Here is a 72,089-nt window from a genome sequence, read left to right on the forward strand (position 1 = left end):
CATACAGGTAAAAACTGATTTGAAATTTTGAATTTTGGGAATATTTTTGAAACACATCTTCATTTATACATATGCATATACATTTTTATATAAAAGAAAGAGGCATTTTGAAGCAGTTTGCATGCTTAGGAAACACAGAAATTTGGGGTATTAATAGTTGTACACAAATGAAGGAAGAATGAATATTTATTAAAGATAAGTATGAAAGCTTAAGAGAAACCTCAGCAAAATGGAAGGCAATCTAGGACTGGCAAAATGACAATTTGACACATTTTTAAAATAAAAATAAAGAGTGGTACATTGAAGTAAAAATAAAGGATGGTAATATTTTTAGAAAATATTACTAGGCGTATCCATTTAGTTTTTTCATATATTTTTATTTCACACATATGTGTTTCAGGCCCTGAAGTAGGCACTTGGACTATGTTTTCATTCTCACAGAGATCCTCCTGAACCTATCAAAATTTGTTTCATGCTGTTGGCTTTTATTTGAATACATTGATAGTTGGGTTAGACGTGACTACAGAATTAGCACTCTGTACTGAACTCTCCAGGAGGAAATATGATTACTGCTACTAAATATGTTTCTATTGGTTAGTTCTAGGCCTTTGGCATTTCATTTCAGGGAAGTGTTTTTCGTTGTTGTTGCTGTTTTCTGTATATCTAGAGAAGATCTTTAAAAATGAGTAAAATAACATCTTTGTGATCAGGCTTATTGTGTTTTTGATGTCTTGTTTTGTATCCTATGCATAAAATTTTTCTCCATAAGTCTTCATATCTGACGCTAATTCAGGTGTGAGATTTACACATAGTAAGATTTCATCACAAAAATTTTAAAGATATAAAAATATAGAGTATAATTATGGTTACCATGGCTAATTTTAAGGTAGAGTGACAAAAATATGTAACTTTTATAAATTTACCACAGACATATCATTATAAAATTCTACAAAATTTTCTAACTTATATTTCCATAGGTAATCTGAAATATTAGTTGAGTTTTTCAACTGAAGTAATTAATTTTCAGTTTTATTATTAAAATATCAGCAAATATCTACAGAAGTGTGGATTTCTAAAGCCTATTATGATTGAAATTCAGCTTGGTTTCTTTCAGCAGGATTTTTTTTTTCTTTTTTGGATAATAGCTAAAGACTGAAAAAAGAACCACTCATCAGATTAACAAAGGAGTTAAACATTCAAGAGAAGAATTTGCATTTTTAGAAGAGTCATTTCTTGATATCCCCTCTGTCATGTTACAGGAAAGAAATACCTAAGGGAAATTAAATATTCATGGATTATAATTTGCCACATAGTAGTTACCTGCTTTTGCAGGATAGTAAAACTAATTTGCCCCTTCTTTAGTAATTATGGTCTTTTGCTATTCATTGTAAAAGGCTTTCCTGATCCAAATGTATAATCAGCAACCATACATATTCTTACTCAAATATCCTTTTTTTTTTCTTAACCTCATGAGCAATATATTAGGATATTAAGTGTTTCTATATCATTCTATAGAGAGTCTGGAGACTTTTTTAAAGAGAAAATGATCTGTTAGGTGGTTGCAATAGATCTCTGACTGGAGGCGGGGCTTTGGAAGAAATAATCTGTTAGTGTTTCTTTAACCTCTATGATCAGACAGCTGCCTAAAGGCTGCTGATTTTTTCCATGCATTTCTATAATTGCATATGACTTTGATATAAAGTATAACTATGCTCAAAGGCCAAGCTTCATTTGAAGAAAATTATAGACTTGTACTGCTGAATGCATAGAGACTGAGTTCATAAATGCACTTCAGCAAATTCTTTTTAAGTGGGGCATTTTTGATGTGGTCCCTGAGGGTATTGGAATCTTCTACCAGGTAAAAATGTATGTCAAGAGGCTCTGAAATAAGCCTGCTCTTTCAGTTGTTAAAATTTGAATGAGAGTTGAAATGAGGTGAACATAGTAATAGAGAAATAGAAAAGTTAGGAGAGAATGAGCTACCCTGGAGACTCCATATTGACTTTCCCTATGACTTAAAAATCTGATGGGTCTGCAATTATAAGAAAGGGCCCTTAGGGACAAAACTCCCCTGTCCTAGCAGGGTTTGTGTTTTGATGGATTTAACTGGGACAGCTTCTAAATACTATGTGAAACTAGGTTGAAACTAATGCGTATTAGCCATAGTTATTTCAGTTTTAATATACTTTTATGCTTCTTTTGGGTATGGAAGGAGGCAGGCCTTGTTGAAATACTTCATAACACTGTTAGATTATTCCATATTTAGAGTTTCATCAGTTGTATTTCTGAATTCTCTCATTATGTCAAGAGGTTAAGAAAATCAATAATGAAAGAATATAAGAAAGGTTAAGCAAATTTCGATAGATTTGATATAAGCATTTCAAAAACGTCCTTGCTTTCACTAGAGAATTTTATGTAGCGCATTTAACTCACAGAAGTACAACAAAAACAGAATTATTCTCTCAAATCATATGGCAGAATCAAAGAGCATCTTAAGTAATGAAGTCAGAATTATAGATAACATTAAAGTGAGGTCCATTGACTGGAGGGTAGATAATTTATGGCAACATAAACTTGTTTCTACATTATTACATGCTTAAAATTATAGATACACAATTGATCCATTCCATTATTGTCATTGTAGCTCATGGATAGTGTAATCTAGAATTTTATCTGCACTATGAATAGATAGAGGAGAGAGAAATATAAATACATTTAGGTGCATACTGCTATATATGTACACATACATACATACACATATATCTTTTTTTTCTGGAAAGTGTTATTTACTTGCAACTGGTTTTTCATATGCCATATCTTTTTATTTTTATTGTATTTTTACATACTCACAATCAATTTCCATTTATTTTTGAAACATGAGTTTTTCACAGATTGAATTGTGTGTAGGTCCAGTTGGACATCACTTTCCTCTACCTACGATCAATTTTCAGCTAGAGAATGTTTAGGATTTCAAGTCTCCTTTCGGCTCCATTGTCACAGAGGCAAACCATTCCTTACGACTCGCCCATGTCAGTCTTCATTTGGGTCTGACCCTTTGGTGTTCAGGAACAAGAAACCTAGGGAGCTTCTGTGATTAACACATGCTTTCATTCCTGCTGCTCCAAATAAGATATTTGGGTTTCGAATCTCAGGCTGTGCTCCTGACCATAAAGAGGTATAGGTTTTAGGATATCTCTGAGGAAGTTTTCACATCTTCTAGGCTTCATCTGGCATATAGCTCTCTTTGGTTTCCAATGTGTGTTGTTCTTAACTTTTTATTCTTTCTCTCCTCTTAAAAAAGGTATCTGGAATTTAAAGTCACCTTTACTTCCATAAAAATGTTTCTACTATTTTCTTATTCTTCTTGCTACTGTATGATTTGCAGGGAGAAAACTGAAGTGCCAACTGAAACCAGAATCCTCAAAAAAAAAAAAAAGAAGAAGAATTTATATCATTTAAATAATAAAGTTGAATTAAATTACTTTACTTATATTTTGTCATCGTACCACTTTGTCCACTACTTTTGGCTCTCAGTCAGTTCTTTGAATATTGGAAGGATGTTGTTTCTTTCCCTAAGAAATATCTCTTAAAAGAAAGAAAAGGAAAACTTCAGGCCCACAGTAAAACTACTAAAGTGACTCATGTGATTGTCATCTCTATGTGAAAATGATAAACTTGCGCAGAATGAAAAGAGGATTCTACCTGCGCTCACTGAGCCATAGAAGCTACCACTGACCTACAGGTGATTTGGTTCAAGCTGAAAATAATAGGCACCAGATCTAATATATTGTAGGCCTTAAGTTTTTGTTTGTTTTTTGAGAGGGATAGAGAGACAGGGAGTGCACCAGTGGGGGAACGGGGTGGGGAGAAAGGGGAGCTGGAGCGGTGGAGAGAATCTTAAACAGGCTCCACATGGAAAGCAACACAGGGCTCCATCTCCTGATCCTGGGATCACGACCTGAGCTGAAATCAAGAGTCAGACGCTCAACTGACTAAGCCACCCAGGGGCTCCCCATAGACCCTAAGTTTTAACATGCAGGCTATTCTTTAGAGATGTCAGTTTATTAATTGGGCAAGATTGAGTTTCTTTTATCGCAGTATCTGTACTAGTTGTTGCAATGATACTTGCGACGACAGGTAAACCGCAGACTCTCTGTCCCTTAATACAAGATCTTGCTCTTATACAGGGTAAAACAGTGGGGTATGATTAGTGAGCAGGTGACTCTCCGGTAAGCAGTGATTAAAAGCAGCAGGAACTTCTATTTAATGGTTCCTCCATGTTCAGCAGGGGGTTTCCATGTTGGTCAAGCTGGTTTCCATAAAGACCCAGAGAAGAAAATAGCAAAACATCAAGTTTAGATGTAGCTCCTCATCGTTTTGTTAGATCTTAGGCACAAATGGCTAAAGTTAACTGCGAAAATGAACCAAGCAAGTTAGTCTAGTCAAATCCCTCAAAACACAGGAAAAATGGGCCTGGTGAGAGGCTAGTTATTCTGTGCCACAATATCTTCAACTAAGTGTTAGAAATTGTAAAAGAAAAGTTACTTAACACACGCACTTGGAGGGGCTATTTTCCCCATAAAATATTTAGAAATAACTACTTATATAAATTATAGGGATTAATGACATTAGACACATTTCATAAGATTAAGTAAAACTGGCCATTAAATTGAGTAGCAAGAACTTTGGCTAGCAGCCAGCTAGCCAATCAGTTAATTCAACTTTTAAACATAGTATGTTTGGAAAGAAGTGTTCGATGCTGATGAGTAGCCTCTGAGGAAATGCTTCTTAAAATACATTAGCACTTCACATAAAACCCAGTTTTATGTGTCTGTGAGTGTATGTATGTATGCAAGGGAGGAGGAGACTGTGGGAGATTTGGGGCAAGGATAAAGAAATAAAAGAACACATTTGATTCAAAATATTGATTTGAATCTATTTCAGAAAGTCTATAAAATGCTTTTGAATGTGCAATTACATAATTAATCTTATTTCATGCTTATCTTATTGCTGTAATTTACTAATTATATCTCTGATAGAAACCATGGGGCTGGGATTTGAGAGTAAATATTATTACCTTAAATATTAGCTAATGAAACATGAGAGTAAATACTAACGTTGGATAAATGCATAAAAATCATACTGTAGGCAGAATTTTTTCCTCTTTCTCCCTCCCCCCTACCTGGGAAGATGTCCCTAAAACCTGTAAATATGTTAACATGGTGTGGTGGGAAAAGCTTTGCAGATATAATTAATGTTACAGGCCTTAATATAGCAAAATTATCCTCGATTTTTCACTTGGGCCCAATCCATTATTGGCCTTAAGAGCCAATAATTTTCTCCACTTACAATACAGAAAAATATGGGATCAGGGAGGGGCGCCTGGATGGCTCAGTCAATTAAGCATCAACTTCGGCTCAGGTCATGATCTCATGGTTTGAAGATTTGAGTCCTGTGTCGGACTCTGTGCTGACAGCTCAGAGCCTGGAGCCTGGTTCGGATTCTGTGTCTCGCTCTCTCTCTCTGCCCCTCCCCTGCTCATGCTCTGTCTCTCTCTGTCTCAAAAATAAATAAACATTAAAATAAATAAATAAATAAATAAATAAATAAATATACATGCTTCTCTTATCTTAAATCAAAAAGAATGTCAGTCAGAAAAAGACAAATACCACAGGATTTCACTCATATGCGGAATTTAAGAGACAAAACAATTGAAGAAAGAAAAAACCAGACAAACCCAAAAAACAGACTCTTAACTAGAGGGAACAAACTGAAGGTTGATAGCAGGGAGGGCTAAATGGGTGATGGTGTATTAAGGAAGGCACTTGTGTTGAGCACTGGATGTTATACATACATGATGAATCACTAAATTCTACTCCTGAAACCAACGTTACACCATATGTTAACTAACTAGAATTTAAATAAAAATGTAAAACAAAGCAAAACAAAATAGTGTTTGCTATTCCACTATTGGTTGTATAGATTTATCTTTAAAATATATTCTAAAAATTCATTGGAGTTCATATGTATATGGTGGCCATAACTTTTTTTTTTTTTTTCTCCAGGTAGCAAGCCAATATTGTCAGCATCTTAAAAAACAAGTTTTTATCAGTCTGGTCCCTCTCACAATATTTTGTTAGGTGTTTCTATGTATCAGCTTTTCCTTTGGTTCTAACGCAACTCCAGGATCGTGAGGTGTTGGCCATCAGCAAGCAGCGCTCATCTTTTTGTTGACCTTGGAAAGATACTTCTGCATTCTACTATTCATATAAAATACAGCACAGTCTTGTTTTATGCCCTTTATCCTATTGTCAGGCTGTGTTTTTTTCTACGAGGGACTATAAAGGTATTTAGGATATATCTTCACTAAAAATATGTGTAAGTTAACATTTTCTTTAAGTGAAAAATATTTTCTAGCTACAATTAGGTGGGGAAAAATAATCCTTGGCTAGATCAAAAAGCTCGGAAAAAATTAAAATTTTGATATTTACAAGTAGTTACTTAAAAAGGAAACCTCTACAGGTCTGGTTCTGATTTAAAGAAATTTAGCAAATGATTCCAGCTCCATATTCAAGGTTTTTAGTTATAGGCTTTTATTCATTGAAATTCTATTCCCTGGTAGAAAAAAATATTATACATATTTATATACATATCTGTATGCTATGTATGTATATATATACATTCAATATAAGTTAAAAAAATAAATATATATAAATTCAAAATAATATATGGAACATGTATCATTTAAAATTTATATCTGAGGTATATACAATTCAAAAATATATAGACATTTATGCTTCTCAGTCTCATATTTTTAGCATATCCTTATTTATTTATTTATTTATTTATATTTTGAGAGAGAGAGAGAGAGACAGAGCACAAGAAGAAGAGGGACAGAGGGAGAGGGAAATACCAAATTTAAAGCAAGCTCTAGGCTCTGAGGTGACAGCAGAGAGCCCGACACGGGGCTTGAACCCACAACTGTGAGATCATGACCTGAGCTGAAGTCTGACACTCAGCTGACTGAGCCACCCCAGACACCCTTCATGTATCCTTTTCTAACCATGCAATAGTTCAGCCTGTCCTTGAGCGTGCAATATCTTCTCCAAAAGGTAGACTGATCACAAAGTCAACTGTCTACTTTGGGAGAAGATTTTAACCATTTAATAAAACAGTAAATATTTATTGTGCCTTCTGAAATGAAGGGCACTGGAAAGGTGCTGAAGAATAACAGTCATTCCTGACATTAGAACGTGCCAGAATTGCATGAAATTGCTACCAATTGCCTCAGCCACTAAAAGCGCTAATCCAAGTGATTCCTGTGAGTATGCCTGACACCCCCTCAAAATTTCACACGTCCCCTTTGCCAAAAGCCTGAATGCCTTTATGACCAAGGAACAAGTCCCTTCTCACCTGTTGAATTTGCCTGTGTGTCTCCTATTCAAGTAACCAAAATGAACCAAGCATTCAGCACGTTCAACCTTCGGAATACAGGAAAGAATGTAGAAGTCAAAGATAGCACCAAGGTATGTTAACAAATAATGTTCTTGTACATAGTGTTTCCTAAAAGCTTTAACATTGTTAAAGCCTGCTTTTCACCCTTAGCAATGTAACTTTGTAGAAAGCGTTTACGCATAGTTTGTAGAGTTAATTATGTTGTCATTTCCTTTGCGGGTACCATTTTAAACAATTTCTGACTCCAGTCCTGAAAGTTAGCTCTTCTATCTTCTGTGTCTTACATAGTTCTTGTATGCAACTGTCATAGCTGAAGACTTTATATGACCCTAGATGGTCAATTTGTAGGGAGCTGAATTCATCTTTATGTCAAGACACTTGTCCAGTGTAGCATATAGAGAGGAAGTAATAATGATGCTAGAAAAGATTAATTGAAAACTTCACCAAGCACGAATTTGAGTCAAACATTGAAGAATGAGGGAGACTGCTAGGTAGGTTCTGAGAGAGACTGGGCTTCCAGACAATAATACCAGAGGCAATTACAGATGTGAAGATAGTGCATTAATTGAAATCAGGGTGAACACCATTGTCTTTCATTGTTTTGGAAAAGTTGAAATTTAAACTTAGTTTGAAATTTTGATATTGAGCCAACTTGCCGAAGCAAATACGTGTGCCTCAGAGAAGAATTATAGAGAAAAACAAATCATCATCTTTAGGCTTTTAGCATATGTTCTGTGTCTGGCACCATGAACTGCTCAGTAGAGCTAGTATTTTGAATCAATTGATTTGTTTAATTCCTACTTTTTATTTATACCATACTTTATTCTAAAGATAATTTTGGTAGTATTCCTGGCTTTCTGAATTATATTTTGTGTAACTGACACAAAATCATCAGCCTTATATTTACTTTGTTTTTGTATTTAGAGTGAATTCCATATCACTGTAGACCTGTTGAACTTTTAGAAAGATAAAATATATTCACCTATGTAGCCTATTATTGATAAAGATTAAATTACTAAGTAGATAAATAAAAGGCATACATACATTTGATTTATATTTCACTTATCCATAATACATATTTTTAAGAGTTCCAGTTATTGAGAACATTTAAAATTTAATATTTTATCTTTGATTATGCCTTTTCAACATTTAACCGTTTCATTTTTTAAGGTAAATCTTAGCAAAAAAGTCATCTTTAAGGTTTTCCAGCTCATGAAGAAGCAGAGTGAAAGTATGCTTAAGAAATTAAGCATTAATAATCTGTTAAATTATTAGTGAGTGAATTTCTGATAGCTAAAAGAGGTCAAGAGAATCAGAGGGAAATTAAAGAAATATTCAAAGCTAAAGTAAAAGCTGTTGACTTTCTCCCCTTGAGAAATTGCACTTACATGGTCACAATCTTTGTATTTTTTGAGCAGAAATTAGCAACATTAACATTAGTTGAATAGTACACTCTAAACGACATTGAAAAGACTTTTTTATGAAAGATAAAAATATTCAATTGGGTCTGTCTGTCTTTTGTTTTTTCTTGTTGTGCTTTCAGCTTTCCTTTCTTCATTTAAACCCACTATATTGAATAAAGATTTAAGGTATATGAATATTCCCATGGGAACAGAATTTTTTCAAGTAGGCCTGCTTTCTAAAGCATGTTGACCCCACAAGGGATATAGCATAGTTTCCATTAAGTATTAAAGTTGCCCAAGACTTTTATTTTGCCTCTCTTCTCATGCTACATTTTCTCCCTACTTAATCTTAGTCTCCTTCCAGTGTTTCAATTAGTTTTTACACAGAGCTATCTTTCATGTACTTCAGCATAGACATTTGTACCAATCTCTAACACTTACACCCAACTCTTGGAAAGACATACTCATTTCAAAGTCTCAAAGAAATTTCAAACTTAGGCTGTAAGTATTCAAATAATTATCTTTATCTTTTCATTAAAAAAAGCAACCCTTTATCTATTGTTCCCTCTTCCAATATCATGGTGTCATTTAATTATTGCTGTGTAACATGCCGCTCTAAAACTTCGTGTCCTAAACACTCATGAGTCTATTGATCAACTGGGATGTTTCTCCTATCCCCACCTCCCAAATCCACATTTTCAATAATTGCTGGGGCATTCACCACTCCTCCACCCACAGTTTTCATCATCTTTGACAAATGGACATTATTTCTCAAGTGGATCAGGGCAATTAATTTTTACATAATCTCCGAGTCTACCTTTTGTACATCTCTAGTTATTCTGTACTGTTGGAGATGTCTCTAAAGATGTAATACTGTTTAGGACATTACCCTACTTAAAATCTTTAGAGTTATCTTAGGACATTTCAGATCAAACTTAAAATGCTTGAAGTCTGAGTCTTAATTATCCAACAGGATTTGGAATATTTCTTGCTACTCTTACACTCACTTTGTTGATTCCAGGTGCTGTGGAATTACATATTCTGTTTTCTCTGACAGTGGGGCTTTATCATATTTCCATTTAATCTTTATCCTTCAATCATACAATGCAGTAACTCTGTAGTTTTATCCTAAACATAATTTTCTTGAAGATTTATTTTTCAATATTATTTTCATATAATCATACCAGCCATAAGCTGATTAAATTAATTAAATTCTTCTGAGACTTACTATGCTTCCAAAATGCCCTATGTTTCTATTTTGATATGTTAATTACAACTGCAAATTTGAATTTCATTCTTGCATTGTCTCTTAGTCCACTGATGCTCATAAAACCTTCTGTGATGATGGCAATATTCTATAATCTGAGCTGTCCAAAACAGCAGCCACCAGCCACATGAGATTGTTGAGCCCTTGAGATAGTCACATATTTTGACCAATAAACTAAATTATTAGTCTTATTTCATTGCAATTAATTTAATTTTAAGTTAAATACCAGAGTTAGTGGCTAATGTCCATCATAGTTCTGGACTATTAGTTTTTGAGAGTGGAATTAAAATGTGTTTTTAATGTCTTATGCACACGCTATCTATCATAGTACCTAGTTAATATTTGCTTAATGTACAGCTGACCTCATAGTATCTGAAAAGACTTGTAGGTACAGTCCATGATCAAAAAGAATGCAGTCGCTAGTATATCTTATCAAGAATACATATAAAATTCCCTCAAATGACCTTTCTTAACTTGTAGACTCAGAACAAATTATCTCCACTTTCCTTTTCTCTTTTGTTTATTTTATGATCTTCAAGCCTTCTCCTCACCCCACTGCACTACCTTGAATCCTTGAACTATACCGTTCATGACCTAGATTGTCAAGGTTGGTAAAGTCTTTTTCTTGCCTCTGTCTTGAAGAGTTCTTTTGAATCTGTACAGATAATAGCTCTTTGTGTGTTCTCTAGCAGTACAAGCCTAAGTTTTTGTCCAAGAGTACAAGCCTAAGTTTTTCTCTAAGAAAAGCAAAGCATATTATTGCAACTATTGGAACTATTGACAGAGTTTGTAGCATACTTTCGAAGGATTTCATGCTAAAAACAGGCCCTTTCATAATAGGTCAGTAGGAGGAGAAAGTAAGGGAAGGTAGTAGGCGTTATGTGGAAAACAAAGACAAAAGATCAATGTTCACTCTGACATGAACTTAAATATCACAAAGTGATATTGTTTGTGGAGTTTGTGGAATAGAATTTGAAGACACAAACCGAGACCACCTCCCTCATTTGACAAGATTAGAAAGAGGCAAGAGAGCAAATGATTTGCCTGAATAGGTGCATTAGTGTCAAATCTAAGACTAGCTAGCATCCAAATCTTCTGACCCCTACGATAATCTCTTTTGTCTAATACAGTTTGTCTTTTATATACTACTTTCTCTGCTAAAAGTACTCCTCCTATTCCCACTTTTGCACAAAATATGCACACAGATAAAGCGAAGAAATATCTGATCTAATAATGACATATTGGACATTTTAAATTTTTTAATGCTGGACATCCCACCTCAATTACTCTCTTTCCTGGTTATTCTTTGACTATTCCTTCTAAAAATTGTATTTGTTATTATTTTTAGGCAACTGGGTTTTCATGTTTCTCCTTCTCAACCCAAATATACACTTTACGAAAATAAGCCCACTTTGTCTTGATGCTTGTAGATTCCTGCCATATAATAGAGTCTCTGGGTCATAGTTGTTGATCAGTAAATAAGAGTTATGTGAGATGGAACTGAAAAATATTCTCAGTGGTGAGGAGGTGGGAAAGTAAAATTTGAAAGTTATAAATGAAAACAGGAGTATGATGGATAAAATAACGTCCAATTTGCAAAAGAAGAAGTGGTAAACATTCCATTCCCATAAGTATCCAAAAATTTTCCAGAATGGTAGATTTCGGGTTTTTTTTCAAGATTATTAATAAATTAGTAGAGTTGAAGGGTTGTTCATTCTCTTGACTAATGAAGAATCTTCTGTAAGAGCATTCTAAGCAGTAAAAAGTAGAAAACTACATTTTTTAACTGGAGAGAGAAAAAAATAAATATTTTCTATTGAATAAGAGAGAGAGGAATTCTGTATTGTGAATCATGTAGCAAACACTATGTAATAGTCAAAATATACTTGTTCTGTGTCTTTTGAGACCTTGAGTGTGATGGTGAAATACAGAATGATAAGAAAGATCAGACTTCCAAGTATTACTTAAATGAACTGGATGCAAAACATGCAGAATGAAGTAAATTGTCAGTTTAGTAATTACAGAATATATTTGCTGTTTATAAAAATAATATGAGTGAATAGCCATGTTAGTACACCTTTCATAACTACTAAGTTGCAAATAGCTGCCTTCTTGTTACGGGCTCACATGGAAGATAGAGAGGTTTGGACTCTTCATCCTATATGAGGACAAATCCCATCCTGGGGCCTCCACCCTCATGAAGGCATCTAAATATAAGTGATTCCCAAAGACCCAACTCCAAATACCATCATATTGGGAATTACCGCTGCAACATACAGATTTTGTGGGCACCCAAAGTTTTAGTCTAAAGCAAGAGAACTCATTATTTTAATTATTTGTCTGATGATCATGTGTTTTCATGGGTCCTTTTTCATCAACACACACAAAGTCTTTTTTTCTACTAGTTAAAGGCTGGAAAAAGTTACTAGAAAATCTAGTAATGGTTTTCTTCTCTCATTTCAAATTAGACTTTCTCATCTTATTTCAGAAAAAAACTTGTATTGGGTGAAACACTTCAAGGATTCTGGACAAATCGTTTCTCCAGAGATTTGGAAAAGTAAAACACTGGATGAAAATTTGCAATGTTTAAAGACCATTGTTGGTATAGTGGAGAGCTCTAATGTACATTTTAGGAAATACAGAGACTTCTGGGAAGCATAAGTGAACTGTAGGGAATGAAATGTCCATCTGTGGATAAAACTGCCATGTAATGAGGTCATTTGGGTGGGCTTCCCCTACTTTCTTACCAATTCTGTCTTTTGTATAATTAAATATGGATATATTTAATGACTTCCCTCTAAGGTTAGTTCGAACTTTATATAGTCAGTATTCACAATCAATGGAAGAGAAAATTGATTACTTTAAAATAAAATAAACATTCTATTTAGATGTTTCCAAAAATTCCATATTTCAAATATGCTATTGTGAGCATTTATGGCTCTCAAGTTCTAGTAACATTATATTTATTGACTTCATCAAGATTTTGCTTGCTCTTAAGTGCAATGCTCTTATCACTTTAGCAGTATATTCTGATCACGCAATTTTAATTTATAAAAAGAATCAGGCAAACAATATATAATATAATTAACACATAGTTTCGCTGTTATGTCTTATCATAATCAGTTATGTTTTATCATAAAATTTTGCAGTTTTTTCTAACAAAAGGGGATTAATCAGCTTAGATAATATTGTAAACATATTGTTACCGTTTCCCAAATGTTTCAATTGAACATTAAGAAATTATAAATAAAAATTCTGTATTAATGATGTGACAGAAACATCTAACTTTGATCTAGTTTTTTCCCTAATATCTGCAGAGCTCACAGCTATGAATATTCTTTCTTTCCTGCTTCTCCTCTGTATCTTGTGAAATGGCTGGGTCTAAAAATGAAAAAAAAAAAAAAAATGAGCCATGGAAGTCACATGTCCGTTAGAGTATGACCAGAGCTGGTAAAAAGTATACAGTGCAATGGTGAGGTAAGCCGCTGAAGTGCACTATTCATAGAATGAGCCGCAGATGATAGTGTAGGAAAACAACCCCAGAAAGTTTGAGAAGGCCCCAGGTTTCAGCTTCATGCTATAATGAAGGCATAGATATGGAATAAAATGTCTAGGAGAAGACACCATAGGTTTAGCTAGAAGTTCTTCAACTGTCATCCAGAGTATCTGTCCCAAGTTACAGAATAAAAATATACTGTTTTTTTTCAGTTGCTTAAAATCACTAACCAGGAAAATCAGTCAGATTGTAATTTGGGTTTGGAAAAAATAAGATTTTAACATGGATCTAATCAGCAAGCATTCATTGTCCACCTACTTGAAGCCAAGCAAATACAATCCTGCGATCATGTATTATTGACATACAATGAATGTACTCATTTACCTGAGAAGATGTATATTAGAAAAAGTAGTTATTTGTGGTGTAGGTAATTTAAGGCTACACTGTGTCACTCTGAACCATGTTCACCTAACCTCTGCTGCTTTCATAACTAGATTTTTGCTTTTAGACTCACTCATTAACTTTAGGTTCAGCTTATGAACTATGGATACACTCTACAAAGATGGCAAAGTATGAATTGCCACGTTAACGATCCTGACCTCACATCTCTTGAGACCGAGATATCAGATGTAGCTTATCTGAACATATTAATTTGTGACCATATCTGGCTGCTGGGTAGTGAAGGAAGAGAAATGCCTAAAACTAAAACATGCAAAAGACCATTAACTTGGCAAAGCTGCCATTAGCTGACAGTGGTCGTCAGCCTGGGATCACCTATTCATGTAGCAATGACAGGGTCCATTTGTGACCTAGGAGAAGTATGGCTGCAAATTTGCATACATCATGTATCAAAACACCCTCCCAGAGGAAATTACCCTTCCTAAGAAACTCCTGGTCGTCTGGGTAATTGCTGCTAATTCTTAATAAAAATGAAAGTAGCAACACCTGGCAGAAAGAAAACAGGATATCTAGTAACTTGCTTTTCAAAAAAGAATGTAATTGATAGTTGTGGTCATATTAAAAAATATTAACTCATCGAGTTTATTTCTCTTGTCAAAGCCAAAACTCAACAAAGAGTATTATATTCTACTCATCTAGTTATCCAGTAATATTTGTGACTGAACGTATTTTGCACTTGCGTCTTTAATGCGAACATTTCAACTATACTTTTAATGAAAACGGAAATTCATGAAAGGCAAGAAAATACAAATCGAAGCACTCACAGCGATTCACTGTTGCTATGATGTGTCTAGATTCTTGGTGACTAAATGAAAACATATTAAACTTGATTTTTTAAAAATTATATGGATATTTCCTTTTACCTTTCATCAGAAGACATAATTGTCAGACGACAATAAAGACAGACATAGTTGGCTCCTCCCCTGCTCATGCTCTATCTCTGTCTGTCTCAAAAATAAATAAAAACATTAAAAAAAAAGACAGACATAGTGATTATTATATGAAAGAACAAGGCAAGCCCTAAGAGATATTACTACGGCAAAGGAAATTGGTTTGTTTTCCTTCTATTGTTTTTAGTTTTATTTTTTAAAGTGTTCGTTCCCCTTCGTGTCTCTCATGATGCAATTTCGATTCATAGCTCCTTAGGAGTTCTACTTCAACACTCTTCCTGAACCACCCTCTCAGGAGTAGTTTTATCTCTGTGTATTAGGCTTTTATGACTGCGTAACAAATTACCATAAAGGTAGTAGGTTAAAACAGCACACATGTATTACATTGCAGTCTGCATGTGCCAGGAGCTTGCCTACAATTTGACTGGATCTTCTACTCAGACCTTCACAGGCTGAACTCAAGGGAGCTTGAGATCTCCCGACCTCATTCCCCTTCTTGGCAGAATGTAGTTTCTTGCGGTTGTGTTTTTTAACGTTTTTTTTTTTTATTTTTTAAATGTCTATTTGTTTATTTTGAGAGAGAGAGCGAGAGAGAGCGAGAGAGAGAGAGCAGGGGAGGAGCAGAGGGAGAGGGAGAGAGAGAATCCCAAGCAGGCTCCACACTGCCAGAGCAGAGCCCCACACAAGGCGTGAAATCATGACCTGGGCTGATATCAAGAGTTGGGTGCTTAACTGACTGAGCCACCCAGCCACCCCACCTTGCGATGGTTGAACTAAACTTCCTACCTTCTTCCTGGCAGGTGGCTAGGCATCTTTCTCAAGAAACTCCTAAAGGCCAAAGCAGGCTACAAAATCTATGAATAGCTATGGGAAAGGAACTTTTAGCCCCATTTTTGGTTAAAACAAAAGAAAACAACAGCAGCACCAAAACCAAACTGGCTTCTATGATAAGAATGATTCAGAATTCCTGTGTGATGAATCTTTATCAGAAATAGCCACAACACCCATGTGTAGTGAAATATAAAAAGGCTCTAATATCATCAGTAAGCTAAGTGTGATGGGTATACATGTTTATTTATTTAATGCTTTTTCTGGAAGCCCTACTCAATAGGTAAAATAACTAAAAAGACATTTTTCCAAAGAAGACATACACATGGCTGACACAAATATCAAAAAGTGCTGAGCATAACTAATCCCCCCAACAATACAAATCAAAACCGACAATGAGGGGTGCCTGGCTGGCTCAGACAGAAGAGCACGCAACTCTTGATCTCAGGGTCATGAGTTCGAGTCCCATGTTAGGTGTTGAGGTTACTTAAAAAAAGTAAGAAAGAAACTTAAAAACAATAATGAAACATGATTTAGCATACGTGCACACACACATACACACACACACAGGAAATCCTGCTGTTAGCATGCAATAACTTGGATGAACCTAAAGGACATTATGCTGACTGAAATCAGTTAGAAACAGGACAGATACTATTACATGGTATCCCTTGTATAATGATTCTAAAGTAGACTCTAGAAGGAGACACTGGAATGACGATTGCCAGGGCTGTGGGGGAAGAGAAAACAGCAAGAGAAGACAGGTAAGATGCTGCTTTCCTTTAGTCAGTTGTTCTTTATTAGGGATTCTGACATTTACATTGGACTATGTTTTTGTATTGTTTGTTTTTTACAGTTTTTTAAAAATAATTTTTGAAGATGACCCAGTTTTTTAAAATAAATTTTGAGGATGGTCACTTTCTGAGGCTTTCACAGCCTCATATACTGAGACATATACATATTCAACCTTGATTTGTTATTTTTTCTCTCGTGATCTTTCTGGTAATGACAATGCAACTTTTGCAAAGAGAATGAATGTCATTTTTATGGATCAATCCACCAAAAGACTTGTAAAGCATGCTAACTGGCAGTTCTCCGCTATTTTATTTTTTACCATGGTGGTTTTTTTCATCCTGTGAGTAAGAGAAAACTATGTTTTACTGTAATAGAAGTAAATCCAGCTTTCAACTTATTTCATTATGAAGTGATAATATATAACAATAATATTTAGGTTACTGAGCATTGGCTGTTATCTAGGTACTATGTTTTACATGAGCTTCTAAATATTCAGAACAATCTTGCTAATTTTTTTCATGATGTTGATGGAGAATTAAACTATCAGATACTAAATCCAAGAATGGATGTTGTTTTTGTGATTGTATCTTTAAATCTATAAGAAAATTAAGGTTTTTCTTTTTATTCTGTTAGTATACCATGATGATTGACTATTTTAATTGATGTAACATTTACATGACGTAAGATTTACACAAAATAAAATCTATTCACAATTAAATGTACAGATTTTAATTATGAATTGTGAGTTTGGTGAGGTTTAACAAACACGTAAATCCAGGTGACCATTGCCCCCAAAATTTGAAATATTTTTTATCACCTCAGAAAGTTCCTGCATGTTTCTATCTAGACAAATCCCTTTCACCTTGGGAGAAACACTTCTAGATAGCTAGCTCCATAATTTAATTTTGACCTATATAGAAGTAATAAAAAGGAAATAACATGAAATGTGCTCTTTTGTGCCTGGATTTTCTTTCTCAATAAAATATTTTGTATTCATCTATGTTGTTGCATAAATTTTTAGCACTTTCCTTTTTTATTGCTGAGTAGTATTCTTTTCTCAAATACGCTAAAATATGTTTACTTACTTTTTTGCGGTGGACATTTGAATTGTCTCCAGTTTGGGCCATTTACAAATAAAGCTGCTATAAATATTTGCACGTAAGTCTTTGGGTGGACGTATGTTTTCTCTAGGATAAACACCTAAAATTATAATTGCTAAATAGTGCAGTATGTTTAACTTCATAGGGAATCTCATATCCTCTTCTCAAATTGTTGTATAATTGAATGCTCCTGCCAGAAGGATGTCATTTCCTGAATTCTGTGCCCTCACTAACATTTGGGATGTTCCTTGTTTTTAACTTTAGACATCTCAGCTTGTTTAAGAGGTGGCACATCGTGGCTTTAACTCGCATTTTCCTTATGGTCGATGGTGGTGAATATCTTTTGATATAGTTCTAGGCCATCATGGTAGCATGAGCTGTGAACGTTCTTTGGAAGACATTTACTTGCTTTTCTTTTTTTTTTTAATGTTTATTTAGAGTTTTGAGAGACAGAGAGCAGGGACAGGGCAGCAAGAGATGGAGAGAGAAAATCCCAAACAGGCTCTGCACTCTCAGCGCATAGCCTGGTGTGAGGCTCAATCCCACGAAACATGAACTCATGGCCCGAGTCTAAATCAAGACTCAGATGCTTAACAGACTGAGCCCCTCAGCCACCCCCATTTGCTTGTTTTCCTTAAGCTAGTTTTTTGGAAATCTTATTGTTGATTTTTAAGGATTCTTTATATATTCGAAATACAACCTGTTTGTCATTTGTTTGTATTATTTCCTCCAAATATGTAATTTGGATTTTCTTTTTTTTCTCATTTTTATTGAAGTATAATTAACAAATACAATTGTGATATACTTAAAATGTAAAACTTTATGATTTGATATATGTATACATTGTGAAAGGATTCCATCATCTCACATAGTTACCTTTCTCTTTTTTTGGTGAGAAGTGTTAAGATCTGCTTTCTTGACAAATTTCAAATATATAATATAGTATAGTATATATACTAGTATATATACTATATACTAATATGTATAGTATATATACTAGTATATATACTATATACTAATATATATAGTATATATACTAATATATATAATATAGTATAATTATATTTATATATTTATATATTTATATATACTAATATATAATATAGTATGATTATATTTATATATTTATGTATATTTTTATATATTTATATATACTAATATATAATATAGTATAATAGTATATATAATATAGTACAATAATATATAGTATCATTTTCTTGATGACTTTGGAAGTCAAAGTTTCTAATCTTGATGAAGTCTGAATAAATTAATTTTGTTTTTTGTGGTTAGTATTTCATCCAGTCTGGGACATTTTGAACTAATCCAAAGGCATGAATACTTACTTCTGAGGTATTTTTTTCCCATATAACTATCATAATTTTAGCCCTAATGGTTAAGTCTTTATCCCCTCTTCATTAAACTTTATCAAATGGCATAACACGGAGTCAAAGTTTCTCTTTTGTTGTCATTCCATGTATATCCAGTTGTTCCCCCATAAATTGTTAATAAACTTTGCTCTCCTCATTAGTTTCTTAGTCAAAAAGCAGTTAATCATGAAAAACAAAAACAAAGGTAAAGCACACAAATCAAGATCAATTATATTTTATGTTATCTGAGAACACAAGAGTCAAATAAATCAGTGAATGGGAAATATAATCAGACAAGGATCATAATTTGTTTGTACTAGCATTTTAACAACCTGTAATATGACAGCGTAACCTGTAAACTTGAGATGCCCCTTAATACTAAAATTTGTTTATTGTTGGCAGTAGTTCAGTTCATTAACTATGCATGATATTCCTCAACCTAACTATAAATAACATAATGGTCTTCTTTTAAATTCTAATACGTCTAATAATTGCCCTTTGATTATTGCCTAAAGGCCAAAGACGGAGAATATAATTCTTACAAATTTGTACCAACATGTACAGGTAGAATAAAATCAAGAATGATACCAACATTGAGAACTCAAGTTGAAAAAAAATACTTTTAGAAAGTTACAGATAACTGAAAAGGATGTAACACAAAAATAACAGTATAAAATAATAAAGAAGTATATTTTGTCTCCAATTCAGCTAGAGAGCTGTGTTTCAGTTCTGTTCTTCTCTTTTTTCATAATAAAACCAAAATTCCATGCATATGGTGTGTTGGTGTAACACCTTTGGAATTGTGTAACATTTGGAAAATTTTATTCGTACTTAAGAAAGACCGTCAAACATTTTGCATGTAGGATTTGGACTGGTGCCATTTAAGAAAAACGTAAAAAAACTTTTAATTGCCGCATTTAAATTTCGGATTCCACATTAATGTCAATGTAATGGGAACTAGGCCTGATGATTCTCTTATCTAAACAAGGGTGTGAGATTCATCCAAGGGATGTGACAGATCAGTGATTAGCAAATGTTCTACCAGCTAGGATATTTTAGCACAGGACACTATATTGTCTCACTAATTACGGGATAGCTTAAAGTAGAGGTTTGTGCTGATAATCAGGAACCAGAGTCAGTGGAAAGCTAATTGTAGGGTCAGAATTGAACATTTGGAGGTGATAGCTGTGTCCTGATTTATTAGCTCAGACAAGACCATACTAAGAAAGGATCAATCATGCTATTTAGTAGATAAATTACATCCTTGACTTTGCCAAGGGAAGAAAGAACATAGTCCCTGTGTATGTTATAAACAAACTTCTCCTTTATTCTGAATCACAAATGGAATAGTTACTTCAATTTTGTATTTTAAAGAAACAAAAAAATATAGTACAGAATGAAAGACCAATATTCTTTTCAAAATTGCACATATTAAGAGATCAAAAAAGTTGTAAAGCTTAATGAAAAAGTGGTAACTTTTTTTTAATGTTTAGTTTTGAAAAAGAGAAAGTGGGGAAGGGGCTGAGAGTCAGAGAGACAAAGAATCCGAATTGGGCTCCACACTGACAGCAAAGAGCCCAGTGTGGGGCTCAAATCCACAAACCATAAGATCATGACCTGAGCCGAGATCAGACGCTTAACCAAATGAGACACCCAGGCACCCCAAAATGTGGTAACTTTTTGATGAAAGTGTTGGAAATAATATGCTAATTTTATTACCACCAATTCAAACTAGATTGGAAAATATTCCTCAAATATATTATTAGGCTACCACATCCAAGTCGTGTGTGATGCTTGGCTCATAGATGGGAAGGCACCTTCTTATTACCATATATAAGAAGTATTTAAGCACCCCATACTTTTTTAAATGATGTTATTTACAAGATTAACCAGAAATGTAGCACAGCCCAGAGCCAGTTTACCAACTGTAATCACAACACCCAGATTGAGTTCTTTAATGACATAAGCACAGGACCAGAGAAAGCAAGTCCAAAATGACTGCACTTCCAAACTTATTTAGAAACAGAGAACTAAGAAGGGTTTCAACAAAAAATGAGAAGAGCACAGGAAAATGGGTTTCCAAGCAGTAAGAATGGTGAGAGTTTTTGCAAATATTTCTTTTTAAATGTCACAAAGCATCATTATTCGACTAAGTCTACATTTCTTGAGAAGATGTAGAAAGTAGGATTAGAAAAAAAAAAATACAGGGGCGCCTGGGTGGTTCAGTGGGCTGAGCGTCCAACTTCAGCTCAGGTCATGATCTCACAGGTTGTGAGTTCGAGCCCTGCCTCCGGCTCTGTGCTGACAGCTCAGAGCCTGGAGCCTGCTTGGGATTCTGTGTCTCCCTCTCTCTCTGCCCCTCCCCCACTCGTACCACGTGTCTGTCTCTCAAAAATAAACATTAAAAATCTTTTAAAAAAAAAAAAGAAAAAAATACACGAATAAAGGTCAGAACTCTCTCCCTTGCATTTTTAAATCAATATAATATTAACAGACTATACTCCTGTGGATGGTAATGAGTACTCTCACCGAGAAATCTGCTAGATTTTGTATAAACGCAGCTACAGCATATTGAGATCAGTATTGGATACTGTATGTGATATTAATTATGCCTAATGGTTTTCCCATTCTATAAGCACGGGGATGAGTTTGGGTCCCCGGATCTCTGAAGCCAACACGGTGACAAAGTTGGTGGGAAGCTGACAGGACTTTGCATTCCCCTACCCCATCAGACTCACTTCTGTCCTCTTCAGATAGTTTTTGCCAACTGCTTTTGATTTTATACGTTAGATTGCACATTCGTCTTTAGCTGTAATTCGATCTGCAACTAAAATTTGTACTTCAAACTGAACAACAGGCCAATTTCTATAGCATTGCTCTAGTCAGGAAGTATACCACGTTATTATTCCAGCCAAGATCATAAACACTGTCGGTACACAGAAGCTAATTGGCTCACAGAGTTTTCATGTGTATTTAGAGAGTGAGTCGTGACACAGAAGAATACCTAGGGATTGGAATTTCTCAGGCAAAGCTTTTCCATATGAACCACATTGATTGACTTCCTTTTATCCCACACTTTCCCAAGGCATACTACAGTCTCAGATCAGACCCATCCTGGAAACTTGATTTCCAAGTCTGTGAATAGTAGGCAGAAATTCCAGTTGGGATATAGGTGCATACCTAGTTCTAGATTGACATACCAAATTCAAGTTACTTAGCTTTATGTTTGTCATATATATATATATATATATATATATATATATGTACATATATATTTATTTTATTTTATTTTATTTTATTTAATATTATTTAATTTTAATTGACACAATGTTATATTAGTTTCAGGTGTACAACATAGTGATTCAACAAATTTAAACATTATGCTATACTTACCCAAAAGTGTAGTTATCCTCTGTCCCAATACAGCACCATTATAATATTATTGACCATATTTGTCCTTTACTTTAAAAATCTGTATAAAAATTTTACCAATATTCAGGCATATTTTAACACATAAACTTGGAATCTTCTGTGAAATGTGTAAGAAATGCCTGGTCACTTAATACGCTTATAATTACCTGGAAATCTGGGACTCTGTTATCATATTCAACAGGTCCAATGATGAGCTAGTAAAAAAAAATATGGTCAGAAAAATTTTCCAAAATATTCTTTATTATAAATTTATTGACAGTTTCATAATCTATTGCATTATGGAAGGAATTATGTCCTCTCAAAATTCATACATTGAAGCTCTAACCTCCAAACTGACTATATTTGGAGATAGGACCTTTTCAAAGGTAGGTACATTTAAGGAGGTCATAAGGATGGGGCCCTAATAAAATATGACCGGCGTCCTTATAAGAAAAGGAGGAGACACCAGAGATACGCCTACACAGAGGAAAGGCCATGTAAGAACATAGATGGAGGACAGCAGTCTGCAAGTCAAGGAGAGAGGTCTTAGGAGAAAACAAGTCTACCAACTCCAAACTCCAGAACTGTGAGAAAATAAACTGGTTTTTTGAACCACCCATTCTGTGATGTTTTGTTATGGCAGCCCCAGCAAACTAATGTAATTCCATAAACAAGATAGCTGCTTGTTCAGGTAGGCAAAGTTGCCTGTCTGAAATACTTCTGCTGGCTGGAGAGACTTTGGAAAATGGACAAGGCACAGGAATGAATCCTAGACCCCATTTTTAGTAATGGGTGTTGAGAACTTGATTATAAAGCATGTGCATTGGATTTGCTGTAAGTCAAGAACATGTGGAAAAGGTTTAAAACATTCAACTTTCATGTCTGGTTCAGTTGCTAAAGTGAATATTAATTCTTTGGACCATGCCAATTCATAGTTGACTCTGCTAACACTTAGCTTACTATAATTAAAAAAAAAAAAGTTTATTTATTTATCTTGAGAGAGAGAGAGAGCACAAGCGAGGGAGGGTCAGAGAAAAGGAGAGAGAGAATCCCAAGCAGGATCTGCAAGGTCAGTGCAGAGCCCAATGTGTGGCTTGAACTCACAAACTGTAAGATCACAACCTAAGCCCAGATCAAGAATCGGAAGCTTAACTGACTGTGCCACCCAGGTGCACCTTAGCTTACTATAATTAACTCAGAAACAGCTGACAGACATATGACCATATATGTTAAGAAATTATTTGTTTTCTTAAGTTCAAAGAGCAGTTAAAGCACATATATAGGAAATCTGATGAAATGAGGCACATATGCACATTATATTGGACTATTATCTATTAAAAATTAACTTTACCTTATCGTTGATGTATCATCAAAAGTATTTACCAAATAAAGCATAAAATCAAGTGCCTACTTAAACATTCTAATAATTTTTTAGTAATGCTGTATCTAAAGACAAAGAAGACTATTAGTCAGGTTAATAATATCCATTTTTGTTCCTACTTATAACCTACATATTGATTGCACATGAAATATAATTCAGCTTGCTTTGGAATAGTTTTAGTATAGGTATGTTTATAAAAATATATTCAATAAATACCTTACATAAAGTTGTGTGATTGTAAAGGATTAGTTGGTCATAAACTAATGCTAAAATAATGAATGAGAAGATGTGCTTTTTGTTATTAGCTGAGTGGCTATCACCAAAAATATATTCCATAGGAATGCCTGGGTGGCTCAGTCGGTTAAGCGTCTCACTCTTGATCTCAGCTCAGGTCTTCACTGAGCATGAAGCCTACTTAAAACTATATACATAGGGGCATCTGGGTGGCTCAGTCAGTTAAAGCATCTGACTCTTGATCTCAGCTCACATCATGATCTCAGGGTTCATGAGTTCAAGGCCCACATCAGGTCCACACTGACAGTACAGAGCTTACTTGGGATCTTTTCTCCCTCTCTCTCTCTGCCACTCTCCTGATTGTGCTCTCTCGCTCTCTCAAAATGAATAAACTTAAAAAAATTATATATATCTATCTATATATACCATAATACCATAAAACACTTTCCAAATATTCGTTACCATTGTTAATAATGAAGAATTCACAATAAAGTCTCAATCTTGTAATTCAATAAATATCCATCGCAGAATATTACATATCACAGCAAGGAATTTGCTTCCCTGGATATGAAAGAACATTACCAGTGTGAGAGTGCCAACCACCTTTTCCCGTTCTTTTTTTTTTTTTTTTTTTTTTCAGCATCCTGGTCTCCCACAGATGTAGACACTGCTGGAGCATTCAAAGCTGCAGGTGGAGACCTATCAGTATCCCCGGGTATGCCATCACCATTCCCAGATCTCTAGGTATTCCCACATCTCTAGAGCAATGGCAACCCTTGTCCTCTGTCTGGCGGGACATTTAGTCTGATATTCAGGTAAATCCTAGCAGATGGCAGAATGCGTTATAGACATTTTGCCAAATATGTTTCTCGCCAGTGGCATCCGAGGGCCTCTCTGGTATCTTTGGAGGAGAGAAGAAAATCCTCCAGAGTCCCTAAAACACATTTTGATGAAAGAACAGAAACCAAAGGGCATGTGAATTGTCCTGATCACATATTTCACTCCATATGAAACTTGTGGTTATATATTTCTGGGGAATTCAGAGGTCCTAGACTCCCAAAAGTCCTTGGAGAAGCTCTCACTGAATCATGCTCTTACAACCAGATGCAACAAAACACTAAATCCTTCCCTGAAACTCACTGTACTATGTAACCTTGCTTGAATTAACTATTTTATTCAATGCCTGCCTGAAACAGCTCTTCCCCACATAAACTGCATTGACTCTTCCAAAAATCTCACTTGCGATCCAGAGTTAGGGACTTTCAGAGATCTTGTTCTTATCTGAAAAACGAAACAAAACAAAACAAAAATGGAAAATGCAAATTAATACAAATATCTTTTTTTTTTAATTTTTTTTTCAACTTTTTTTTGGGGGGGACAGAGAGAGACAGAGCATGAACGGGGGAGGGGCAGAGAGAGAGGGAGACACAGAATCGGAAACAGGCTCCAGGCTCTGAGCCATCAGCCCGGAGCCGGACGCCGGGCTTGAACTCACAGACCGCGAGATCGTGACCTGGCTGAAGTCGGATGCTTAACCGACTGCGCCACCCAGGCGCCCCAAATATCTTAATCATTAGACAAATTTAGTTCTAGTTTTCTTAGAATTCTCTTCTAAGCTATACACTGATACATTGCAGTGCCTTAATGATAAAATGAAGAAGTCTTTTATTTTAAAAATGTAAATTTACTGAGTAGATGCACGTAATTGAATTCATAGTGGAAAAAAATAGGAGGAAAGAAACCTAAACTTTAAGAGATTAAGGAAGACTACACCTAAATTGATGGCAAGGGGAGAAGGGGGATTTCTAAAATATTTTTTTAAAAAAGATAGCATTGAATATATTTAAGGGGCACCTGGGTGGCTCAGTCAGTTAAGTGTCTGACTTCAGCTCAGGTCATGATCTCACAGTCCGTGAATTCGAGCCCCACGTCGTCGTGCTCTGTGTTGACAGCTCAGAGCCTGGAGCCTGCTTCAGAATCTGTGTCCCACTTTCTCTCTGCCCATCCCCTGCTCATGTTCTGTCTCTCTCTGTTTCTCAAAAATAAACATTAAAAAAATGAATACGTTTTTTTTTAAAAGGGATTAAAAAATAATCTGACCATGCAGCACCAGAGATAGACATACCAGTCAACCACAAACCACAGTCTACCAGGAAAAGTTTATGTGAGCCTGCACTGACATATCAATGCAAAATGTATCAATGAAAAGAGCCCAGAAGATATTTATACCTTTTTAAATAAAAATCTATCCTAACTTTAAAAAACACATTTTATCAGGGCACCTGGATGAGTCTGTTGAACATCAGATTTTGGCTCAGGTCATGATCTCACGGTTCATGAGTTTGAGCCTCACATCAGGCTCTGTGCTGTCAGCTCAGAGCTGGAGCCTGCTTCAGATTCAGTGTCTCCCCCTCTCTCTGTCTCTACCTCGCCTGCACTCTGTCTCTCTTTGTCAGAAAAAGAATAAATGTTAAAAAAAATTGTCTTCTTTAATTGCTGTCTTCTTTATTAGTAAAAATTATTAGTCAATGATTATGTTGAAAATATAGGATCTCACACAGTACCAAATTGGCCAATGCGTGTCCTAGAAAGAAATTTCATATCAGCCAGCAAGATGAGTCATAACAGAAATGTATTTCAAAAGAGGGAGATTTGATATGCTGGGGTTCTGCATTTTTTACTTGTTTTTTTTTATGTATTTTCTCCTTTTCTTTGACACATTTTTTCAAATGTAACAATGGTCAGGCCTGTAGCTGGTTTTCTGAGTCCCAAATGGTGGAGAGAGAATACCAGGAGGCAGATAGTAGAATAGTGTGTCAAAAAGCCAAGGAACACTAGGATTGCAGACAACCTCCAGAATTTAGGAAAGGGTCATGGAACAGTGTCTCTTTCACTGTCACCGGAAGGAACCAACCCTACTAACACCTTGATTTCAGTCGTCTAGAACTGAGAGAAATTCTTTTTGTTGGTTTAAGCCATCCAGTTTGTTGTGCTTTGTTATATCAGCCCTTCGAGACCACTATAGACCTAGACTCAGTATTTTTTGTTTTGTGTGTGTGTGTGTGTGTGTGTGTGTGTGTGTGTGCGTGTGTGTTGTTGTTGTTGTTAATTTGTTTTTAAGATCTAATGTAAGGGGGTGGGTATTTAGGAATATTTGATTTTATGTAACATTGCAGTTAATCTGAAGCTAATAGTCTAGATGGGAACCAAATTTAAAAAACAATTTTTAAGTTTATTTATTTTGAGAGTGAGAGAGAAGGAGAGAGTGAGAGAGCGAGAGTGGGGGAGGGGCAGAGAGAGAGGGAGAGGGGGAATTCCAAGCAGGCTCCACACTGTCAGCAGAGAGCCCAACGTAGGGCTCGAACTCATAAATCGTGAGAGCATGACCTGAGCTGAACTCAAGAGTCAGCCGCTTAAGTGACTGAGCCACCCAGGCATCACTAAAAACAATTCTACCTTCCTCCATTCTGATAAAAAAAAAAAATCATAGCATGAAATCACACAAATAATATTGAAACCATCACGATTTGTTCTTCACCCATATGAGGACTTTTAGACACAGAACAGATGAACACAAGGGAAGGGAAGCAAAATAATATAGAAACAGGGAGGCGGACAAAACATAAGAGACTCTTAAATATGTAGAACAAACAGAGGGTTAGTAGAGGGGTTGTGGGAGGGGGATGGGCTAAATGGGTAAGGGGCTTTAAGGAATCTACTCTTGAAATCACTGTTGTACTGTCTGCTAACTAACTTGGATGCTAATTAAAAAATAAAAAATAAAAACAAAAACAAAAAATAAAAATAAAAAAAGCTGTCTAGATTTGTTACGACGAATCCATCACCCCCTCATTAAACATGACAGGGGTTATATTTGCATTGATGTGGAGTTATATCTTTTATGCAAAATCCTAGTTTCTATGTTTCACCACTGAACTCAACCAACGTGAGGAAGTCACTGACAGATTCAAGAAGTATGAAATTTTGGGTGATAGGATCAGATAAAGGGGCACAGACAAACAAAGGAAGGCTAAAAACATAGTTTGGCAACATAGCAGGGTAAGACAGGTCCTTTGCAGTCCTGTTTGACAATTCAGCAGAGAAAGACCAGGTACAGAAGAGGCTTTCACTTTCCATCTTTCTATGTTACTACCTTGCTACCTTTCAATGCCACCGGGGTTTTTTACATGCTTAATATTAGTAGGGGTTAACAAAATAAATGATGAAATTAGGTGCCATTTTTTGTGACTTCCACATTTGTTATGCTAAACTTAATGATACTTTGATTTTCTGAAAGAAACAAAGAAAATGAACCAACACCATGGAAAGAGGAACAGATGCATTGCTTTCTTCTCATCCCTATCAACCACCCATTCAAGATAGTATGTTTTTAAGTTTATTTATTTATTTTGGGAGAGAGAGAGCACAAGCAGCAGAAGGGCAGAGATGGAGAGAGAGAATCTGAAGCAGACTCTGTGCTCTGTGCTGAGCCCAACATGGGGCTCGATCCCACGGCTGGGTCCCACAACTGTGACATCATAACCTGGGCCAAAATCAAGTCAGTCACTCAACCTACTGAGCCACCGAGGCGCCCCAACCAGATACTGTTTATAAATGAATGAGTAGCTTGCCTATTCACTTCTCTTTTAGACAAAAAAGAAAGCACCCACACTTAAGTTTAGGGACGAGATTTGGGTGAGCTGGAGAAGAGGTTCCAAATCTAGCTGCATACCTGATTACTATGTTAGTACTATTGTCTTTGTGAATAAGAATGCTTGGGGTGGGCATATGAGTCACTGTTCTCAAAAACTTCCCCTGAAATTCCAATTAGCAGCCGACTTAGACAACTACAGGGTCCAGCGACCCCTAGTGTTCCCTGTTCCAACTCTATATTCTGATGCAGCAGCCATTCAAGCAAATTTATAGTCATGTTGTTAAACGTTGGCCAACTAATTTTAAAAAGTGTAAGTGCCTACAAGTAATTGTTGGATTAACTAAAAAAATTAATGCATGGATATACCGCTTCGTTGTGAATAATGGTATAATTTATTAAAACTTAACATAGTATCTGATACAGGTACCCATGCACTAGTATGTACTTGTTTACTACTTAGAAAAATTCCGGTAGGTGTTACCATGTTCGTTTAATTTGTTATGATGCTATGTAGCTTACGTGTAGAAGAACCTGAATTTGGCTCCAAACTCCGAATTTTTTTTTCTATTTGTTATGATAGTTCATTAAGCATCATACAATTAATAATCAGGAAAACTGGAATTAGAGATTAATTTCTTTCACTTAAAATTTAGCATCTTACTAAATTTGTCTCTGTATTTGACTGCTTTACCTGCACTGTGTATTGATAGCAAAAAAAGACCTTCCAGTAGAAAATACAAATGAATCTCACCTCTGAACAAAGCAGAACATCTCATTTGCAAGGACACTTATGTAATAATGACATAGCCTCTGTTCCCTGACTTGCTTTGTTAGTGATACAGTGTGCCAATATGAATGCTTTTCAAACCCATAGTTACATGCAGCTAGTTTAATGACACACATCAGTCTGGAACCTCATGGAAGCTGTAATTGTACTCTCTCTGCTTTCATAACAGAAAGGAAGTGTACTCATTGGAAAAATATACCCAATCTGACATATGGCCATTACTGTCCTTCACAAAGGACCTAAGAATTATTCTGGCCTCGTTGTAAAATATTAAAAAAAATTGAACCTCAATAAGTACACATTAATGAATATAATTACATTTTCTAGCAGCGCCTGGGTGGCTCAGTCAGTCAACCATCTGACTTTGGCTCAGGTCATGATCTCGTGATTCCTGGGTTTGAGCCCCCGTGTTGGGCTCTGTGCTGACAACTCAGCCTGGAGCCTGCCTCGGATTCTGTGTCTCCCCCTCTCTCTCCCCCCCACTCCATGCTCATGCTCTGTCTCTCGCTGTCTCTCAGTAATAATAAATAAAAATTAAAAAATTTATTTTAAATGTCTATACATTTTCCCCCTGGTATTCTCTTATTTACCTCATTATACATTTAATGTTATAAGAGGAAATAATGTTATAATGTTATAAGAGGAAATCAAAGGGCAGGTAAATAAGTTATTGTCACAGAATTACACAGAAGAACTTCTAGCAAGAAGCGTTCGGATGTAAGAACCCTAACCGAGACCATTTTTTGTATTCTTTCAATTGTCTACAGTCTTGCACAGTGTTAAATTTCACAACAATAGTCTTGAAGCACTTCAAGTCCTCCAATCTCTTTTGACTTTAAAGATTAATATTATCTGGATAATGTATAAATGTATTCTCTGCGAAGGTATTGAAGTGTTGGTGATATTTTTACTGTAAATTTAGGAAATGCCATGTTAATTAACAATATATTAATTATTCATACAAATTATTGTCATCCATATATCTACTTTTTCCCGTGCAGATTAATAAATAGAACTTTATGTATTGAACTGCAAATTCCACAAAAATCAAATGAAGAAATTCTTTGCCAGGAGAAAACCTTCATAAGCAGAATATTTGACTGAGAAAATTAACCTGAAGAGAATCATTAAATAATGCAAATTTAGAAGTAAGTGTCACCTGAAATCTAGCCACAATACAGTTGTTTCCAGGATTCTACCTTTCTGTGTGCCCCTATGATTTTGACCTTGGCATGCAATTATGCCACGATCCAAGGTTCCCTGAAGGGTGGAGAAAAAAGATCAAAAATCGTGAATGGGAGGAAAGAGAAAAATAGTACAAAAAATACTCATAGACTACATAAATTGGGGCACAGAAAATAAGTGGATCAACATAACAATAACAATGAAATCTTACCAGCTCAGTAGTCACTTTACCTCTCTCCTTTTTGCACCAATTGTGACAGGTGTCTTTATTCTTAAAAGAGTTTATTACCTTTAAAATGTAATGCTTTCTGCTAGGAAGAAGAAAAAAAAAAAGAATCCATGCCTCATTACTTTCAATCTCATTTGTTTCTCCACCTTACATTTAAGAAAATGAAAACACATTAAAAGGCTCACATATCAACTTCACCAGTTAGGGAATTTCTAGCTGGATTATGCCTAAGGTAGTGCAATCTATTAAATCAATAGGGAGAAGGAAATTTCTTCTACAAATGCAATGAAAAATATTCAGCATACCTTCTGCCTTTATTTCTTATGTTACTCTATAATGAATACAGATGGGTCTTGGAATCATATTTAACGAACAATGTATGTAATGCAAAGGAGTAATCATATATGGTTTTGTGATGTTTCCAGTTACCAGAACACCAAATTCGCTTTGTAAATTAATCATGGTGGGTCTTTTTCTTTTCTTTCCTGTGCCAGTTTGAACTGCATCAAGACACTGTATTTGGATAACAAATTTTAGAGTTTAAGAAAGCTAATAAACTACCTGCTTGCCTTCGCCCAAGTTCAGAACCTTTTATAATATATAAATGATGAATGAAGCAGATAGATGTGAAATATCAGTTTAAATTTATGCAATGGGGGCGCCTGGGTGGCGCAGTCGGTTAAGTGTCCGACTTCAGCCAGGTCACGATCTCGCGGTCCGGGAGTTCGAGCCCCGCGTCAGGCTCTGGGCTGATGGCTCAGAGCCTGGAGCCTGTTTCCGATTCTGTGTCTCCCTCTCTCTCTGCCCCTCGCCCGTTCATGCTCTGTCTCTCTCTGTCCCAAAAATAAATAAACGTTGGAAAAAAAAATTAAAAAAAAAATAAATTTATGCAATGTTACTTTGGAGAATGTAGTATCATCTTTGGCTACTTTAGAGTCCCTGGGATATCTCTCCTGACTCGAACTTTCCCTAGAATCTGGTATTTCTTCTTCCAGGGATATAACCTGTACCTGTGAGCATTGTCTGCAGAGGGATTGATTCCAAAGAGAATGAAGAGTGATAGGGCAAGGAATGCTCAGTCCATCCCTGAGAGAAACAACTACATGAGAATAAAAACGTCCACCATAAACCTTTCCTGCTTTTCTCTCATAAACTTCAAGCTTACCAAACACACTTATGATCAACCAATTGTGGCTGACCTAAGGGAAGGAGATCTAAAATGTATCATAATTTTCCAGAATTTGTGGATTGATCTTTCAGTAGCAAACACCAATATCATCTATTTTGTGCATCTCGGGTACATTGCTCACTCTCCGTGCACATCTAGTGAACGGGCTGAAGAGCTCTCAACTGGCAGTTTTTTGTTTTTCGTGTTTGTTGTTGTTGTTACTCTGCATAGGCTTTGCTTCTAACCCCTGATTGAGCCAAGAGCTAGTATTTCAGGGGCCCAAAAACAAAGCAAAACAAAAAAACTGTAAAGTCGCTTTCTTGGATGAAATTTTTTTTTAATTAAAAAAAATTAATGTTTTATTTATTTTTGAGATGGAGACAGAGTGTGAGTGGGGGAGGGGCAGAGAGAGAGAGGGAGACACAGAATCCGAAGCAGGCTCCAGGCTCTGAGCTGTCAGCACAGAGTCCCACGCGGGGCTCAACTCACGGACTGCGAGATCGTGACCTGAGCCGAAGTCGGACGCTCAACCGACTGAGCCACCCAGGCGTCCCTTGGATGAAAACTTTGAGACACGCTGTACTATACGCAACCCTGACATGAGAACCACATGATGCAGTAAGAAAGGCATGATATCCTCATTTGTGGCTAGAACACAGGATAAGTTAACACATGCAGGATTCCAAGAACAGTACTGCATTGACACTTTGAGAGTTCAAGCCAAATGGGCATCAGGGTATATATCACCTTCCACTGGGGCATTGAGGTTCTCACCTATGGACTGTAGTCACTACAGAAGTGATGTGGCAGTAAACCTAAAGCAGCAATCAGAAATCAAATGTAAACACAGGAGGCTTTGAGGAAACCTATGAAACAGAAATGTATGAGCTCATTCATTACATCCACAGGATGCAATATCTTTTTCTTTTTCCTTTTGTGTTAAATTTTTTAAAATATTTATTTGTTTTCGAGAGAGAAAGAGAGAGAGGACAGAGCATGAGTGGGGGAGGGGAAGAGAGAGAGGAGACAGAATCTGAAGCAGGCTCCAGGCTCCGAGCTGTCGGCACAGAGCCCAATGCAGGGCTTGAACTCATGAACCGGGATATCATGACCTGAGCTGAAGTCGGAGGCTTAAACAACTGAGCCACCCAGGCACCCTGCAATATCTTTTTCATATAGGAAAAAGTACTAAAGGGGTAAATAGGAGTACTACAAAAAGTAAGTAATATGTGTTGTTAATTTTAGCCATTCTGACAGGTGTGAGATCATATCCCAAGGTAGTTTTGATTTTTATTTCCCTGTGATGAGTGATGTTGAGCATCTTTTCATATGCCTATTGGCTATCTGGATGCCTTCTTTGTAAATATCTCTATATTCATGTCTTCTGCCCATTTTTATTGGATTTTGGGGGTGTTGAGTTTTATAAATTCTTTATATATTTTGTATACTAACCCTTTATCTGATATGTCATTTGCAAATATCTTCTCCGATTCCATAAGTTGTCTTTTAGTTCTGTTGATTATTTCCTTTGCTGTCCAGAAGGTTGTTTTTTTTATTTTGATGAAGTCCCAATAGTTTATTTTTGTTTTTTTTCCCCTTGCCTTAGGAGACATATGTAGTCAATCATTGGTGGTGGGGGACAGGGGGTGGGTTGTGACAGGCAAACAAGAAAAAGACTCAACTACAGAGAACAAATTAATGATTACTAGAGGGAAGTGGGGTCGGGGAATGGGTTAAGTAGGGGATGAGGATTAAGGAGTGTTACTTGCTGTGATGAGGACCGGGTGTTATACATCTGAAATTAACCTGTATCTAACTGATTGGATTTTAAATTAAAACGAAGAAAAAAAAGTAATATGTGTGTCTCCTAGAACAGGGTCAGCAAACTGACCAGGGGATCCAATCTGGCCTTCCACCTGTTTCTATAAATAAAGTTTCCTTGGAACACAGCCACACCCATTCATTTATGTGTCCTCCATGGTAGTTTTCATATGACTACAACAGAGTTGCTTATCTGTGACAGCAAATAATAAATTGCTTACTGTCTGGCATTTTACAGGAAATGTTTGCCAATCCCTGGTCTCGAAGATGAAACTTGCAAGGTGCTAAGTGACATTATGCATTGACTTAATTCTGTGTGTGCTACAGGTTTACACAAGGCAAGCACAAGAAAGGTGTTTATTTTCAAGAAGTTTACGAGCAAATTTGAAAAGGCAATTACAGAGGAATACATCAGAGTCATGGATCCATCTAACAATGGCTTTAATTGAAAAACCTTTCCAATCTGCAAATATGGTATTAAGTATCTCATTAGCTTCACACACTACCTTACCCCCAAGTGCTGCAGCGGTGAAAAAGTCAGGTACTATTAGTGTTTCAATATAGCTTTCATCCAGGGGAAAAGAGGAAAACAAACACAAATAATTTACTTTTACATGGAGATAGGTCCATTGTAGAAATATAAATGGAATAATCTGGGGGCCCCGCGTGACTCGGTTGAGCACCAACTCTTGATTTCGGCTCAGGTCATGATTTCATATTCGTAAGATGGAACCCTGCATCAGGCTCTGTGCTGACAGCACGGAGCCTTCTTGGGATTCTGTCTCCCTCTCTCTCTGCCCCTCCTCTACTTGTGCTCTCTCTCTCTCCTAAGTAAATATATGAATAAACATTTTAAAAATAAATGTAATAATCTGAGGAGGGCTTTCCATTGGGTATATTGAACCCAACCCACCACTTGGGACTATGCCCACTAGCCCAGGTGGACCCTGACTGATCTTCAGATGTAGAATTGAAACATACACGCAATTTTTTTTTCACAGCCCTGGTTTCATGGCTGGATTCATTACCCACAATCATTGCGGTAATACCTGAGTGATACACATCACATTTTTGCATGCCCTACAAAGCCTGATCTTATCTATTGTTAGTTATCTTTCCACCATCATCAAATATGACTCCACTTTTTGTTCACTATGCTCCAGTCACAATGGTATGTTTGCTTCCCCTTGAACATGGGCCCCTTGTACTTTTCTGACACAAAGCCCTAATGAAGTCTGTGCGGGGTAATTTTTCTCCATGTGGATTTCTGACTCTTCCTCATTTCATTCATATATGAGAATACATCTCACTGCCTCAGAGGGAAGTATCCTTACCAAACCATCTAAAATAGGATGCTACTTACTCTGTTTTTTGTTTTAAATGTTGATCTTCATAGTTCTTTTCAAAAGCTATCTGATGTTATATTATGCATTTTATTAAGTGTTTATTCATTGTCTCTTCCGTCAAAATTTTAACGCCATTAACGCAAGGGCTTTATTTGTTTTATTCTTTTCTCTCCTTGTGGGCCATAGAATTGCTTAGAAATATCATGGTGGTTTGATAGCATTTGTTGAATGAAAAAATAATGAAATGAATTGTATTCAGTAGAATCACTGGTAGTCTTTGGGTACTGTCACTGCTGTCATTCTGTGTGTGTGTGTGTGTGTGTGTGTGTGTGTATAAATAGATGATAGATGATAGAGAGATAGAAAGATATATCACCTGCAAATATATCTCCTGTATGCATAAGTATATACATACATACATACATATAATTTCTATATAAATTCATTCATTCTCTTCATAACTTGTAAAGTTTGATGTATGGTGAATTTATTTTCACTGTCTTGGATTTACAGGCAACAATTTATGGCTATGCTTGAGATTGAAGGAAAGCAAAAAAATAATCCATGTAAATTATATTCAGAAATGTTTAGGGGAGGGGTGAGACCTTGAATCTCTGCAATTTTGCAAGGTGAGTTTATTTGTTATTAAAGAATGACTTTGAAACACTAGTAAGCACAAATATGCGTGTACATATAAAAGTCACCTGCCGTGAAAAATGTAAGAAATAATTTTGTTAGGAAACAATAGCATATGGTCTGAAAGAGGGTGGTCTTGTCAAACTCTTCCAATCTCCATTCTGATATGCCAGAAAGGTATAACATGTTTGTGAATCCGATAGATGTTTTAAGAAGAGAGATACAGTAGAACACCTAAAGAAGCAATGGGCAAAGGTTATTTTAAAAGAAATATAGAGACTTTGGAAATACTCTAGGAAAAGAGTAGGAGTTATATTTTTTAAACCCCTAAGTGTCCCAGAGGAAGATTTTTTAAAGTAAATAATATAATTGAATTAAATGTATGAGTTTTACAGATCTCCAAACATGCTTTATTTATCAAGGAGATACATCACAGCATTTTAGGGGACTGTAATTAGACACACTGTTTTTTCCAATATTGGACCTGCCCGCTATTTTTGGGTAGTATAGTGTTTCACTCATAAATCATTAGCATTTACTGTAGTTAAGATTTTAAGACAAATATTACAAGTTTGGAAAGAAAGGGTATGGATAGTAGAAAATGATGGTTAATAAGTCATTAAAACAATCAAGAAAATAAATCAATAAAAGCTCTTTCAAGATCAACTCCACTTTATACTCTCATACCTGTTCCAGCATTATGGCTTAATTCCTAGAGTAATTTGTGATTGGCTGTCTCAATGACTGTTCCACAGGACCTGGATTTGAATGCTATCGGGATTCTAAATTAGGCAGCCTAGACCAATGAAACATATTGACCTTTCTGCCGTTTGTTCATCCATTTACTTCAGACATATAAACATAGTTCATGCCTGTATGACCCAAACACTGGATTGTAGCAGGATCGATTCACTGTTTTTGCTCATTGTAATGACGGATTTGGACTGTCACAAAGTCAATCTAATTGATTATGTAAGAGTTGGCCAACAAAACTCAAAGTTGCCTTTCCGTAGCTTCTTTCATCATGGCATAAAAACATAACTGTTTTTTCCCTTAGAGCCACATTTGAAGGGGGTTTTGGATATCACTCTCTTCATTCAAATCCAGACATAATTACCAGATATTGCCCCTCAATCTACCTACGTCACCTCCTGTTTGAGCCACCAGCCGGCACTACAGTGGTTTAGGACATTAAAATATGTGCAGCTGCTATAAATCTTTTTACATTAGTTTATGCCCAAGATTCATACAACTGACCACTCTCTCCAAGAAATGCTCTCTGGACTTTTGCCAACTTTTGGCTCTCTACTTGTCATGTTCCCACAATATGCTATGACCATGTTTGCAGATCAACATTAATTCGATAGTTTGCTATTATTATTTATTCTCTCCATTAGTCGCAGTCTTCAAATTCTTGTTCAAGGATCAAGAATATCTATTTTAAATACACAACGAAAAAATTCTTAATTATATAAAAGAATTATTAGCCACAAGGGTCATTATAGGCAATGATTAATAGTGACTTAGCAAAGACTTTTAAAGAAAATATTCTCAGATTTTAAGATAGAAGGTCTCCTTGTTCTTTTATGACCAGGTCACTTTTGTTGGGAATTTGTAGATTCTATGGGATATTGCCAAAGAATTCTCTTTTCTTTTTTGTTTTGTTTTATTTTATATTGATATAAGTATAAAGAATTCTATTTTCATCAGACTTGCTAGATCCCTTCTGATTAAAATGTGAAGCAGATTAAAACAGATTTGTACAAAAAGAAAGGATTATACACTCTTATTTTAATGATACATCCTCAAGAAATTTTTGTCATTTTCATAAGGCAAAGATGACTAATGTAGGCCTCTGGGAGCAATCTATGCACTTATATTGTTAAAATTTCCTGTTTGTAATTTTTTTGACTTTATTTTTTTCAGAGCAGTTTTATATTTAGAATAAAACTGAAGAAGAGGCACAGAGACTTCTCATATATTCCTGCCCTTACACATGGATAGGCTTTCCCATTATCAACATGACTCACTATTTATTTTTGACCAAGGATGAATCTACAGTGACACATCATAATCACCCTAAGTTTATTATTTATCTCAGGATTCACTCTTGGGGTTGTACAGCCCATGGGTTTGGGCACTATATAATGATAGATATTCTGCATTGCAATATCATACAGAGTATTTTCACTGCCCTAAAAATACTCCACGCTTTGCCCATTCATCTCCTCTTCCTTCCAAATTGGCTTCTTTCGTTTAGTAATGTACATTTAAAGTTTATCAATGTATTTTCATGCCTTGGTAGCTCATTAATTTCTAGCATTAAATAATATTCCATTCTCTGTATTTCCCACAGTTTATTTATCTCTTTACATTCTGAAGGACATCGTGGTTGCTACCAAGTGTTGGCAGTTATGAATAAAGCTGCTACAAACATATGTGTACAGATTTTTGTATGTACATAAGATTACAACTTCTTTGATTAAATAAGAAGTACAATCACCGGATCATATGATAAGAGTATATTTAGTTTTATAAGAAAGTACCAAACTGTCTTCCAAAGAGACTGTGCCATTTTGTATTATGACCAGTGATGCATGAGAGCTCAGGCCGCTCTACTTCCTAGTTAACATTTAATGTTGTCAGTTTCTGAATTTTAGTCTCCATAATACGTGTGTGGTGGTATCTCATTCTTTTTTATTTGCATTTTTCTTATGTCATATAATGTGGCGTCTATTTTCATATTCTTATTTTCCATTTGTATATTTTTGGTAAGGTGTCTCTTAAGATGTTTGCACCATTTTCAATTGGGTTATTTGTTGTTGATTTTAAGAGTTCTTTGTATATTGTGGATGATAAGCTTTTATACAATGACGTTTCAGAAATACTTTCTCCCAGTCATTGACTTGTCTTCTCATTCTGTTGACATTGTCTTTCATAGAGAATATTTTTAAAAATTATGTTGAAGTCTAATCAGTTATTTTTTTAATAGATCATGGCTTTGGTGTTATATTTAAAAAGACATTGCCAACTAGGTTTTTTATTATGTTATCTTGCAGGAGTTTTGTAGTTTTGTCTGTTACGTTTAGGTTGATATTCCATTTTGAGTTCAGTCTTGTGACAGGTATCAAGACACCTGCCCAGAGATTTTTTTTTTTTTCAGGTGCTTGTCCAGTTGTTCCATTACCATTTATTGAAAAGACTACCTTTGCTGCATTATGTTCCCTTTGTTTCTTTGTCAAAAATCAGTGGGTTACATTAATTAAGTAAATTTCTGAACTGCGTGTTCTGCTCCATTGGTCTGTTTGTAAATTCTTTCACCAATACTATACTGTTTGATTGTATATATTGCCTAAATTTATAACAAATTGTGAAGTCAGGTAGCATTAGTGTTCTAATTTTGTTCTTCTCTTTCAGTATTATGCTACCCATTGTGGGTCTTTTTCCTCTCCATACAAAGTTTTACTGTCACTTTGTCAATATTAATCAAAAAAAAAAAAACTTGCTAGGATTTAACTGATAATGCCTTGAATCCATAATTCAAGAACTGGCATTTGACAATAGTAAGTCTTCCTGTCCAAGAACATGAATTATCTTTCCACTTTCTTACATCTTCTTTGATTTTGCTCTTAAGAATGTTGTAGCCTTGTGGAGTCCCTGGATGGCTCAGTTGGTTGAGTGTCCAAGTTTGGTTTAGGTCACGATCTCACAGTTCGTGGGTTCTAACCTTGCGTCTGGCTCTGTGCTGACAGCTCAGAGCCTGGAGCCTGTTTCAGATTCTGTCTCCCTCTCTCTCTGCCCCTCCTCTGCTCACATTCTGTCTCTCTCTCTCTCTCTAAAAAATAAATAAAAAACTAAAATAAAAGAATTTTGTAGTTTTCCTTAGATTTTGTACATATTTTGTTACATTTTTTTACTGCAAGTATTTAATTTAATTTTGAGGATGCCAATGTAAATAGTATTGTGTGTTTAATTTCAAATTCCTTGTATTCATAGTTGGAGTATAGAAAAACAGTTGGCTTTTCTTCATTAATTCTGTATCATGCAACCTCACTATAATCAGTTGTTAGTTTCAGAAGTGTTTTTGTCAATTTCTTTTTAGATTTTCTGCATAGACTTTCAGGTTATCTTTGAACAAAGACAATTTTATAAATTTCTTCCCAATGCATGCACTCTCTGTTGCCTTTTCTTGCTTTATTGTATTAGCAAATACTTCCAACATTGGCGGTAACAAGAAATTCAGTTTTTCCAAGATATTTACAAACACCTTAAGCAATTGTACCTTTAGCCAAGCTCATCAGTGTCCTTGAACTTTATTTCTAGCATTAGGATTACAAATAGAAAATATTTGGTCTAAAAATAACTTAGCAATTTTTATGTAAAATTTTATGGAAGAAAAAATATAGCAATATTCAAACACATCTCTTTCTATTAAATGAATATATGTCTAGAAATACTGGCTATGCTGTTTACCTCTCCTCTGCTTAGCTCTTCTCTCAGTTCTGAGGTAAATCCTGCTGTTTCAGGTACCTAAATTCCATAGCTAAAAGTGTATAAAATATGTTGAGAACTATTGTTTGATTAGTTATTTAGGATGTTTCCATTTCTGTTGAATTTCCGGATCATAATTTAATGTAAACAAATATGTGCCAAGAAAAAAAATATGTTAGTTTGCCTCTTGGTTCAGCTGTCACATAGTAGCCTTGTGAGTTTCTTATAATGACTAACCGAGGTTGGAAGACCATTATGTTCTCCATATTGTTTTTATTATTTCAAACCTGGCAAAATTATTCAACGCAAATTCCACTTTTTCCCTACAGTATTAGCAATAGAATCTGCTCTGACTTTGTAACTGTGCATTTGGGATGGGTCAAAAATACTATTTGCTAAAATAGAATCTTCATTTATTTTGTATAATTCCAAAATGTTTCTCACTTTGAGATTTTTCATGTTTATAGCTGTCTCTATTGACCTTGTTTAAAAAAAAATTCTACCAAGTAAATTCGAAGATCCATAAGTTAAGTGATCCATGATTGGGGCGGCATCCTGTCTAGCAAATAGAAAGGAGCTCCTAAGAGTTGAACAAAATGGAAGGCTTTCATAGGGAGGAAGGTAAGGTAAGGGAGTTATTAGCAGAAGAAAAGAATTGCTCCAAGGTCACCTTCACTTAGAGGGGATACTAGGGAGTCTCATCATGGAAATGACCTCATCTTCCTTTGGGGACTAGAGAGGGACAACATAACAGATTGACTCATTGGCACTGTTGAGAACATTTCTGGCTTGACCGGTTAAGACTTAGATTTCTGGGGGAAATTGAAACTGCAATTACATTAGGTATTAAGGGGGGGGGGTGCCTGGTGGCTCAGTGGGTTAAGCTTCTGACTTTGGCTTGGGTTATGATCTCATGGTTCGTGGGTTTGAGCCCCACATCAGGCTCTGTGCTGACAGCTCAGAGCCTGGAGCTTGCTTCAAATTCTGCGTCTCCCTCTCTCTTTGCCCTTCCCCTGCTCATGTTCTGTTTCTCTCAGTCTCTCAAAAATAAATAAAGGTTAAAAAAAAAAAGATGAGTTATTAAGCCCTGATTTTGTAACTTGGCTTAAGTGATTTCCTTTTGGTCCTGTAGTTTTCTTTTAAACACCTTATAACAAGCAGACCTCAGTTTTTACTCTAAGCAAAATTGGGTGAAGTTGTAACGTTGGTGTGGTGTCATGGGTTAATTGAACATTTAGGTAACATAAATTGTAAATTAAACTTTGACAATGATTTTAAAAGGTCTTCATTAACGTCTATTTAAGGATTCAATTTCCAAAGGGGTGAAAGGTCAATTAAAATAAAATAGACATTTTTGAGTGATGGCTGTTCACCTCGTGTGTGTGCTGAGATGAAACAAGAATAAATTATTTCCTTTCTACTATTAAGCAGTAAGAAAACCTTTCAGGTCATGATATACAGTAGCTAATAAAAGATGATTATCACTTGAAAGAAATCGACAGTTGGTAAGAGAGAGGGAGTTGTTTAAATGGTCCTATATATCGACTATGATTAGATATTTATTTTGACATGTATGTATATTGTCTCCACAAATATTGTAGAATCTTTGAGGCCAGTTATATCTTTAAGCTCTTAATGGTCCACATGATTCTTTTAACATGGTATGGTCAAAATAAGTAATTGTTGACAACTGGTTAAATATTGAGATATATTTCAAGATACAACAATGGGGTTGTTTTATAACCAGGCTCCCCCCACCCTCTTTTTTTAGTGAGATAAGCAACTTTTTTGTTTTCCTCTTTTATAAAGACCTAGACCCATTCACATTTCCTGAAACTAATTTTTTTCCTAAGCAAAATTAGTAGTTCCAACCCTCATAGTTTTCACCTCTGAAGGACTCAATGATGTTCACCCTGAAAATCATTCTACACAAGTCTTTAAAAATGGCTATTTCCTTAAATGCCCGTGCCTATGTTTGAGTTGGGGTTATAGACTAACTAAAATATAATATCTTTAATTTATACAGAATATTTCTTTCAAGAAAACTAAAAGAAAACACATATATAGGTATGCAACATGCAAACATCTGAATAATTATCAAAGCATAAGCAGGATATGTAAATTATTTATAACAATGTTTTAAATGTGAGAAATAAGTAATCCTTGCCATATATTTAGATTTGTCCACTCTTTCAAGAGAAAATTTTTTAAAAATGTTAAAGTAATAAGTTAGGGTTTAACTATTATTCTCAAACCAATAAGAAAAAGTGAATACAAGGGGTGCCTGAGTGGCTCAGTTGGTTGAGAGTCTGACATGGGCTCAGGTCGTGCTTTCACAGTTTGTGAGTTTGAGTCCCGCATCAGGCTTGCTGCTGTCAGCACAGAGCCTGCTTGAGATCTTCTGCTCCCCTCTGTCTCTGTCCCTCCCCACCTTCCACTCGCCCTCTCTTTCTTAAAAACATATAAAACATTTAAAAAATTTTACAAAAGGTAAAATTGAATATATATCTCAAAGATAAGCTGAAAATAATTACATGAGTGAAACATTTACTTCTGTGTAGGAAGTCTGATCAAAATGTTATCAGTGTGTTTTTTATTGATACTTACTATACAAGAAAAAAAAAAGGGACTAAAGACAAATAGAATTGGAGTGGTTATTGGATTCCATGTATGATAAAGGACTAAAATACCATAGCCACTCCCAAATCCTTTTTTAGCAGATGCAGGGTTGTAGGCAAATAGATGTGTTCTCCCATTTCAGGCATAGGATCCAGAGATACTTAGACATGAGGGAGGGAAGAGGGCATGAACTAATGTAGTGATATCGAAATGCTGAATAAAAGACTAGGAGAAAACTTTTATTGAATGATCCCAACTCCTCCCTCACTGATTATTTAATTTTTAAAATTGTTTTAAGTTTATTTATTTATTCTGAGAGAGCACAAGTGGAGGAAGGACAGAGAAAGAGGGAAAGAGAGAGAGAATCCCAAGTTGGCTCCTCAAGGACAGTGCAAAGCCCTATGTGGGGATCAAACTCAGGAACCCATGAAATCATGACCTGAGCCGAGATCAAGAGTCGGATGCTTTCAGGTGCTCTACTGATTATTTTAAATAAACCAAAATGTAACCTAACCCAAAAGGTAAAAGGACCCTGGATTATATCTGGTACCGAAAACATTTTTTTTAATACATCAGCACCACATGTAGACAAAGAACACCCCATGCTAAAAAGAAAACATAAAGGCTGTTAATAGGTCAGCAGCATATTGAAAAATTATACTGCAGAGGGTTTTGTGGAGTCCCAAAAATATTAACAAGGTACAAATCATGCAATGAGGAGAGTAGAATATGGATGTATATATGCACCTAAACAAATATAAAATAAACAGAGGACAAAGCACATCATTGAAAACAAAGAAAAAAGACAAGAGACAAATAACTGAGACAGCAACCACGTCCTCACCTCCACGTTACTATTTTAACACTAAATAGTAGTGGCTAATATTTTCAGTGTGCACTTTCACAATCAAGAAATGTTCTAGGTGCTTCCTTGAATTAATTCATTTAAACTACAAAACAAGTGTATGAAAGTTATATACCATGTGATACTATTATACTCAGTTTAAGATAAGAAAGAAGAAAGAAAGGAAGAAAGAAAGAAAGAAAGAAAGAAAGAAAGAAAGAAAACTAAAGTCTAGAAAGGTTGAGTAATTTGCCCAAGGTTGTGGTTTGTAAATCTTACTTTCAGTAAAGAGAAATCCATTCATGCGATTAAAAAAAAAAAAAAAATAGGAATAATTCTAGCTCGTTGACTAGTTTTGCCAAAAGGGCTGTGGTAAAAAGATAAAAATGTATATAGTGTAAGGATTCCTGAGAAAGCCTCTGGAATCAGAAGTTTGTCCCCATTTTGCTAAAATCTACTCCCAACGCTTTTAGCTTCTATACCCCTATCAACTTTGAGTACAAGAGGACTTTTTCCAATGCACCTTTGAACTTTTTGTTTGTCAGGCTGAGGAAGAAGCCCTAATATGTCAGATCCACCAAGGGTTGTTGAATAATTTATCACTTAGGTTCAGTACATCCCATTTTTGCCCTACACAGTTGGAGGGTTGGAGGATGTCTCCCACCCCTTTCTATACAGTAGTTGCTCCATTATTGTTGAATAAATTAGAGAATAACAGGGTGAATAAATGAATGAGAAACATGTATGATACGACTGTAAATTATGCATAAATTTAGGAACTTTTAATGTATGAAAACATAAAATATTCCTCTGATTCACATTCATGTTAAAAACGAAGTCAGGGGGTGCCTGGGTGGCTCAGTCGGTTGAATGTTCGACTTCGGCTCGGGTCATGATCTCGCGCGGTTCCTGGATTTGAGCCCAGCGTTGGGCTCTGTGCTGACAGCTCAGAGCCTGGAGCCTGCTTTAGATTCTGTGTCTCCCTCTCTTTCTGCCCTCCCCCACTCATGTTCTGTCTCTCTCTGCCTCTCAAAAAAAAAAAAAAAAGTAATAAAAAATTTTAATAAAAAAATAAACTGAGTCAGATATAAGTCAATGCATTAAACACTAATGATAATAATAATAGTAATAATATAAATAACAACAATTACAAAATGCCATTTCCACGTTATAGATTATTAAGGTATAGAGACAAAAAAAAAGTGATAGAAGACCGAAGACCAAGTAAAGTATTCTGAGACAGAGTCTGAAGCAAACTCTCAAGTAAAAGTAATTGAAAACCTAATACTTACTAATTAATTTAACTGCTTCGAAGACAATGAATTCAAGTAACAATTATTTAAAATTTTTATTACCACTACTCTTATTGTTCACCATATGCAGCACTCTGACAGTACTTTCAGAAAAAAGTAACTTTCATGCAAAAATAACTCAAGATGAAATTAGTGTTGTTATTAAAATCTTCCTTAATCACATTTCATGCCTAAATTCCCTAATGAAAAACTGGGGCCCAAAGTAGAGTAAAAATTCACTGTAAGTCATTACATTACTTCACAACCACTGGCTGTGCGAGAAGTATCCATCAGTTGGCTTCATGTAACAGACTTCAGAGTCAAGTGCTGATTGCAAATTCTAGCCTTACTATGGAAAAAATTACAACTTGACAAGGTTTCATGATTATTGAATCCGATGATATAGATATAAGAATCTGCCAAATAATGAATATTCTTTTAATGCTGTCTCACTAAATTTATCCCAAAAAAGATTTCCTCCATTCAGATCTTCTGGTTTTACTCTTCATAGCATCCTCTGGGATGGCACTTTCTCTCCCTGATGAGGGTGGTGATAATAATGGAAATCTGTGATTAGACCTTTCCAGCGATCATGAAAAATGTGGGTAATGAAGTTTAAATTTGTTCTATCAACAATGGATTTTATTCCTCAGAGATTTTAAATAACCATTTTATTTTTTAATAATGGGTGGGTGAGAAATGAAAAACAAAATGGAACCTTCATACATATAATTATCTTGAAAAATAATAGGGATGATGCTAAAATTAGTAAAGGCATTGTGGTATGTTAATATTTTCTTATGTTCTGCAGCATTAATTTGTACTTAACTTTTATTCAGTGAGCCATTATACCTGTAATTACATATTAAAATTAATTTACATTATTTGTACTCTATTATATAGTTGAGGTTTTATGATCGAAGATGAAGTGTTGAATTACAATCTGGTTATACAATGAAAATCATGGCCGACTATACAATACTGCTTTTTTACATTGAAAACTAGAATGCTTTTCTGTGAAAAATACATTGCCTTTGGAAGCAATAACTAAGTTGAAAAGCAAAAGGAAAGAGATTGTTGACGAAGATGTTCTTAAAGAAAGGGAAATTACATTCATTATATTTCTATATTTGGATCAGTGATTTTGTTTTGATGTAACATTATCCTATTCACTCCTTGTTCCCTCAAATGAGGCTGCACATAATTTTAGCTTTAAAATTTTAGTTTGTCTATTTCTTTTTAGCTATGACTTTTAAAATAATATATTTCTAATAGGGAGGTGGGACCAGGAGTTTCCAATCTAACCAAGGGCTGCGTTTGTAGATTAGATACACAGTTTTCTAAATATAGCTAATGGTATGTGAGCGTAGTTAAGTTTTCTCTAACAAAAGAAGACTTTATGCATTACTGCAATACACAAATGATACACTGACATCCAAGAAATGATGATTGATTTTATATATTTATCTTCTCCTTTGCATAATAACCTTAATACATTTACATGCAACCCCAAAAATGATAAGTAGTTTATAAGAGTTTATAAGTTGCTCCTTTGCACACATGAGAATACATAGATACTTTAACTTCAAATAAAATATCCTTTTAAAATTGCAGGTGTGGCTGAATAGCACATTTATTAAACTAAAAAAAAATTCTCAATTCACACATGAATTCATTGTACCTACTTATTATATTACGTTTCCAATTTTGTGAGACACTTGGTTCAAGGAAATATGCACCCAAAAGGATTATATGGAATACTATCCTGGCTTCCCACATGTAGTACGGTGCCTGTTCCCACCAATCAAAGTAGAAAACATCATGATCTACGAGGCTTTAGATAAAATTGTCAGGGAAGTCTTCCTTAAGTAGCAAGGATTAATTAGCCCTAGACCGAGCAATGCCAAAGTCTTGAATACAATATGTACGTATTATACATAGATACAAAATTTATATATGTTTATAAAGGATCAAACTTTGCTTCCTGGTAACTTTACTTATTACATAAGAAAGCTCAAGGATTTTTACTGTAATACAAAAGTATCTAACACTGAAAAATCTATAATGTCTGGCATCAGATTAAAATTACCAGTCAGTGGGGGGGCCTGGGTGGCTCAGTCGGTTAAGTGTCCGACTTCAGCTCAGGTCATAATCTCACAGTCCGTGAGTTCGGGCCTGCCTGGGGCCCCGCGTGGGGCTCTGGGCTCTGTGCTGTCAGTTCAGAGCCTGGAGCCGGCTTCGGATTCTGTGTCTCTCTCTCTGCCCCTCCCCTGCTCGTGCTCTGTCACTCTGTGTCTCAAAAATAAATAAAAACATTTAAAAAATAATAATAAAATTACCAGTCACTGGGGGACACCTAGGTGGCTCAGTCATTTAAGCCTGTGACTCTTGGCTTCAACTCAGGTCATAATCTCACAGTTCCTGGGTTCGAGACCCCCATCGGTCTCAGTGCTGACAGTGCAGAGCCTGCTTGGGATATTCTGTCCCTCTCTGTCTGCCTTCCACCTGCTTGCGTTCTGTCTCTGCCTCTCAAAATAGATAAATAAATATGGAAAAAATTTTTTTTAAATTACCAGTCATTCAAGCAGGCAAATAAAATCAACCATGAGAATGTAAGTAAATTAAACCAGCTCCAAAATGACTCATGTTAGAATTAGGAGGTACATGCATAAAAACAGTTGTTATAATAAAATTCTAAGTACTTAAAACATTTAGAGTAATGAAAGTATAAAAAAATAAATAAATTTTAATAGAAGGATTTATAATGTATGAGGTGAAAAATACAAATAAGGGATTTAGTGTAGGTTAGATATTGCAGGGTAAAAAATATTAGTGAAATTGAAAACAGTAATAGATGCTATAAAAATGAGACACAGAGCAAAAAGAATGGAAAAAAAATTAAGCAGCATTGAAATGTGGGATAATGTTAAACATCCTAGTGAATAGATAATTGGAATACCCAAAGAAGAAAATGGAGGGCAAAAATTTTTCACGAAATAATGTCTGAAAATTTTCCAAATTTACTGAAAACTATGTGCTTATAAACGAACCAAAAACTTAACAAAATCTAAGCACATGAAACATAAAGAAAATTATACCAACACATCTGATAGTAATATTTCTCAAAACCAGTGATAAAGAGAAAATCTTAAAAGGAGCCAAAAGTTAAAAAAAAAAAAGTAAAAAAAAACACACATTATGTACCTAAAAACAAAGATAAGAATGATAGATTTACACATGATTCAATCAACACAAGAAGTCAGTAGAACAACATCTTTAAAGTACAGAAAACAAAGAAAAGAGAAGAAAGAAACTATCAAGCTAGAAGTGTATACTAAGAGAAAAACACCTTTCAAAAATTAAGGACTAAGGTTTTGAGAAATAGAATAGCTGAAGGGTTTCATCACAAGTATATTTTTATTTCAAGACATGTCAAAGTCCTTCAGAAGGTGGAATGACAGGTAGAAATATAAACAGAGCAACAGAAAGAAAATGTAACTATATGGACTTTTACTTTTCACATCTCTTAAAAGATAATTGGCTCTTTGAACATAATAATAAAAATATAACATAATAATTAAAATTAAATAATGTATTATTTTCTATTAGATCAATATGATAGAAATTCAGTTTGAGCTATTTAACTTATGTAAAAATGTTTGATGACAATAGAAGGAAAACATAGGCTAGAAAGAGAAGTATATTGCATATTTTTATACTATAAATGAAGTGATATGATATCACATGAAGGTAAATTATAATAAAGATAATTACTATAAACTCCAAAGTTTAACCACTAAAATAAGAAAACTGAGACTTATAACTAACAATCCAATGAAGGAAATAAAATAGATTTTTTAATGGACTAAAAATGACAATACAACATATTAAATCTTGTGGGACACTGTTAAAGCAGTACTTGTTGGGAAATTGCTGTAAAAAAATTCTATATAAGAAAAGAAGCATGGACTCAATCAATTATCTCAGCTCTCAACTGCTTCCATCTGAAGAAACTAACAGTAAATTAAACCCAAACTAAGTTTAAAAGCAAAACAAAACAAACAAGCAAAAATGAAGAGTGGAAATCACAAAAACAGAAACAAAAAGAATATCAATAAAACTAACAGAATCTCTATAAATTACATAGATAGTAATAAAATAATAAGAGAATGTTGCAAATGACTTCAGGCTAACAAATTTAGCAGGTTCAAAAAAATGGCCAAATTCCTCAAAAGACACATACTATAAAAACTCACGAAAGAAGAAATAGATATCCTAAGGGCGCATAGCTGACTGAGTCAGTCAAGTGCCCCACTCGGTTTCCCTCTCGGGTTATGATTTCACAGTTCATGGGTTTGGACTCCCCACTGACAATGCGGGGCCTGCTTGAGATTCTATTTCTCCCTTGTTCTCTGACCTCTCTCTCAAAATAAATAAATTAACTTTAAAAAGTAAGAGTGGATATCCTAAAAAGACATATTAAAATGTAAATACTGAATTTGTACTTAAAACCTCCCTGCATAAACACGCTCACGCCCACACCTCAAAGTCTAGATGGCTTCCTTGATAGATTATGCAAAAAAAGTTTTACAAAGAAAGGATACAAATATAACATACATCTTCCAGAAAAAGAAAAAAAAAAATATGATGCTATTTCCCAGCACCTTCAAAAAGACCAACACTATCCTTATATCAAAATTTCACAAACTATTATAGGATAATAATATCATAGATCAATATAGCTTATAAAGATAGGTAAAAAAAATCTTTAAAAAGAAAAAAAAGATTAACAAATAGGATAACAATAATAGGTAAAAATAATAAAGTTTCATTACAAAGTGAATTTTATCCCAGAAACTAAAGACTGATTTAACATTGAAAACACTAATCAATGCAATTCACCATATTAAACTAAAATAGAGAATCATACATAAAATCATCTCAATAGATGCAGAAAAATCGTTGAGCAAAATTTAATAGCTGTTCCATGTGAAAATTGTCAGCAATGTAGACATGGAGAGAAACTTCCTACACCTAATAAAGGGTACCTATGAAAAAAAGTATATAGCTAATGTTCTAATTAATGGTTAATGACTGAAGGCTTTCTCTCCTATGACTAGGAAAAAGACATGTATGTCTTCTCTCATCACTTCTATTAAATGTCATCCTGAAAGAGGTAGACAGCACAATAAGGCAAGAAAAAGAAAAAAACAATTAAATTGTAAAAGAAGAGGTAAGACTGTCTTTAATTGCAGACAACATGGTCTATGTGAAACGTACAATTGTATCTTTTAAAATATTAGAAGTGATAAGGGAACTGCATACAGTTGCAGGGTACAAGATTGATATGCAAAAGTCAAGTGTATTTGCATAAATTAGAATCAATGATAAATTTTTTAAAAGCACATTTAATGCATCATAGATATAAACAGAGATAAAAGTGATAAAAGATATGCTATTGGAAAACTACAAAACTTTGTTGGAAAACTTAAGTAAGACCTAAATGCGTGGCCATGTTTGTAGTTCAGAACACTTAACATTAGTAAGACTTTTATTCTTTCCAAATTGATCTATAGATTCAATACATCCTATTAAAAATCCTAGCACTTATTTTATATGGTAACAAACTGATTCTGAAATTCATATGCAATTGCAATAGTAATTCAATAGGCATTGAATAGTAAAAAAAATTAAAAACATGAAGAAAGTTGAAAGAGTAACATTACATAATTTACAAAGCTACAGAATGCAATAGAGTATGATACTGGAATCAAGATAAAGAAACAGGTTAATTCCTCAGAACAGAGTTGAAAACTGTACCTAGACATTTTTGAAACATAATGTATTTACAATATTTATGATAAAATTGCAAATGCCATCCAGTAAAGAAAACATAGTTTTCCAAACTGGTATGGCATAATAGGTATCCATAGCCAAAAATTGAAGTGTCACACATTGTGTCATATTTAAAAGTGACTTAAAGTGGGTTATATACTTAATACTAAAATCTAAAACGACAAAACTTGTAGAAGATACAATTGAGGAAGAATTGTATGACCTTAAGTTAGATGGAGATTTCTTAGATATGACACCAAAAGCATAATCCATGAAAGAACAAATTGATAAATTGGACTTCATAAAGATTAAAACCAGAGTACATGGGTTGGCTTAGTTGCTCAAGTGTCCAACACTTGATTTTGACTCAGGTCATGACCTCACAGTTCGTGAGTTGGACCCCCTTGTTGGGCTCTTTGATGACAGAGGGATCTTCTCTCTCTGCCCCTCACTTGTTCTCTCTCTCTCTTAACAATAAATAAATACACATTAAAAAAATAAAGATTAAAACCTTCTGATCTTCAAAGGACATTAATAAAAGAATAAAAAGACAAGCCATAGCCCGGGAGAAATGACTTCCAACTCACTTATCTGCAAAATGACCTGCATTTGTATTATGGAAAGACCTTTCAAAATTCAATGATAAAAATACAAACATGCCAGTGAAAAAGGAGCTCAAAATTTGAAAAGACACTTTGTGGAATAGATTATGTGAGTATGGCAAATAGGCACAAGAAAAAATGCAGGAGAATGCAGGAAAAGATACAATGGGATTCCTACTGAACACCCATGAGAACTGCTAAAATTAAAAAGACTGATCCTACCAAGTGTAGGTGAGAATGCACAGAGACCGCAACACCCATTCACTGGGTGATGGAATTTAAATGATGGAATTTAATTTCCCTTTGGGGAAAAGTTTGGCAACTTCTTAAATGTTAAATGTGTACTTTGTATATGACCTAACCATTCTACTCACAGGCAACAAATTATCAGAATTGAAAGCATTGCCTATACAAAAACTTGTGCCTAAATGTGCATTGTAGCTTTATTTGCACAGCCTATCACTGGAAATTATCTAAATGCCCATCGGTAAAAGGAATGGATTCATGAACTGGTATATTCAAACAATAATACAGTATCCAGCAATAAAATGGAATAAGTAACTGATGCTCTCAATAATTATGAAAATCAAGAATAAGTAGGGTAAGTGGAAAAAAAACAGACATAAAAATACATAGAGTATGGTTCGTTTTATATAAAATTATAAAAAAACAAAATAATCTATAATGACAGAAAACTGATCAGTGATTGCCTAGGGAGGGAGTTGTAAGCAAGTACTAGTGGCAGGGATGTTAAAAGTGAAAGAGAGGGGCGCTGGGTGGCTCAGTCGGTTAAGCGGCCGACTTTGGCTCAGGTCATGATCTCGCCGTCCGTGAGTTCCAGCCCCGCGTCAGGCTCTGTGCTGCTCAGAGCCTGGAGCCTGTTTCAGATTCTGTGTCTCCCTCTCTCTGACCCTCCCCTGTTCACGCTCTGTCTCTCTCTGTCTCAAAAATAAATAAACGTTAAAAAAAATTTATATAAAAAAAAAGTGAAAGAGGAAAAAAAGTGTTTTTGGGTGATGGATGTATTCATTATCTTGAATGTGTTGATTATATCATAGGTGTGTCCATATATCAAAACTTGAAAATCTGTATAATTTAATCATATGGTTTCAATTATACACAGTAAAGCTGTCAAGAAACAACACACAACAAAGCAGCCAATAACATGTCAAATTATGGATAGCTTTATGAAAATAATTAGATTTTTTGTTTTTTTTTTCATTTTTTCATCAGTTTTCAATAAAGAGTAGAATTGTATGTGTTCATTCTCAATTTTATGTATGTGTATGTGGGCAGGGGGGTGGGGAGGGTAATATAGCCAGTACTCATCATGGTAACTACTTAGTATTTTTTAGGAAAGGGATATAGGTATATGAATTTATTGATTTGTAATAGGTAAAAGTGAATGGTATTTTGTAATCAAGGGCAAAGTTTCCCAAATTGTTATGTTATACACCACATAAGTTGAAAGGATGTAATTCATTTTCTCATGAAGGAAGTAGTTGATATATAAGTAATAATCATTCAGCAAATATTTACTGAGTGTGAACTGTCCCATCAGGCAATGTTCTAGACATCGGAGATAGTGAAACAGAGAGAGCTCCAGAGGTAATCAAACTTTCAATCAATTGGGGGGACACAGATAATGTTAGGTATATGGTTAAATATGAGTGTGAATGGGTACCTTTGTGGCTCAGTTGGTTAAGCATCTGACTTCAGCTTCAGGTTATGATAGCAGTGTTAGGCTTTGTGCTGACAGCTCAGAGCCTGGTGCCTGCTTCAGATTCTGTGTCCCTCTCTCTCTCCCCTTGCCCCACTCACATTCTGTCTTTTACTCTCTCAAAAAAAAAAAAAAAAACTTTTAAAAAAGTTAAATATGAGTGTGAATGAGAAAGGATTTACATATCTAGGTGATGGGAAGAGCACTATGAAGGAAAATACACAGGATAGGACTATTAAATAGGGTGGTATACTTTAGTCAAGAAAGGCTTCTTGACAAGGTGACATTTGAAGAGACCTCATTGGAAGGAAATGAGGTATTTAATCAGGCAACTCTCCAGGAAAGGGATTCAAGAGGGGGATAGATAGTGCTGAAGCTCTGAATTAAAAAGAGGCTTTGCCATGTTTGGTAACAGCTTCAATCTTATAATCTTGAACTCTACTTATCTCATGAAACTATCTTTTCTAGTGCAGGGTTTGTTTTTGTTTTGTTTTGTTTTGTTTTGTTTTTTCCAATGGATATTTTACTTTTCCAATAGATATTTTACTTTTAAGCTTTCTGCACTATAAGAAGTCATGATAAATAATGTGGATAATTTGGAAAAAAAAACTCCAAAGTTTCTCAATGTTTTCCTATTAGATTTTAAGCTTTTATGGTGTCTAGAACACAGTTTGGCAAAGGACGTCATGATATTCTACCTGAATGGATAGAAGAATAATACTCTTCCTTGCCACAGATGCTTTCAGAATTGTTGACCCCCAAAGCATGAAGTCAAAAGTCTACTCCTGCAGAAAACACCAAAGAAGCAATGGAATTTGTGGGATTCCGAGAAAATACAGTCATCTCTTCCTTACCCATGGTGGATACATTCCAAGACCCCAGCTGATCCCTGAAACCATGGATAGTAGAGAACTCTATTGATACTATGATTTTTCCTGTATATACATACCTATGACAAAGTTTAATTTATAAATGAGGCATAGAAAGAGATTAACAACAGCTAATGATAAAATGGAAAAGTTCACCACAATGCGCTACAATAAAAGTTATATGAATGTGGTTTCTCTCTGTCACTCTTTCTTTCAAAATATCCTGTACTGTAATCCCCCTTCTTGTTTTTGTGATGATGTGAGATGATGAAATGTCTCCATGAAGAAATGAAGTGCAGGGGTTGACGTAGGCATTTGACATAGAGTTAGGCTACCGTTGACCTTCTGATGGTGTCGGAGAGAGGAACATCCGCTTCCAGAGAGCAAGTGGCCACAGGAAACCGAAATCACAGAAAGGAAAACTGTGGATAAGAGCGGACTACTGCATATCCCTTGTTGTATTTTTACCAATCTGATAAAACGTTGAAGGGCTCTTGTATATATTCTAAAATCCAATATACAAGGTAGTGGAATAGTATTCTCTGGGCATTCCCAAATATTAGGGTTGAGGAGCACAGTAGGGTACTGGGTGTTAAAGCAGTATCTGTTTTCTGCAGAATGCCGTCCCTTTCTCTCTCATGTGTATTCTTACCATAACTACTGCCACACATTGTTTCGGTGTCAGACTGGTCATCTTTATCTTAATCAGTGTTATTGCTCGCCACCTTGAGGCCTAACCGTAACTTTCACGTCATCCCTGGTATTGGAGTTTAGGCGTATTCAGAAGAACGAGGTTTGTGCCAAACATAGTATATCTAAAAGAAGGCAAGGGACTTTGAAATTACCTTCAGATCACTGACTCCATACTCAAATACACAGTCTGTTTACATCGTCTTGAGACTTCAATCATCGCTTTTCCTCTTTTTGTCTTGTAGTCTCAGGCATCAGAAAATATGTCAATTTCTTAATAGAAATTGTATATATATATATATACACACACACACACTTGTTGTGTGTATATATATATATATATATATGTATACTTGTTGTGTAAGTGGTGCCTAAATAAAAGCGGTTTCTCTATTGTAAGCATTTGTGAAAATGAATTAAAGCCAAGGCTATTTTGCAACATTCTTGCAAGTGCAAACAAGGGGAAAAGTAAGTGAATAATGCTTTATGTTGTTATACGGAACTCCCTTCTCAATATTGGCTTCATTAAAATAAACAGTACACCTGGCCTGCTTGATCCTCACACAAATGATAAATAGCTAAGCTTCTGCCAAAGTCCTTACATATAGATTTTCTACATTCTGTGCCTTTGGCTAAGGGGAAATAATAGTTAAGCAAAACCAATTGGCAGCCAGAGTCAAGCAGACTACTATTTGAGGACCGCCTTAAGTAACAGCTGGACAAGTATTGACATAGTAAACTTCTGGAAGATCCTTGTGTATCCTTTTCATTTCAAGTGTTAATTGGCAACAACATTCCAAAGCATTTGTATAAATAATGGCAGTCCTCCGAAAACCCCTGAAGTAAGCTATCTGCTATTAAAATTGCAATGGGCCTGTAGTTTTTTATACAGAAGTAGAACATGTGCATTTGTTGATTAAATTAGACCATTTTCCCCCGTAAATGTGACTAAAAGCAATGCCAGTTTGATTGATGAACACTTTACCGTAAATCTAAGCACAGAATCAGAAAGAGCTCTAAAAGAATAAAATACAAAATGACTAATAGTTTGGATACCAACATGTAGATGGCAAATAATCACAGGATACATATGTTGGTACATTTCAAGTAATACACTGCAATAATAGACCACATTAGTTTTGCAACAAACAGAAAATGACCGTGTGTTTGTAATTGGGGCAGCTCGATTTATATTAGTAACAAAAGCAGTGCTCGCATTTTCTTGTCAGGTAAGGGTAAAAACAACTGTGTTCTGCTTCAACAAAATTATATGTCTGAAGTCAGTGGAGATTGTAACTCATAGAGAGACCAACTCATCACTACTGGTAGCAAATGAGATTTCTGTTTCAGCTCGAATCCCTCCTATGGGGACATGTCAAACACCACATTCTATGTAACTGGGCAATCTATCTAAATAATATAATCCAAAAACTCAAATATATCTGTTTTAGTCTTATTATGACTTTTCTATTTATTTTGACTTGGTTAGTATAAATACTTATAATTGTGGCTTATGCACGTATAAAATGTTCAAAGCAAAATATTTCACATTTTTACTAAAGTATTTGTTTTTTTGCGAATTATTTCGATAACCTAACAGTGATCAAAGTGATGTTTTGTTCCCAAATAACACACTCTGTGTTTATTGGTTGACAATAGAAACAACCCTTTGATTACTTTATTAGATGATTAAATTATCACTTTATTAGTAAAGTTTCTATAAATATTGTATCACTGAGTGATGTGTTCTAATCACTAGTCACTTATAAATATAACCACAAATATATTTTATTTTAATTTTTTTCAAATAATTAATTTATATAACATAAATACCAAATACTAAATATCATTAAAATGCTTCTTTGATTTTTTTCATGCAGATGCCCTTGATATGTTCTCCTTGTACATGAGGATCCAATTAGAAATAATCTATATGGTAAGAAGAAAAAGCACAAGATGAAAATATAGATGATTGAGATTAAAATTAGACTTGTTAGCATTTCCATTTAAACAATAACAAGAACTATATCCATTTTGTGGAAGGTATAACTTTGTTAATAAAAATTGTTGGGGAATAAGTTATTTCTTTTGGGCATACCTTAAACATGGTTAAAGGGAAATTTCAATAACTTTTAAATCCCTGCCTGTTACACTTTTAGAGGAAATGTTCCTGCCAGGTTAATTTTGCTTTATAAATGAACATATTTTCAGGCCAATTCTTACTACATAATTCCTATTTAAACATGCATGTGTTATTTGTCAATTAAGAGAAAAATTATTTTTATCAGTGCATGGTTTTTCATATATTTCAGAGAAATGAGTCATAATGTTTAAGATCTGATAGCCCTGATTATTTAATTATTTAAATAAGTATATTAATACACTGTATACATTGCTTAGAAAAAATGAAATCTAACGTTGGACTTTCCTAAACCTGTTGCCTGTGAACTTTATCTGCTAAATAGGTATCTAATAAATATATTTAGGTTTTTAAAGACTATAATTTTTTTAAGTCTGTATTGGTATTGTGATGTAACTTCTCTATATTTTGCCTATCTAAAATCTTAAGCTAGTGTAAAATCCGTGTTTCAAATATACCATTTTAAGAATATAGATACGGAGCCATGAAAAAGCAATCTTGTCACCAGGATCACTGTATTGTTGTATTACAAACACAAGATCAATGTGTATAACTTAAAATTTTGTTCATGACATCTTCACCTGCTGTTGTATTCATGATTTCATGGCATTTATTTTTCACCTCATGACATTCACCTTCTTTTCTTGTCTTACTCCTTTCCTCCTTCTTAAGCACTTTGATTTCTATAAAGCCAACAAACAGATAACTTCTCTAGTTACATGCACAACCTCTTTAACTTTGTCTCCATTTTTCCCTCCCTTTATTTACTTTTCATTTCATAGGGATGCCATGATCAGATTATTACCTGTCACCTCCAGATTATCCCTTTATTGCCTGTGCTGCGACAGTGCAGCTTGGCTCTGTTACTATTTGTCCTTTGCCAACTGGAATAAGGTTAGCCAGTGTGAAGCAGTAGAACGTTCCATCTCAGCTCTAGGATTAGTGGTGCCCTTTATATCCACTCTTCCTGTATCCTTTAGATTTTTCTTAACTTCTTACTAACCCGCCTCTTATCCCCAATTTAGTGATTTTACAATAAACTTACTCTATTCAAATTACCATGCAGTTTCTCTTTCCTTATTGGACCGTAACTGATAGAATAATCAAACTTTCTGGAGGCACCCGGGTGGCTCAGTACATTAAGTGTCTTGACTTTGGCTCAGGTCTTGATCTCACAGCTGATGAAGTGAATGACTTCAAGCCCCACATCGGGCTCTGTGCTGACAGCTCAGAGCCTGGAGCCTGCTTCGGATTCTGTGTCCCCCTTTTTTCCCCCTGTCCCCCTGTCATGCTTTGTCTCTCACTCTCAAAAATAAATACACATTAAATTTTTTTAAAAAAACTTCTGAATATGCAGTATATAGCTTGTACCTCTTATTTTTATTTCTTCAGCTGAATTTTAGGAAATTACTCTCACAACTTAGCTTAAATGGATATTTAGGTCATTAATTCAATCAACTATTAATTTTTATTTTGTTCAATGTCTGGACTACAATGGGCAGTAGGCTGTCAGGTGTAAACCAATTACATTTCACAAAAGATCAAAAGTTTCAGGAATGAATCACAGATAATTAAAGAATATAATATTGTTCAGAAACCTAACAGAAATATGTGTGGTACATTTGTACTACATGATATTTTACCTATTTGAAAAATCTTTCAAAAGGACCCATTCAAATGGGTAGACAAAAAAAAAAAGATAGGAAATACTTCTACCCATGAAATAATAGTAATAAAATCTCTGTTGTGTATCAAACTGTCATCACTTAATACTCCAGAATCCCCGTTGAGACCAAATGTGCCCCTCATTAAAAAGAGAAAAGCCATACGAAAGCACACTGAGAGCAGGTGATAATATTAAAATATAAACATTTAAAATCTGGAGTAGGAGTACTATTTACTTCTTCCAGAATTAACAAAAAATAAAACATAATTCATGCAAAATAACATGGGTGACTAAAACATATTCTACAAATAATAATTTTGCCTTGTTTCTGATGTATTTGTTCAATATTTTATTTAAACATTAAATTCTCCAAAACCTGTCAAAGGAGAACCTTTAAAGTGGGAAACTGATAAGCATGCTATAGTCATTTTACCTCCAGGTAGGAAAAATATATATAAAACAAAGTACCCAACACAATGAAAAAATTCTGTAAACTCTTCTCAGCTCTACAGATGGTAGCAACCTTTCATGTCTTATTGTGCCCTTTTGACTTTTAGACATCTATTTTTTAATAAAAGTCATCCTTTTTCCATCAATCAATTCAGCCAGCAAGTGTTTATTAAATGCTTATTTTGTATCTGGCAATTTATCATATTCTGGATTCTCAAAGATGGGTAATATAAGTCCTATCTGTTCTCTTTTCCTAAAGAATTTGTAGCCTAATGAATGACTCTAACTGTATTTAGGTGTCACTTCTCATACAGATATCTCCTAAATAGAAAAAAGCAATAAAAGACATTTCAGGTGCAACATATACAGAAAAGAGTGCATACAAATATTTGAGGTCTTGAAATGGCAAGAAAAAAAAGAAAGAAAGAAAGAAAGCAAGAAAGCAAGAAAGAAAGCAAGAAAGCAAGAAAGCAAGAAAGCAAGAAAGAAAGAAAGAAAGAAAAGAAAGAAAGAAAGAAAGAAAGAAAGAAAGAAAGAAAGAGAAAGGAAGGAAGGAAGGAAGAAAATACAATGTGTTTTGCAGAGAGAAAATAATTTAGTGATCTTCAAGGCTATGAGAGAGGGCCCATGGAAAATTCACTTGAAGAATTCAGTGGTAGCATATTTTGAAAGACTTTATATCATGTCATATTAAAATGTTGGGGCTTTATCCTGTGACTATGAACTCTAATTTTTACAATAATTAAGCCAGTTTGGATAGTCCCATTATTCTGCAGTAATCCATTACAGGTAAAAACCCAATTAATAGAAAAAAATAATTTTCTAATTCTTAAAACTTTTTTTGAGAATACAAGCAGTCTGAGTATGGTACAAACTGATAATCACCTTTTTGTTTGATTTGTGGCAAATACGCATTGGTCTTTTTTTTTTTAATTTTTTTTTCAACATTTATTTATTTTTGAGACAGAGAGAGACAGAGCATGAATGGGGGAGGGTCAGAGAGTGGGAGACACAGAATCTGAAACAGGCTCCGGGCTCTGAGCTATCAGCACAGGGGCCCGACACGGGGCTCGAACTCACGGACCGCGAGATCATGACCTGAGCCGAAGTCGGCGCTCAACCGACTGAGCCACCCAGGCGCCCCAACCCATTGGTCTTAAATAACCAGTCTACTGTAGGTGCATATAATGCCTAAACATAGTAAAAACTCAAAGGAAAAAAAAATATATATATAAAATAGATACATGAGCTACTTCTTGCTTAAAATAGCTTTCAAAAGTGGGATGAAGGAATAAATAGTCCTTCTGTTACCCTGCAGATTATAAAGTAGTTCTCGAACACCATTTAATCCTCTCTCAATCCGTGCCTTAATTTTAGTAGAACAATTTGAGAAAGTTTAGGCCAGGACGTAACCTACATCTAATCACCTGGTCACCTTATCAAACGCCTTACAAATTACTTCAGTGAATATTTGAGACTCCACGTCTCAGTGCAGAATTGTCAAATACTAATTATGATTTTGTCCCTATCACACAGACAAGCACACATTCTTCAAAAAGAAAAGCTTTCCGGAAAGTAGATATGGTGCAGTTCTAAAACCATCAAGGAAGGTTGTTAGCACAGCCTTTATTTTTGTTGTTGTTGGTGGTGCTGTTATTGCTTATGCAATGGACAATACAATTGTGTGCTCTTCACATCATGCAAATAAAGTATAGAATATTTGATCATAAATAAATCATACAATTTTTTCAATGTGAAAATAACTATATTTAGCAGTAGGAAAGAAACAAATATTAGATAGTGAATTGTCTGGGGCTTATTGTTAGAGATACTCAAGGGTTAATTACAACAAAAGAGAATAGTATAATTATTACAAATTTTGTTTCGACTTTCACGGAAGACTTAACATACAAGGCATATCTTGAAGCATAGAAAAATAGATGAGAAATGTGGGAGCCTTGCCATGGATGAAGACAGTAGAACTTTTTTTCTGAGCGGGTTTATTTCCACTGAAATGGAGAATGGTATTAAAAAAAAAAACCAGACTAAAACTTTGAGATTGTACATAAATTTGTAAACCAAAAGAATATATTTTTACTTTGCTCAGTTAGACTAAGAAAAGAGAGTCAGCAAACGCCATTAGGAAAAAAAAGTTAAAATAATCCAAACAGTGATTTATAAAGACTGATATTCAGCTGTTTGAAGATATATAAGAACATGAAGAATCATTAAGGCAGGTTGGCTTATGTAGGTGAAAATTTCAGGAATGACTTATGATAGCCCCAAAGACTTTGGCTATGAGAAATATAGGCATGGACCTACATAACATATATCTTAAGAAAACCTTGATGACTTAATGACTGCCTATTTTCAGGGAAGAAGGAAATGTCAATAAAAACTGACAGTTTTTTACTTTGAGTGTACAAAGGGTTAATAAATTGAGTATAGAAAAATGGAAAAGAGCTCCATTTTGGAATACCCCTTGAAAGCACGTTCAGAGAATTAGATGAATCAACTACGAAAAAATTTTAATCAGGAGGGTGAAATATTGCAAAACCCAAGGGAAAGATAGTCAATGGTGACCATTGTTTTGGAATGAATAGTTTCTCCAGTATATTTCAGAGGAACAAAACAAACAAACAAATGGTGAACCTTACATTTTTTTTTACTTTAAATGGCTATGTAACTTGAGTGTTGACTTGTTTTCTGTATATTAATGGTCTAGCAACCTCAGGTTCACTTGTCATCTTTATTTGATGTATCGCAGTCTGAGGTTTTTCTCCATAATTATCCAATTATAAACTTTAAATGGCAAGTAGAAATGCTTTCAGAGCCACTTAAAACTGACTTCAGGGGCACCTGGGTGGCTCAGTAGGTTGAGCATCCGACTCTTGATTTTGGCTCAGGTCATGCTCTCAGGGTCCTGTGATCCAGCCCTGCATAGGCTCTGCACTGTACATGGAGCCTGCCTAAGATTCTCTCTCTCTCTCTCTCTCTCTCTCTGTCTATCTCTGTCTCTCTCTCTCTCTCCCTCCACCTCTGCCCCTCTTTCCCCCTCGTGCTCTCTCTGTCTCTCTCTCAAAAATTAAAATAAAAATTGGGGCGCCTGGGTGGCGCAGTCGGTTAAGCGTCCGACTTCAGCCAGGTCACGATCTCGCGGTCCGTGAGTTCGAGCCCCGCGTCAGGCTCTGGGCTGATGGCTCGGAGCCTGGAGCCTGTTTCCGATTCTGTCTCCCTCTCTCTCTGCCCCTCCCCCATTCATGCTCTGTCTCTCTCTGTCCCAAAAATAAATAAAAACGTTGAAAAAAAATTAAAATAAAAATAAATATTAAAAAAATGATTTTAACATGGCATTGTGGAGGTATATTCTCGGTGGAGGTCCCTCTTGAATGAAGTTTAGTTTTAGTACAGGAGCAAAAGCAAATGCAGGGAAGTCCTTATGTCATCTGACAATTAAAAATGTTGATTAAGAATAGACAACCCGTTATTCAATTAAAAGGTAAATATACACATGAACCATTAAACTAAAGCTAGTGTTACTGGAAATTAAAATCAAATATAAAACCAAAATAATAATGTGTAAATTAGAATAGCCTAAGCTATTTGCTATAAGACAAACCCCTCAGATTTTAGTGGTTTCAGATGAAGGCTTATTCTCCACTCAGGCAGACACTAGTGTGGCTGTAGGTACTCTGGTGGTGATCCAGCCCACAGCATGCTTTGTTTCTGTGGCTCCAGCCTTCAACTCTAGTCCCCCCACCAGTATCGTGGCAGGGGAAGACAATAGAGGATCTGACAATTAAATGCTCCCACAAGCAAACGGCTCATTTCTATTCACAGCCTATTGGAAGAACTTGTCAAATAGCTGTGCCTTATCACAAAATATAAGGGAAAGATTGTCCTTGTGATGGAAAGGGGAGGAGCACCAGACTTCACTGACTGTAATCAATGTTTGCCAAAAAATCATACTGAAAAGTACTAAAGTAGCATTCCCATATTCACACGACTAGCACCTTGTACCTCCATTTTCTTTCCATGAACATTATTAATATAAAAACTATTTTTCCCCAAAGATTATCTGGGATATTGTATTCAGAGTTTCTGATCAGCATGAACCCCCTATAATGACAATTTCTGCCAAAGCAATGAAATGTAATGTGTAGAGTCTTCAACATCTTATTAAGTATTATTTTGTAAATATTAAAAATAGTTTACAAGCCTCTATTACCGCAATGCACAATTCTTAGATAGCTTTACAAGTATTTCCTTGGGAAAATATCTGTATATGTGAGGCAGTAGTTTTGTGTGTGTGTGTGTGTGTGTGTGTGTGTGTGTGCGCGCACGCGACCGAGTATGTCCCTGGTCCTTTCACTTTCTTGCTTAGGTCACTTTAACATTTTTCTAGTGCTCTTAGGTTACAGTTCATAAAATTTAGCAATTCTTTTGATACCCATCATAATCTGGTTCCTACACACCTTTCATTCTTTGCCAATTCTCCCCACCTTCATTATGCTCCAATCACATTAGTCTTCTCTTACTTTGAATGTGCCAAGCACCTTTCATCTTAAGATCTCCATACTATTATTTTTTTTTCTTTTTAGCGATTCCTTTCTCCATGAATTTTCTCAATCAACTCCTATTGAATCTTTATATCTTGGTTTCAATGATACAATATTACTTCATTCAGAAGGATTTTTTAATCTTCACTCTGCCTACCTTACCTCAAAATGCCTTGATTTTTGTACAGGTTCCTATAACAATGGAGATTCTTCCACTGTAGCATATGAAATATATGTTTCCCTGTTTCATATCTACCTTTCTCCTGTATTGAAACTCCGTGAAAGTAGAAATACAATGACCACTATATCTCTGGCATCTGTCATAGTAACCACTCCATAAAAACATGTCAATTTTATAAAGGAATAAATTAAAACACTTACATTACTTAATAGTTTCTCTAATATATCACATGGCCTTGGTTGTTTAAATGTGAGTCATTCAAAGATAATATCGACATAATATATATTACACATTATGTACTAATATATTATTATGCAGAATAATATACATTATATAATATGATATTATATATGAGTGTATATATACATACACGCACAAACACACAGACACACTCCTATACAATACTCAGGGGAAGAGGGAGAAAAGAGAAGGAGGCAGCAACAAGGAACATTCTGAAAATAAAAAAGCAGCCATCACCAGCTGACATCATTATCTATGGCCAATGAAAAGGCTATTCAAATCAAAATGGGCTCCATGTCATCAAGATTCAGGGAAGGAAGTAAGCTAACAATAGAATGTGCCCACTTACAATATGAGAGTATTCTGTCTGTTTCCTTTCATTGTGGCCACAATCCAGACTCCTTTTGGATATCTAGTGCTGGCTGGCCTGCCAGCATTGGCTCCCGGCCCAGGTCTATCTTGTTGTTCTGTGGAATGCTCTGGAGAGATTTTGTTTGGAAACGCGAGCACAATGGCAAGTATCAAAGCACTTAGAGTTTCAGGTACGGTCAACAGCGTATGCATTTATAAAACTGTACTTGCCCAGATCTTTCCAAGTGTGAGAAGGTGGCTGCCAGAATTTCAAGTGTGTGGGATTTCCAGTTGGAGTGGAAATGTGAACACACATGAACCCACTTGGAGCCAGAGCAAAAAGAATCATAGAAAATAGTGAGAATGTAGACTAAACCATTAGGTAATAGACCTGGGGCCAGACTGAGTCAGACACGAAAGGTCATGATGGAGTAGTTTATTAAGTTGCTTACTAGTTTTCTATTGGTGCCATAAAAATTACCACAGATTTAGTGTCTTAAAACAAGACAAATTTATTAGCTCACAGTTTTCTTGGTCAGATCTGGTAGGATCTCTCGGTTTCTCAGTCTCACAAGACCAAAATCAAGGTGTCCACAGACCTAGGTCTTTGTCTAGAGGTTCTGGAGGATAATGCACTTAATCAGATTATTCACTAAATTCAGATTCATGCCACTGTAGGTCCTGTTCACTTTCTGCTTCGGGGCTCAGGGGTCATTTTCAGGTGCGGGGACTGCCTGCGTTCCGTGGCACATGACGTTGCTTGTCTCCGAAGTCAGCAAAAGCAGATGAGGTCCCTCTTACACTTCAAGTCACTCCTGCCACTTCTTCCACCATATCTCTCGGACTCTAGCCGGAGGAAAGTCTCTATTTTAACGGGTGCAAGTAATTAGATTTGGCCAATGTAGTTAATTAAAAATAAATTTCCCATCTGAATCGCATCTGTAAAGTCCCTTTGCCATGTAACCAAAACATATTAACACCTGCCAGGGAGTAGGATGTGGCTCTCTTTGGGAGATCATTATTTAGCCTTTATTAATGTACATTGAGCTAATAGAATTGAACAACCATACATTCATTCTTTTGAAGTCTGGGATAAAAACAGAATCAGCAATGCAGTCAAAATAAACTGTAATTGAGTTGTGCTGAAAGTGAAATAGTCTTTCTTTTACCCCTGATGCCAAGATTAGATGTCCAGAGTCTTAGCAAGATGCTGTTGTTTCAAACACGTTGTTGAGAGATTCTTAAGAAATAAGATGTTTCTGAGAGACAAATGACTAGCCAGGAATCAATCTAATGGTCCCTACTTTTGTTTACTACAATTATTGTATATGGTATGATATGGTCAAAAGCTGGCCCTTACTCAAGACATGTGAAATGTATATTCTGGAACAACCTCGTCAATTTAAGGTTTATTAAGAACTAAGCTAGAATGAACTAGTGCAACCCATACAAAGATGCATTGAAGAAACAAGTTAGAGAATTTCTTCTTTTACTTTTAGTTCTTGATTTCTCTTTTATCTCAGCAGAATGGCAATGGTAGTATCTTTACTTGATATATTTATGGACTTGAGAGTTTTATGTCAATTTCACTCCAAGCTTCAAGTCAAAAGGTACCCTAAAGTTCCTCAAAGGAAACACTGACCTAATGGGCCTCTTCTTCTTCTTTTTTTAATTTTTTTTTAACATTTATTTATTTTTGAAATGGAGAGAGACAGAGCATGAACGGGGGAGGGTCAGAAAGAGAGAGAGACACAGAATCGGAAGCAGGCTCCAGGCTTTGAGCTGTCAGCATAGAGCACGACGCGGTGCTGGAACTCACGGGACCATGAGATCATGACCCGAGCGGAAGGCGACGCTTAACCGACTGAACCACCCAGGCACCCCTAATGGGCCTCTTCTTAATGACAGATAATGTGATGTGACAGATAAAGTCATGACTTGGCAAAGGCAGGGGCTGTCTTGCTTGGCTTTTTGTGGTACATCTGGTACCCCTCGTTATAAAAGGAGCTAGTAAAGAAAGGAAGACTCCTTTGAGAGTGTCGGCCATGCCCAAGTACCTGTAAATCTGCTTTGGCACACTGAGATACCGCTGCATTCTCCACTTGTCTATTTTAGTCAGTTCATAAACACAGCTTGGCTTGTTTATTAGGGTTCAGAAACCTGGCAAAATACATCACTACAGCTCTTTTTCATCTGCTGTGTTGACACGAAGATCAGTGACCCCTTTTGAATGATCGAGATTTTGACAGCTTAATTTCTGTGTCATGAGTTGCTAAGGTAACACTATTTTTGTGAATTCCACAGTTAATAAATCCTTAAGAAATGTCTTCCATTTTTAGTATTGAAAGTAATTTAATGTTAAAGTTAAAAGATTTATTTTTTTAGTTCACTTTTCATTCACTGAATAAACTCAATCTCCTTGTTGGCCATTTTCCTCTTTCATGGAATACCCGATTCGACCTGAACAGAAAAAGAAATTTAAAACACGATGACATTAACTGGAAAGGAAATGAAATATCTCAAAGAAGAAACTAAGAAAACACCTTTTGGATGGCTGGATTATACTTTTGAGATGAGCAGACAAAAGTACAGTTTCAGGGCCACCTTTAGATGTGAGGGTTTGCATAATATCCAAATGCCAATAAAATTTTCAAACTATATTTGCATTTCCAGAGAAAAGTAGAGTATTCATTTTTTAGTGTCTTTTAACCGATTACCACAAACTTAGCTACTTGCTACTTAAAACAATATCCCCTGATTATCTCACAATCTCTATAGATCAGAAATCTAAGCATGGCTGAATTGAGCTCTCTGCTCTGGAAAATCACAAGGCTAAAATGAAAGTGTCATCTGAACTATTCTCCTTTCTGGAGCTTGAGGTCTTCTTTCAATTTTTTTTTTTTTTTTTTTTTTTGGCGGAATTCTCTCTCTTGTATTTGTTTACAATCCAAGAAGACTAAGAGCCTCATTCTCTGTTGCTATCTGTTGAGTAGCAACCACTTTCAGCTCCTAGAAGCTACCTGCAGTTCTGAGCCGCTTGGCCCCCAACATAGACCATCTCAACTTCCAATGTCTCTGACCTCAGAAAGGGCCCAGTGTCTTTTAAGAGCTCATTTGGTTAAAGCATGCTCACACTGAGAAGCTCTCATGATTAAATCAAAGTTGACTCATTAGCAAAAAAGATCACAATAGTGATAGCCCATTATACTCACAGATTCTATCAGAACTCATGAGGATGGGCTTATAGTGGGTTTATACAACAAGGAATAGAAATTATGGGGACCATTTCAAATTCCTGTCTTCCAAAAGTAAAATACAAATCATTGTTTTGTACAAAACACAAAATAGTTTCAAGCCCCTTTGAGTGTTTGAAACCATTTGAAAAGATAAAATCCTAGAATATTTGCATTTGCTAAAGTTCCTATTGTGACTTCTTATTGTGAGTCCTTACAATTATAAAGTAGAAAAACATATTGTGGGACATATTCTTGCCTATTAGCTACTAATATAGACAGACAATTAAACTATCAGAATTGCACATTTTAATATTTAAATAACAGTAATATCATCTTTACAACTATATACTCTCAATGCAAAATATTTTTTGTACATTTAAAAAAATTACCCTATATTATTCTGGATTTTTAGAATATGAACATTTCTAATAAAAATTTCAATTCCTGGGAAAATATTTCAGTTTCTAGAAAGCATATATCATGTGAAACCAAAATGTAAAGTGAACACACAGCCTCAGAAATATCCACTAGGAACAAGGACAGGCCATTTCAAGAATTTTGTAGAAACTAGATGACTTGCTAAAGAAAAAAAAAGTAATTGGTTAGACATGTAAATCCAAGGAGATTTATGAGATGACAGTAAACATCATATAAGAAATTAATCAGCTGTTACTGGCAGTAAGCAGCATTATCCTGAGGATTCACAATGGAATCATGTCATTGGATATCAAATCTGGAAGTCAGTTACCTGTCAACACAAAGTACTCAAATGGATTATGAACGCAGTCATAAAAATATTAAAATAAACAACAAAAAAATCTCTCCTGTAAAGGAAAGTAAAAAAAAAAACATTTTGATCAAAGTATTACAGAAACTATAATATCACATCAATAAAACCAGTAATGTATAAGATACATAGATAGATGATAGATAGATAGATAGATAGATAGATAGATAGATGATAGATATAGATTTATACATACACTTTTAAAACTGTATGAAACTGTAACTGTGTAAATGTACTTGGATAGTGTGTACTCCATGAAGAATTAAACAAATTTATAACTTATTATATATTGAAAACTGAATTTCTTCTCCACTGTTTCAAAGATTTTTCTCTTCCTGTGCTCTAATATTTTCAAATACCATCACTACCTATTTAGTCATAGTTAATACATTATACTACAACCATCAGAATACATCATCCAAGTATTTTGATTCTGTGAGAAATAAAGGAGATGATTCATTTTCAGAAATACCAAATAAAAGCTGTGCTGTCTAGTTAACAATAGGTTTACAACATATTGGAAATATGTACGAACCCCGCCCCACAACAATGGAGTCCCGACCCTTAGACACTTCACTTCCTGGTTCTTCTTCCCCTCCAAGCTTTGCAATGAGTATACCCCAAAGAACAAAGGAGGGACTGAAAGTCTCTGTGTCACCTCAGGAAATGTATACATCCCTCCTTTGATTGGTCAGTGGGCTTCTTTCTCACAGATTCCAATTCAACAAGATGTCTTGAATCTATTTCTGTCTTCTGTGTTCATTGCAATTTTCCATTGGTTCTTTACAGATCATAGACATTTCATAAACCTATGGAAGTTTTTAATATATATATATAATCAGGCCTCTCCTAAAGTTCCAATTCAGAAAGGCTGGACTGGAGTCCAAACATCTATCTTTTCTAAAAGCTTCACATGTTATGCTAATGAGTCCTTTTGGTGAAAACTTGTATTGGTTTTCTGGCTTTCACTGGTGATATATACTCCTAAGTGGCTTTATTTTTAATAACTTATTTATTCATCATGATATATCATCTACAAGGTTCTCAGAATGCCCAACCTCAAAAATCATTGTTGTATTAATTCTTCATTTGCATATGTCTATATTATCTTATCCTTGGATGATAAAGTTAAAACTCTTAAGCATGATACCTGAGATTTATCAAAATGTACTTTTACCAGTCTTGCACCAAATACAGCCTTTCTTCCAGCAATACTGAATTTTCTGCATTCACTAGCATGGTATATATTTTCACACTCATGTGACTTTTTTATACTCCTATGTAAGCTGTTTCCATTCTCCAAATTTTATCTGCCACTTTTTCTGTCTATGAAAATTTCTACTCATTCATTAAGAGGTGGCTTATGGATTATCTCCTCAAGTACATCTTATCCAAACAAAATTAGTTTTCACCCCTCTGTGACCCACCAAAATTCCCTCATGCTTTAATAAAGTGGGTTCTTTCTAGCAAATTTTCTTAGATCTGTTTCAGAAGCGTTTAAATGATGGTGATAAAATTATGATAATTTGATTAAGTATAGAAAATAATATTTATCCCCAAATTAGTTGCGGAAGTATATTTGTGGACCTTTATCAATTTGTCTTAAGTGAGAAATATTAAAAGCCCCAGTGTTAAGTAAGAGTGTCCTGGCCAAATGCTTTGACTTGAAGCTATCATTTTAATTCATCGCTACGTTTTGTCAGAAGCCCTGCTGAGCTGCCAAATATCAGAATATTCCATTAAAGCAACAGGCCAAAAAGTGGAAGAGAGAAGGCTTTAATCACTTACTGCAATACTATAAGCAAGAAGCTAAAACCTGAGAAGACATCCACTCCCACTCTTTTATTTTCCCCAGTAGTATGGAACACCAGTGGAGGGTCAGGTAGATCAACAAAGACAGATGTGGGAATCATCTGACTATTGAGGTGGTCCCAAACAGAAGGCTGGGGCAGATGTATAGATCCTGAGGATGGGGTGAGAATAAGATTTAATGGCTGAGAATGGAAACTACTGAATCAGAGGGGGAAATGTGTCTTCCATGTTTTCCTTCGTCCCTTTTCTTAATAAAGAGGCTCTTGAAGAAGAGTCTGGACAAGGGCTCAGATAAAGGAATTAAATTAATGGACCTAGGAATTAACATCCAGGGAGTAGGACTGCAAATATGTACAACAGCATGACTGGCCAGAGGTCCTGCGTTCTTAACTGCTCCTCCCTTCAAAGACTACAATATGTTGATTGCCTCTGCACTAAGTCTGGTGCGAGAAGGCAGCCCATGATGCCTGCCTGGTAAAGCCTTTGTAATTTTCTAGGGCAGGACCTGAAAGTCACATAGCATTTTCGCCTGGAGCTGTACTCTTCACATTTGACAGGAAATCAAGTAACCAATATCAATAAAGCCTTGGTTTGCGAGCATCATTCATTTGGGAAACATGCTTGTCCAGGCATTCCTGTCTCAAAGTGAATTTTAAGAACCATTGGCTCAGTTGTGATCATGTGATGTTCAGTATCATGCACTACTCATATTGCAAGACACTGTTTATCAAGTTAAAATGTATTAGAAAGGTTTGCTTGTGTTGCAGAACACTCATGAAACAAGTTATAATCCAAGGTTTTACGGTATTGGGTAGTATAAACAGGAAAGCAGCCAAGAGTCTGTAGCAACAAAGCTACTGATATTGAGATAGGGATTGCATTAAATGTGTAATTGCTTTGGACAGTATAAACTTTTTTTCAAAAATTTTTAACCTTTATTTATTTTTGAGAGAGCACGAACAGGGGAGGGGTAGAGAGAGAGGGAGACACAGAATCGGAAACAGGCTCCAGGTTCTGAGCTGTCAACACAGAGCTTGACACAGGGCTCAAACTCACGGACAGTGAGATCATGACCTGAGTCTAAGTCAGACGCTTAACTGACAGAGCCACCCAGACGCCCCTGAATGGTATAAACATTTTAACAGTATTTGTTCTTCCACTCGAGGGGCATAGAATGTCTTCCCATTTCTTTGCATCATCTTGAATTTCTTTCATCAATGGTTTATAATTTTTACAGTACAGTTCTTTCACCCCGTTGGTTATGTTATTTTATTGTTTTTGGTGAAATTGTAAATGAGATTGTTTTCTTAATTTCAATTTCTGCTGCTTCATTATTAGTTTATAGGAAGGCGATAGATTTCTGCACATTGATTTTGTATCCTGTGACTTTACTGAATGCTTGCATCATCTGTGGTAGGTTTTTGGTGGAGTCTGTAAGATTTTCTATATAGAGTATGATGTCGTCTGTAAATAGTGAAAGTTTTCCTTCTTCCTCCCCAATTTGGATGACTTTTGTTTCTTTTCATTGCCTGACTGCTGTGGTGAGGACTTCCCGTACTATGTTCAAAAAAAGTGGAGAGAGTTGACACCCTTCTCTTGTTTCAGACCTTAGGGGGAAAGCTCTATTTTTTTTTTAATTTTTTAATGTTTATTTATTTTTAAGAGACAGAGAGAAACAGATCACAAGTGGATGAAGGACAGAGAGAGAAGGAGACACAGAATGCCAAATAGGCTCCAGCTGTCCACACAGAGCCCGATGCAGAGCTTGAACTCACGAAGAGCAAGATCATGAC

Source organism: Herpailurus yagouaroundi, unplaced genomic scaffold (assembly GCF_014898765.1).
Source record: "Herpailurus yagouaroundi ecotype Mexico unplaced genomic scaffold, PumYag 28, whole genome shotgun sequence".
In the NCBI taxonomy this organism is placed as follows: Eukaryota; Metazoa; Chordata; class Mammalia; order Carnivora; family Felidae; genus Herpailurus; species Herpailurus yagouaroundi.